Source organism: Peromyscus californicus, unplaced genomic scaffold, assembly GCF_007827085.1.
Source record: "Peromyscus californicus insignis strain IS unplaced genomic scaffold, ASM782708v3 Scaffold_11__1_contigs__length_118956290, whole genome shotgun sequence".
NCBI classification, from domain to species: Eukaryota; Metazoa; Chordata; class Mammalia; order Rodentia; family Cricetidae; genus Peromyscus; species Peromyscus californicus.
Window position 1 is genome coordinate 109,800,104 of NW_026294402.1, and position 72,089 is coordinate 109,872,192.

The window sequence follows — 72,089 nt, forward strand, 5'->3', positions numbered from 1 at the left end:
TGGGTCAGATACTTTGCTTCAGAATTATAGATTTTCTCCATTCCAGTGATAGGACTTGATTTTTGCTTCTGGTTAAATCATTGTGATTTTTCTCCTTGTATCACTAATTATTTATAAGTTCAGTCTCTTATGGGCATCCTATTTACCAATTCCCTCTTCATCTTTTAAATCTTTAATTCCATTTTTCATTCCCACAAGCACTTTATTTTTCTTTTCTTTTTTTTAACCCCCGACCAGCTCTTGCTTCCTAGGTTTTACCTCTGGTTAAATTATGCTGAAAGGATAATTTTTCTTTTACCAGTAATTACTCTTTTTCAAATATATGTTAGTTTTCTGCTTTGCCAATGAAATACTTTGCATCTCCAGGAATTCAGAACTGCAATACTTCTTCAAAGTGTGTGTGTGTGTGTGTGTGTGTGTGTGTGTGTGTGTGTGTGTGTGTGTGTGTTGTATACATGTCCATGGGTGTGTGGTGTATGCGCAGGTGTATATGGGTATGTGCACCCATGCATGTGTGCAGAGGCCAGAGGAGGGCATCGGTGTCCTCCTCTACCTTATCCTTTGACATGGGGTCTCTTCCTGAACCTGGAACTTGCCACCTTTCTGCTAGGATGGCATCCAGCAAGCCCCAGGGATCCTCCTGTCTCTGCCTTCCATTGGGATTACAGGGGCTTGTGGCCATGCTTGGCTGTTTTCGTGAGCGCTGGGGCTCTGAACCTGTATCCTCATACCTGCACAGAAAATGCTTTTACTCACTGATCCATCTCCCCAGCTCCAGTAGCACATTCTTACACCCCTCTTAGTGCCTCAGAACTATCTCAATCATTGATTCATTTAACAGAAAATCATTCTCACTGTAGAATAAGGTTGTGATTTTTAGGTGATAAAGAACAGTTTTCTTAGTATTAATTTATCATCATCATTATTGTCATTCCTCACCACATCAAAAAGAAACAGCAAAACAAAAAAATCACAACAAAGCAAACAAAAGCCTAACAACAGTTCATATATCACTAAAGGCGACATTAAGACTACCACAGGGCCTCACTCTTGGTGGGGGAGCTATTGGTAGTTGACAGCTGCTGAGGGCTGGTGAGTCACTCTACTTTGGGGCCTTGACTGCTGGTAGATTTCTCAGTGGATGGCCACAGGCCCATGTGCATATGGACAGCACTCACTGGGGTTATTGATAACAAACAACAAGAAAAAAGAGGACATGAATTTGTGAGGGAAATCAGGGTCACTAAGGAGAGTTGGAGGGAGGTAGCGGTGGATGAATATGATCAAAATTCATTGTATAAGTGTATGAAAATTTCAAAGAATAAATATTAAAATCTTATTAAAGTAAAATGGGCAGTGCTCAAGGAAGGTTTATTTATCCACACAGGATGAGATGCTACACTTCAAACAAAGGGAGCAGGCTCTCATTGGAGAAGCTAATTTGATAGAAGGAAATGTCAAGCCAAGCGTTTGCTTGCAGCCAGCCAGTCTGACCATGCTGAGAAGAGGTGACCAGCTGAAGCATTTGCATGGATGACAGAGGTGGAATGAACCATGGAGAAGTTTTCTTTGGAACTGGGCAGAAAGAATTTGCTTGCCAGCTCTGCAGCTCAGCGGCCACGGGATTGACAGCAAGCTCCTGCTCCTCTCGCTTGGGAGAGGCATCCTGTCCAGCCTTTGCAGAATGAAGCTGATGGACTTCCATTCAAGGAGCAGCTCGGAGAATGAGATGAGACAACACTGTGTCTGTGGTGGTTACTTTCCTCATTGCTGCAACCAATACCCAACAAGAAGCAATACAGAAAAGGGAGGCTTTGGTGTGGCTCTCAGTTCCAGGGACTAGGCAGCGAAACGTCAAGGACCACCCACAGTGGCCCCTTCTCCCGGCAAAGCTCTGCCTCCAGGAGGGTCTATGACCTTCCCAAACAGCATCACCAGCTAGGGACCAAGTCCAGGTGCATGAGCCTAATTGGGGCACTTCTCATTCAAACTACAGTAGAGTCTGGCAGAAGGCATGTGCAGGAAGGGGTGCTGCCTGCACATCCTACACACTATGTCTATATATCCAATCTGTATCTCCATGCACTATATACTGTGTGGGAATGTTCTGGAGATTTCCTCATGCCCTCAATTGCATCTCTAGCTGACAGTGGTAGTCACTGAGTGCCACCGAGATATCTTCAAGTGGCACCTGTCCTAGTCTGCCCTCTATTGCTGTGATAAAAGCACCATTACCAAAAACGACTTTGGGAGGAAAGGGTTTATCTGACCTGCACTTCCAGGTCACCATCAGTCATTGAGGGAAGTCAGGGCAGGATCTCAAAGCAGGAACTGAAGCAGAGGCCATGAAGGAACATTGCATACTGGTTTGCTCCTTAGGCTCATGTTTAAATATATTTCTTTCAGCTCCCAAGACCACTTGCCTAGGTTGGCACCACCCACCATGGGCTGGGCCCTCCCACATCAATCGTTAATCAAGAGAACATCCCACAGACTTGACTACAAGCCAATCCGATGGGTACATTTTCTCAATTGAGATTTCTTCTTCCCAGATGATCTAGTTTGTGTCAAGTTGACAAATATTTGTGTGTATCTGTAACCTCTTTTATTAATTTTTGTGTATATTGTTAATATGTTCTTACATTCTATTTTGTTTTTCACTCACTCATTTATTTGCAACCATTTCCTGGTTTCCTAGGGTCTGTCGTCCTGGGAAGGACACTGAAATAGAGTTTGAGGAGGAAAGTATTTAATAAAGATTGACGCCTGTGAAGGTAAGGGTGTGGAAACAGGATTGAGTGAAGAGTTTTGACCCCTCAAGAAACTGCCAAGCTGCATGACAATAAATAGGAAGCCAGTGAAAGAATCTGGAGCTTGTGTTACCTACTGGAATTGTCCCATGGCAGCATCCATACAACATGGCTGCCTTGCTCATTCCCAGAATTCCTCAGGAAGGATGTGATGCAATCTTATAGGTACACACACACACACACACACACACACACACACACACACACACACACACAAAGACAACCTCAAGACAAAGGAGTTAGTTATAAGGCCTGCTCGGGACACACAGGTAGGAAGTTTTCCCCTGGCCTGAGCATCAGGGTAAGTGTCTTGGAGGTAAGGTGCTTGGTTTTTAGAAGGAAGGGTCTGAGTCAGCCAGAGAAATAACATTTCTGCTCTGAAGTGGTTTCCTTCTTATTTGACAGAGAACAAACCAGAAATCTTAAACATTTACAGAAACTGTTGTGCCAAGAACATCAGGGATGTTAAATGGCACAAATCGACTTTCACGATCTTTAAATGAAGACGTTTTCCTTCATTTTTAAGCTTTGAAAGCTAAAAGGGTTTGTGTGTGGTCAGAAAGCCTTGCTTCAATGGTACTGGCTCTGTTTGAATGATTTCACCCTAGATGTTTGGCTGTAATCATGCCCGTAAGAGGTATCTTCATGGAGAAAAATCTGCATGCTTCTAAACATTATAGGATGCAATCATTCAACTCTATTTGAGTTCTGTTGGGTTGCTTCTATTTACCAAGAGATTGTGGGGAGCCTGGAAGAGACATAGGGAATTAGTGGCTGTCACTCTGTCAGCTAGCTGTCCATCCAGCAATGCTCCTCTTCCCTCCTGACGTGTGCTCTCCTCACTTTCATTGAGTAACAGATATTTGCATGTTGGGAATCAGGGAACATTATAGAGGTGTATCAGAGTGAGCCTCCTAGTCATAGATTTTATGAATGATCATCAAGACCCATGTACTGACATATATTTGCTAATAAAAATAAACATTAGGGGTGTGTGTGAAGAGATGGATCAGCAGTTAAGAGCACTTGCTGTTCTTGCAGAGCACCCAGGTTCAGTTTCCAGCACCCACATGGTGGCTCACAACCATCTGTAACCCCAGTTCCAGGGGATCTGATACCCTCTTTTGGCCTCCTTGGGGCGCCAAGCACACACAAAGTGCATATACATACATGAAGGCAAAACACACACTTAAATCTGAATAAAATCTTTAAAGTTGGAGAACTGACCAAAAGATCTATTTACAAAGAGGCAGACTGCTGCAGTAGCCTCCCTGAGGCTTTGGTTGTACGGTTTGTAGAATGATGGCTTCAATATAAAATCGGGAGTGTGCCAGGAATCAGCATTTCAACATGTCAGGGTTCACTGCTATTATTTTTTGTTGCTGATTTGAGATGGGGGTCTTATAATCTAGCCCAGGCTGGTCTGGAGTTTCCGATGCTGCCCAGGTTGGCCTTGAACTCAGGGCAGTGCTCCTGCTTCAGCATTCTAAATATTGGCACTCTAGGCATGCACCATTATGCCTGGCTCCAGGGCTGATGGTAGGTAGGACTGTTCTGAAAATATGCCTGGTGTAGGCTGTGTCCAGGTGTAACCCGAGCTGAGTCCAGTTCCCCTTCTCTACGCTGTAGATGAAACAGATCCCCACAGTTATTCCTAAGAGCACGATGGTGGGCTGCACTTCCCAGGGTTTTGTGCCTGGGTGCCTCTGACTCCTGTCATGAGTTTTTCTGTGCCTTCTTGCTCTGCATGCCCCTTGTCAGCCTAAATGATGGTCACTGGCCCTTCCCTCTCCTGTCTTCTCCATCTCTTCACAAAACACATACATTCATTGGTGTGGCTGCTTTCACTGGGAGACAGTAGCCAGTTTTAACACCAGTGGATGTCTCTGTCTTAAGGAAAACCCTTCACCATTCTGCTGCTGGGGTTCCACTCCTCACTGTTGTGGAAAGTGATCTTCCTGTGTGACTTTTTCCAGGGAGATGTAAACAAACGTCCACTCACCCTAGGTGGGGTGCTGATGAGAGTCCAAAGAAATAACTCCACCCTCTGCTTAGTAAACCAGTGGACTTTGAGGTTAATTCTAGGAGCACAACCACAGAAGAACCGACCCCTCTGTGCAGCTTAGAGGCAGTTTGACCAGTGGGAGTCTCTCCTCTCACCAGCAATGGTTGCTGCTTATAAAACTCTAGAGAGGGCCTTTGTGAACCTTGTAACTTTCTGAACTTTATAAGTTTTGTGAACTTCCTGAGCCTTGTTTAATTCACTTCCTGCAGCCCGTGAGCCCCTTTTCTCCCTCTAGAAGGGATGTTTCAATTCAGAAAACAGCCACGTAGACCCTCCTCACTGTAGATTTCTTCTTTATTTGGTTCATCTGTTTTCCCATTCGAGAGTGTACTCACTCTGCTTTTCATCTTTGCCCTCTTCTTCCTCTTTCTTCTTCCTTCTTCTCTTTCTTTCTCCAGCCCCTCCCCTTCTTGCTCTTCTTCCTCCTCCTACACCACTTTCTCCTTCTCTTCCTCCTGGTACATTTTTTATTTCCCTTTCCCCAAGTGGAACTCAACATCAGACTGCACTTGTGAAAATACTAAGGTTTAGCCACCACCCTTAAGACTTCTGCTTTAAGAAAATTAATTTGCTGTGCACTTAGGTACAGGTTATTTATTTTAAATGTCATTTTATTATATGTATGGGTGTTCTACATGAGCACTTGGCGCCTGTTGAGATCAGAAGAGGATGTTGGATCCACTGGAATTGGAGTTACAGATAGTTGTGAGCTGCCATGTGGATGCTGGGAATTGAACCCAGGTCCTCCTGGAGAGCAGCCAGTGATCTTGACCACGGAACCGTCTCTCTAGCCTCAGGTGCAGGTTATGTTAAACAGAAGCTCCCTGCACTCTCACATATGCAGCCAGGGTTGTGAGTCATTGTAAACTTAGCCTACACATTGGGGGACACATCTAGTGTTCTAGAAACTTGACTACAAGCTGAAAAGACCTGACAAACAAAACGTGGCCTCAGCTGCCCATCCATTGGCACATACAGACTCTTTGCCCATGTTTAATCCAGTCCTTACAACCACCTCTGTGGGTAACTATCAACTGAGGAGAAACAGAAAAATCTGAGCCGCAATGTTAGGGGTGGCAGGAAGGAACATGACCAAACACTCTAACTCCAGAGACCTCCAGACTTAAGCTTAACCAATCAGAACTGACTTCATTTGCATAGTGAGGACCTCAAACCCCCAAAGAAGACAATTCCCAAATTAAAGCAGCCACAGTCTACTGTCTCTGGGGATTCTTTTATTGCTGGCTTGCCTGCTGCTCGCTCAGAGGATCTAAATAAACTTGTCTTCTGCTCCAGTCTGCCTTGGTGGCTTCTCTCTGCCCTCCACCCTACCACATCTGTGCTTTCCCAGCCTGCCTTATACATCAGGAGACTGGGCCTCCAGGAGGCCAGAAACTGCTCACTCTTCCAGGACCAGGAAGGGGGAGAGTGGGACTTCAGTCTAACTATGAAACCCTAGTTCTTGCAGATTTTATTTTGCTTTCATTTCTTTTATTACTTAAAAGGTTTGTATTGATTTCACTTTCCTGCCCCACGCTTGTGTCTTCAACACTTTCACAAACATTTTGGGCGTCTCAGTATGGGAAGTGCAATGGATCCTGTTGCCTACACAGCAAGCCCTGAACAACCTTGGGCCCTGCTCTCGTGTTTGTTTTAGACTTTGGGTCTCACAGTACAAACCCCTCACAGTCTGCCTAGGCACATGCTCCACGCCACCTGCCTATTCTGGTGCTTCCCTGTACTTTTTGGTATAAAAGAGAATCCTATTATCGGATTTGAGACAGCCTAGTTTGGTTAGAGGCTGTATTGTAGTCTGCCAAATTCAGGAGCAGCCTGAGTGCCTCTAAGCACAGTCATGGAAGAGTCTGTTTTCATTTTTGCCAAATACCTGCCTTGGAAAATCACTGCCTCTGCTACCCTTCTCTAGCTCCAGGGTGCCCTTTATCAGTTTAGATCCAGTTGATAATGGGTTTTCCCCAAAGCTCTCCACTTGCCCAAAGTCAAGGACATCCTTCTATATTCCTAACACAGTAGCTCATACTAGTTGAGCAGACACACTGAAAACGAGAAGCTGCATTCTTTCCTTGGTCAACTTCACAGAGCTCTGACTTGAGGACTGAAGCAGAAGGAGAGCTTCAGATTTTGCAGGTCTGCAGGGTTGAGAGCTTGCTGCCAGCTGGTGCCCAGACCAGCCTCCAGCCTGCCCTTTTGATACCAAGACTTTCATGCTATGATTTTCCAGCTCATGCTATGGGTGACAGGGCTAAATTTCTCCTGCAATCTCATTTTTTTTTCTTTCTTGAATAAAATGTGCCAGGATGCCCACTGGTCCAAAGATCCCAGGAATAATATCAGGTCAGAGGTTCCATTTAACAATAATTAATTAATTAAAAAGCAACCATTACTCAGATTGAAAAACAACAGAGTTCCCCCAGGAAGGGTAGAGAAGATGAATGTAGATGAGGTGGTGGAGTGCTGGGAGCTGGAACTAAGAGGCTTGATGTTGGATAGTGACAGCAGATGTTTAAATTCCTGCCCCCTTGGCCTTTCTTTTATGAACTCAGTGAGATTTTGCCCTAGCCATCCCCAAGCTTCTCTGAAATAGAAAACACAAGGGAGGCTTTAAAGTCTGCACCAACGGGAGAGTGCCATTCCACTGAGGCTCGTGGGCCAAGGGCAGTTTCTCCAACATGATTTTTTCAATTTGATGTTCAAGTCTGCTGTATCTCTGAGATTAGACAGGACAGTTAGTGGTGGGGGAAGCTGCTGGTCATGGAGCCTGCTGCTGCCTGCAAGAAGGGCGGGGATGTCTGTGCCACTCGGGGCATGGATGCCAGCTAGGGCATGGAAAAGACTTTTCCTGAGGACCAAGCAGCCAGCCCTCTGATAGTTCCACGAAAGTGATGGCATTAGGTCCATTGTACTCTACGTGGGTTACTTAATTACAGAGCAGACTTACAGATTCCCGTTGACAGACTCATTTAATCAATACTGCTTACTCCAACTCTAATTTCCTTGTCCTACAACTCATTAAATTTGAAATATTATTGATTTTCAAGAGATAGCTTAGAGGATAACTAAGTCCATTTTATCTCAGGGACCTTGGTTTGAGTTTGATCCATGGGCATCTAGGCAAGAAGGCACAAATCTCTTCATTAGGCAATGGTTGTGGAGTAATCACACCAGACACACTTCAGTGGTACAAAGAATTTGCCAGGACCCCATATTTCCAGTAACTCATTATATCAGTAGCTTTCTTATTGCTGTCACAAAATGCCTAACAAAAGAACTGTTTGGTTTGAATGAGAAATGTTCCCCATTGGCTCAGGAATTTGAATCCTTGGTCCTCAGTTGGCAGAACTGAGGCTGTGGGGAGGGGCTCTTGCTGGAAGTATGTCACTGGGGGTGACGGGCTTTGAGAGTTTAAAGTCTCACCCCACTTTCTGTTTGCTCTCTGCTTCATAGCTGAAGATGTGACCTCTCAGCTTCCTGCTCCTGCTTCAGGCTGCCATATCTCCCATCCACGATGGACTCCTATCCTTCCGAAGCCATAAGCCAAAATAAACTCTTTTATAAGTTGCCTTGGTCACGGTTTTTAACCACAGTAATAGAAAAACAACTAAGATGGAAACCTGGGGCAGGAAGGGCTTGTTCATGTCTAAGCAGGGACATAGCTCAACATGATGGGGAAGTAGCTGTGCAGCAGGACTGTGAACAGTCTGGTCACATTGCATTCAGTCAGGAAGCAGAGTAGACAGGAAGTAGGGTTGGGCAATAAAACCTCAGAGCCCACCCCCATCATGATGGACTGTGTCCCTGGTTAGACCACTTCTTCCAGCAAGGCTCAACCTCCTAAAGGCTCCAAAACCTACCCAAACAATGACACTAGCTGGGGGACAAGTGTTCAAACACACGAGTCTATGGGCATCATTTTTCATTCAAACCCCAGGCCTCACATTGAATGGTCTCCTTGCCTGTTTCTGTATAGTGGGTCTCCCAAGCAGAGGATAATGATTTATATGATTTGAGAAGACACATCTCCAGAGTATGCACTTCTGGAGTGAAATATTTTTTGTATTCCACAAAGCAAAGGTCCTCGGAATCTTCACATCCTCCTGCACCTAAATCATCCACTGGGCTTTCAAGACCAGTCAAGTCTCCTCCTCAGTAATGTGAACCAGAGTCTATTCTTTAGTTTTCCTTTTCTTTTTGTTCTGGGATCAATCCCAGGGCCTTGTGTATTCTGGACACTGCAACACTCTGGCCTTGGGACTCCATTCTTAGTGTGTGAAAGGCAACCTCTTGAGAGAAGGCTCTGGCAGAAAGGCTTCAGCATTTGCTTGGGTCTGCCCCCTTCGCATATGAAGGTGATAGATGGACGGGGGTCGGGGGAGTGGGGTGGGGGGTGTCCAATGAATTAGATTTCAGATGCTTTTTGTTTTTTTGAGGTAACACCTTGAATTATTTATTTGTGTGTGTGTGTGTGTGTGTGTGTGTGTGTGTGTGTGTGTGTGTGTGTACACATGCTATGTGTGATACATAATGTAGAGGCCAGAGCACAACTTTTGGGAGTGGGTTTTCTCCTTCCACCATGGGATCCAAGGATCAGAGTTAGGGTGTCAGACTTGGGCAAAGTGCTTTTATCCTCTAAGCCATCTTGCTTCCCCTTAATGTTTTTTTTAAATAAAAGCCTATTGGCTATTTTAAAATTCTGAAATTACAAAAAGAACACTCATCAATAAAAAACACTCATCCCATCTTGTTTTCTTTTTGGCCCCATTCTCTCTCCTCTCATGGGAAAATACTATTTTTTAATATTTTTTCTATTACCTGCTTGGCGGCCTTATGTTTATTTAAGAAAGAAAATGTGGATTCTTACGTTTTCCTGCTTGTATAAAAGATAGAATATTATACTCATTACTCGGAGCCTGTGACTTGTTGTGCTTTTTCTGACATAGAGAAAATACCCTCATTTACAAAAAGAACTCAATAACTCTCTACTGTGTTGGATAATTCACCCAGCTAGCCATCTCCCGGAAGGCTTTTACTCTTGCCACTGTGCAGACACACACGTGTAAAGTGATTTATGCGTAAGTCATTTTTGCATGTACGTCTGTAGAAAAATATGTCTGAGGATATGAGGAACCGAGTCCCAAAACATATGACCATCACTGCCCAACTGCTCTTGGTGGTACGTTTTACCCGTGTTCGACTTCCATGGGGTTAGGCAGCGGGGAAGGATTAGGAGAGGTCCCACCAGCAGGGTGCAGGAATCTGAAGCTGGCAATTGTGATTCGTCTTGGTAAATGTTTCTAGGTCAGAAACTGTACTGGTTGGAGTTGTGAACAACACAAGAGAGCATGGTTAATTTAAGATACAAAGCGTTTGTTGGACCGGATAGGGAAATGGGTGTAGAGGCCCTGGGGGTGGGGACAAGGGAAGTGAAAGACAGCCAAAGGCTTGGCATGGAAATGGCTTCATGAGAACTGTGCCACCCCACTGGGCACAATGCCTGTGGCTACTGGGCCCCAACCCTTGATCTTGCTCTCTCTCTCTCTCTCTCTCTCTCTCTCTCTCTCTCTCTCTCTCTCACTCTCTCTCTAGCACATAACCACTAATCTACCCTGAGAGTTAAAAGAGAAGCTAATTTGCCTTCCATGGGGTTAGGCAGCAGGGGAAGGATTGGGAGAGGTCCTCCCAATTCCCCTTTGTCTCTTAGTAAGAATACTATTCAGATATCAGATAGTCAAAGCAATGTCTACCATGAACATCAGATTACTTCCTCATTTGCAACTAGTTGACATCCAAAGCCTTTCCTTGCATTGTGCCAGTTGGGAGAGGCACATTCTTAAAAAAACAAAAACAAACAAACAAACAAAAAAAACCTAGAGGCTTCAGGATCTGCATTGGTCTGAATTGGACCTGGAATCTGGCCCTGCACCCATCTGATTCATGCATCAGCTTCAGACTCACTCTGTGAGCCTGCTTCATTTATGGACCACCTTCTGCATGCTAAGTAAGCACACTTGGCTCAGGACTCCAAGTCGGGGACTCTTCCATCAAATTCTGCTTCAGCTCCTCGGATCCGTGGCTTAGCCCTGGGCCAGCCATTCTTCTTAAGTCTGTTTTCTCATCCTCGAAGCTGGGATGATAATATTGACCTACTTTTCCTCTTGTTGCGGGGCCTCACTAATTGATAGCTGGAAAGAGCCCCGGGAAGACCTCAGAATCGCCACAGCCCTCCCTCTCCCTGCTTGTTTCCCAGCTTTCTCCTGCAGCATTCCCAATGCTTGTCCTATTGACCCATGAAAGGGAACACGTGAGGGGTTGGGGTACAAACCCGACCTGCTTGGCATATAAAGAGACAGTGAACCTGACCCCGGGGGAGGTCACAGTTAGCAACTGTTGTCATGGGTATCTGTGAGCCCCATTGCCCAGTCCATTGAGCAGGAATCACAAAAGCACAGATGCCCAAGTCCTAATTGCTTTTCCTGGTTGTCATCCGTATGCATAAATACATTAGCAGCCCGGCTCTTGACACTGATGATGTGAACAGCTCACCCACAGCAGCAGCTGTAATAGTGCCTCTGATATTAATCACACATTCCTTTCAATGGTGTGGACCTGAAGGCAACAGTACCTAGCTCTCCTTTCCAAAAATGAAGAGCAGTTGGCTCTCAGAGGGGGTGCGTGCATCTGCTGGGCGAGAGGAGCTTGGCTTATCATGATTCCAATTGCAATAAATGATGACATTCTAATATCACGTTAGAGTTGATGACATTTATATAGATTAAATGTTTATTTTATTTTTAAGTGCACTACAGTGTGCACATGTGAGTGCAGGTGCCAGAGGAGGCCAGAAAAGGGTGTTAGATCCCTTGGAGCTGGAGTTAGAGGTGGTTTTGAGCCCCTTGACTTGGGTTTTGGGGGTTGAACTCAGGTCCTTTGCAGAAGCAGTGTGTATTTTCAACTGTGAAGCTACCTTCGCCCCCATTATTGGCATTCTGGTCCACCCTTTGGGAACCCGCCCTGCGTCCTGACGTAAAGCCTCCCCTCCCTTCTCCTTCTTCTTCCCCTTCCTCCCTTTCTCGCCATGAGATGTGCACGCCTCCACTTTCCCTCTTTCCTGCCTTTCTCTTTCTCCCTCTTTCCCTCTCTCTCTCTAATATATATATATTATAATAAACTCTCCACGTGGATGCTGTGTCTGCATGGTATGAGTGACTTCTCACTGTACCACGCCGCTGCCGGCTGCGTCTCCCTCACCCACCGGAGCACCATGGTCCAACCCACCAAGGCCTCCCATGTGCCATGTCATTACACCCACATTTTCATATCTCTGACCTGCATTAGGCTTTCTCTAGGTTGTGAGGCAGGTAAAGGTAATTATCTGTCCCAGTGATTTGAAAGAAAAGAAAAGTCCAGGAATTGGAGAGATGGTGCAGTGGCTAAGAGCACTTGCTGCGTTCCGGAGGACATGGGTTCAGTTGGCACCTGCATGGTGGAACACAGTTGCCTATGGCTCCGATTTCAGAGGATCTGACACTTTCTTCTGACTTTCTGTGGGCACCAGGCCCAAGAGTGGTACGTGGCAAAACCCTCAGATACATAAAATAAATCTAAACAAATTTAATGGGGAAAAAAGTCAAATTTAGAGGTTTGGAGGGTCTTAGATCATCTAGTTGGTAGATTGACTCCTTTGCCTGGTACTCCTGTGTCAATGAGAAGAACCACCTCAAGTCTCGCCCCTTGAGACAGAAGCAATCCCACTCAGAGATGTTAACCTCTGCATATCCACGCCTGGAAATGTTCTAAATGTGGAGCACAGCACTGGGTCCCTAGGCATCACTCAGTGCTCCCAGACTGGTGTTTCCTGTGGAGCAGAGGTTCAGAGAGACTAATAGCTTGCCCAGGGACACACAGACCGCACATTAGCCTCAATTCTATGCGGCCAGTTTTCACAACTCCCAGCGCACAGTCAGTGGTGCCCTGCGTGGCGCAGAGGACTGCTTTTTGGGGGGGTAGTTTTGTGGACCAAAGAGGAAGTTGCCTCTGCCCTCTATCCTCAAGAGTGGTTCTGTTTCTTCAGTGTACAGAGGGCTGTAAAAATTTTATTTCTTTCATGGCAAGAGAAGAGCTGTGAACCAGCATGGAAAAAGCAAGGAGGTGAAGTTAGGGAAGGTCACGCAGGTGCACGGAGCATGCGTGGTTCAGACTCTGCTCCAGTTCCAGGTCTGTTTGCTTCCCAGTGTTTTGCTCTATGAGATGCCCTGTGCCCTGGACTTGGGTCCCCTTTCATTTCAGCAGAGCTGGGCCATCAGTCCAAAGTGACTTTCTGCTAACTGTCCGCCACAGGCTCTGGCTTTACACGCAGGTCTCACAACCTTGCTGTCCCAGCTAATTCTTACTGTCAACTTGCCACAATCGAGAGTCACCTGAGAAGAGGCAGGGGCTCTCAACTGAGGTACTGCCCGGATCTCATTGGCCAGTGGTTTTATCTATGGGTAATTGTCTTGATTGTTGATGGATGTGCCAGCCCACGGTTGGCAGTCCCTGCCCCCCTAGGCAGAGGGTCCTGGGTGTATGAGAAACCTGGCTGAGCATCAGCTAGAGGGAAAAAGTCAGTAAAGAGTGTTCCTCCTTTGCTTCTACTATATGCTTCTGCTTTGAGTTCCTGTCCCGATTTCCCTCAGTGATGGACAGTGACCTGCAAGAGGAAGCTGAAATAAACCCTTTCCTCTCACAAGATGCTTTTGGTTATGGTGTTTATCACAGCAACAGAAAGTAAACTACAGAAAGCACTTGCTTTCTGTCCTGGGCTCCCCCTATGCCACGTCTGTGAGTAGAGCTCAGCAGGTGCCACTGCATAGTGGACAAGTTATAATTTCATGGGGGCGGGGCACGCTAATATGCTGGAGTCTTCTCTGGGGCAGCTTTTCTAGAATGTCATTTGGGCGTTCCATCTTCTAAGCTAGATGGCAGAGTTGTGGTTAGGACCTGGATTTAATCCTAGCTCCCAAGGGCTCATGGGTAAGTCACGTAACTTTTTGCAGTCTCAATTCATTATTTGCACAAGAAGGATTGAAATAATGTCCCCCTCAAGGGATACATTTTTGAGTGCATTGAATGCACAGTTGTCTAATATTCAGAAAGGGTGCCTAAGGAAGTGTGGTTGGCTCAGTTCCTGTGTACTGTGGTGCATTTAAACAGGTTTTTGCACAGGAAGAGTTTGTTCAATGTTCGTTTTCTAACATGCACAAAGATGTGGTGAGGCTGGCTACATACACCATGGAGCATGAGTTAAACTGTGTAGGTTGCTAACATGACTTTGTCGTGCATACTAATGCATGTGGCTATCTAACAGACGCTTAATACAGTCCAGCTCTTCACTGAAGTGCTGCCTGGTCCCCAGCTAAACTTCCTGCTCTGCGTCTTCATTTTCTTGAACTCTTTCTGATGGATTTACTGGAGACAGCCCTTCTCTCCCTGAACACTCCAGCTGGTTAGGGGAGGGCTCTGTTCATGAACGTTACCCTTGGGTGGGTGATCCTAGAGTCATGTCCCAGAGTTGGGAGATCTCTGGAAAACTGAGCGATACCATGGTCACAAGGAAGAGGAAGTTGTGGATGCAGAGAGCTCAGCAGGCCTTTATGGAAAGAGTGCCTGTTCACGAGTGGGTGATGGAGCAGGTAAGAGGGAGGAGAACAGCTGGGGCAGCTGTTCTGGAAGGGTCAGCCAGCTGGGGCTCTGTATTCAAGGCTCTTTGTGGGTAGGAGTCTGCGTCCTCCAGTTTTGTGAACATCAGACGTAGCCTGGATTTCTTGACTCTGGGTGTATTAGCTGTTTTGTGTCCCTGTCCCCGTGAATTCCCTGCAGTGATGAACTGTACCATAGAACTGTAAGGTATAATAAATCCTTCCCACCTCCCAAGTTGCTTTTGATAAATATCAGGATATTTATCACAGTAACAGAAATGAACTAGACAGTGACACCCCTTCCCACTCTCCTGCGTGTCCACAGCACCTGGCCTTTGTCCTTGGCCCGCCTTCCTGCCCACTGGCTTCCCTCAGCTCCTACAGATCTCAAGGTCTACAGAACTGGCCCTGGTGTCTCTGCCCCTAGACAAACTTGGCGTGGCCAACTGTTGTCCTTTGATTAAGAAATGTCTCCCGCAAGCCCATGGGGGATATTTGAATACTTGGTTCTTAGCTGGTAGCACTGTTTCAAGGTTACAGAGCTTTTAGGAATCAAAGTTTCCAGGGAGGAAGTGTGTCTCTGGGATGGGCCTGGAGGTTTTCCAGTCTAGTTCCACTTCCTGTCTGTTTTGTTTCTTGGTCTTTTAAGATGACAGCCAGCTCTGCCAGTTGCTTCCACCATCCTGATCTCCAGGGGGTCTTTGTTGCCATGATGGACCGTTTGCTCTCCAAAGCAGACTTGGCCTCTTTAAGTTGCTTCTCCTCAGGTTTGTGGTCACAATAATGAGATTAGATACTGCAGTGCCACACAGACTCTACCAGCCCCTCCCCGGCCTGATCTTTCCATCCTTCCGGTTGTTTAAAGGAAACCATTTTATATCCGCATCAGTATATCTTTTACATTACATTTATTCAGTTGTGAGTGTGCATGCATGTGAGCACATGCATGTGGGTGCTTATCATGGTGAGCATGTGGAGGTCAGAGGGCAGCTTGCAGGGCTCATTTCTCTCCTCCTACCATGTGGGTCCTGGGGGTGAACACAGGTCGTCAGGCGCGGAGGCAGGCACTCTTACCTGGTGAGCAATGTCATCGTCACAGCACTCCACACTTGCCAATTTCCCCCTCTTCAACACAAAGCTCGTGTTTCAGATCCTGGGCTTTCTGAGGCACAGAATAACCTTATTTTGTCTTCCTGGTTACCTTCTATTTCTGGAAAGTTGAATGAATTTTGTATTTGTTACACTAATATAAGGTTTCTTTTAAAAATGAATTTAAATGAAAATGCAAGTAAATTAAAATAGAAAATTTAAGTAATTCAGATGTCATACTTTTAAAAACTTTTATCAGTCATTGATGTCTTTCTAGGTTAGTATTAACAATTCTAGACGCCAACCTCCAGCCCAACATTCCCTTAGAGACTCTCGTGAGAGATTGTGCTGGGGAGGAACACAGTAGCCGGGTGGGAAGAGTTCCTTCCGCTTCAGGTCTTTGGATTGCTCTCACTCTCTGGGAACTGACAGCTTTTACCCAGAGACAAGACTGAGAGGAACAGAATTAGAGGGAGGCTGGTCTGGAAGACCAAATCGTGCACACATTTATTGCCTGCATTCATCCATGTCACGCTCACACGCTGACAAGTTATGTGGGAAGAAGACGGGCAGAGGCACACCTCTTCTGGGGATGGCTGAAGGAAAAAGGCACAGCCTTCTCTACAAAGCTTCAGAGGAGGCTCCTAGAGCCTTTCACTCTCTGGACCCAGTGTTCACCTTGTTAGAAACTGAATGTGGTCAGTTTCTAAGCAGCTAGTCGTTGGGGTTCTGTTGGGACAGTGTCCCGAGTAAGTAGCCCGTGTTAGTCTTTGCACCTTTTCATTCCGGCATGTGACATCCAAGGTGACAAAAAACTTTCCATCCTGGCTTCATTCCTCATGTTATTACACCCGCCATTGACTTCATTGGCTGGCATTTAAAAGAGGAAGCTTGTTAAACTCAGCTGTCACGCTTGTGGTTTTAGAGGTTGGCACAGCAGACAGGCCTCGGGAAGGAAAACTCCGTGTGAGTGGGCAGAGTGTAATTCTTCTAACAATCTCCTCACCTCTAGGAAAAACTTCCCCATAGGCCAAAGCCTCATGGGAGTTTGCCCAGCAGACTTATATTATTACTGTGATTCTGGTCTGTGTGGTAAGCAGCATGGATGATGTCATTGGAGGAAAGAAGGGGCCCATAGAAGTTTCTGGGCCTACCTCATGTGTTTGGGAGCCACAAGCGTGGTCCCATTTTGTTCCTTACTCAAAAATCCTAGTCTAAGCCAGTTAAATACAATGCTTTTCTTAATCTTGATTGTCAACTGGATGAGATTTTGAATCACCATGGAAACAAATCTTGTCTTTGAGGAGTTTTCTGGAGTGGGTTAGTTGAGGTGTAAAGACCTACTCTAAATGTGTGTGGCACCATCCATGGGGTGGTGTCCTAGACTGAACACAAAGGAGAAACTGGGCTGAACACCAGTGTCCCTCTCTTCATTTCCTGACGGTGGACACAATGTGACTGGTTGCCTTGCGTTCCTGGTCCCATGCTCTCCCCACCATGATCAAATGTACCCTCAAACCAGGAGCCAGAGAAACCCTTCATTTTTCTAGTAGCTTTTGTCACAGCAACTAGACAATCTGACGTTTGCCTTACTCGTGTTGGGTTAGACAACCTAATACGGACCCATCTGCAGGGCAGAACCTCACAACAGCACACATGGAGACAGCAGTGCTGAGTCTTGGTTCCAGGCACAGCGTGGACACTCTCCTTACATCGCCTCAAACTGAGAGACAAGCTTTGGTGATCCACCCCTTTGCCCTGTGCATCCGCGCTGACGCAGAGATATCCTGTTCTTCCCTGTGTGGCTCGGTTGCATTCTTTAGCCTCCCTTGCTGACGACCTTTCGGTTGGCTTCAGTAGGAAGTACTGGTGTGAAACCAAGGATGAGACAGTAAGAACCAGGATCTCCGCCCTGCTTTCTTAGCCAGTAACACCACATCCTCTCTGCCTCAAGGGCAGGCCATGGCTGCTTCCTGCTTCTGCTCATCTTTATGTGTTCGCTGTGTCCTGTTAGACTCCTAACTCTTGCAACTCTATGGTAACCAGTCCTCGGAAGGAGCTTCCCTGGTGGCCTAGGGAGCTGCAGGTTTCCTGGCCAGGCCTGCCTGATAATGCTGTGATGGAGGTTAGTGGGTCTTGTATATAAAAAGGCCATATAAAAAAATGTTTATATCTAAACACCTAGGCTTCCTGAGCCAGTGGCCAAAACAGAAGAATTTATTGGATGGTATTTAATGAACAAAGACAAAAAGAAATGTCCATAAGTTATTTTAGCCCATGGGCCATACTAAGGTAGATGTGGGTCAGATTTGGTCAGCAAGAAAGTACAGGGCAGCACTGTCGAGAAACTACCACCACCATCCAGGCAGAAATGGTCAGTGACTTGGATAAAGTTACAATACTATGAGACAAGATGGAGTGAGCATTGCTCTCCTGAAATATGAACCTGGTCATGTGACTGAAAAGTTTCTGCATCCCGATTAGCCTCTCCATCAACACAGCAATCCAAATCAGACCGAGTCAAACTGAATTAAGAAAAAGCCCAGGTTTAATGGGTAAAGTGTTCCTGGATGATCTTCTGGGTCCCCAGAGAAAAGACGGGGAAGAGAGACCAGAAAACTGTGTGTCTTTTTTTCTGGGGGGCAGTTTAAATACCATGTAGGAGTGGTCTTGAGCATCTCTGGGGGAGGAGCCGTGTTTGGTGGGCTTTCTGAGGGGGCAGGGTCTGGGGAGAGAGAGACATGGGACTTCCACCTAATCATTCCAGACTCTGGGTATATGGATGCCAGGGTGCCAGGGGCTGAGGTGGAGCTTCCATCAGAACATTCTGAACTCTGGGTATATGGATGCCAGGATGCCAGGGGCTGAGGTGGAGCTTCCATCAGAACATTCTGGACTCTGGGTATATGGATGCCAGGATGCCAGGGTGCCAGGTGGAGCTTCCATCAGAACATTCTGGACTCTGGGTATATGGATGCCAGGATGCCAGGGTGCCAGGTGGAGCTTCCACCAGAACAATGGCCATCTTGGCTAGAATGGAGATAGTCTAAGGAGATACTTAGGCCCTTATCTTGAGACAATGTAGCCAAGAAGTTGAAATTCCTGTAGGAGTCCCATACCAGGAGAAGGAAATGGATGAAGCCTGGAACCAGTCAGGGGGAAACTTATTTCCCAGAATGAGATTTCGTGCAGCTCTGACTGGTGTGACCACCTTGTAGGGCAGCCTGGAGATGAGCTAATGATGGGTGTGAAGGGCAGGAGCAGATCTGGATCAGGTCTGCTTTCCTGCCCCGGATTTAAACCTACACTTCAGGACCCCCAGGTGGACTTTGGGGTCACTGACCCCTTTCTTTGCTTCTCTTCTCGATGTGGCCACACCAGACAGATCTACTCTCTCTGTATTTTTTGTCACTACTTGTCATTCATTGGTGTCTTGAGGGTGGGAGGGCAAGCCTAGCTTATGAGGGCTTCCAGGGCCTCTGATCCCAAGAACCCCAGTAATAACTGTGGCACTGAATTAACCCTCCCAAAGTCCTAGATTGTCCACAGTCAGTGGCTGAGCTCTAGGGACACAGTGACCTTTCAACCTTCCTAAATGAACATTAGTGTGAAGGAGACAGGCACAGAGAAAGGAGAGGGGGAAGCCACATAGTCCTTGTTTAGGGGTCAACAGGGAAGGGAGTGATTGACAATTAGTTTGGAGAGATTTTGAGTTGTCTCTGCATGTATGTTTTGATTCCACAACAGATTCCAGGCCTCTCAGGGCTATCCTGCCATGGGTACAGTCAGTTTAAAAGGTGAATAGATGATGCTTGCTTTCTTGAAGAACTCATGCTGAACAGAGAAGGTCATTGTCGTTTAAAATGACCATTTACAACCAAAATTCTTAACCTAAGGTACCCAAAGTGAACTTCAGAATCTGGACTTGGCTGGAAAAACTATTACTTTTTATTTATTTTTATTAATGTGTAAATAAAGCTTAGCATTTCCCTCACCGATAAATGGAGGCCAGAAGCCCAACTGCAGAATCAACAGGGGTAGCAGTTACTATAGGTTCTCTCATATCATGTGCTATTATAGATAGCTTCAGATACTTGTGGCTTCTTTAACTGTAACTATCGTTCCTGTCACTAGGTCTCATCGTTTATGTCTAAAATAGATCCATAACTATTACTCTATCATCAATGAAAATACTCTGGTAATTATTTTTAGTTACTTGTCTCATTGATAAAATACCCAACTGAAGCAATGTAAGGACAGAAGGGTTTATGTTGGTTTATAATTCTGGGGGTGCAGTCTGTCACAGTAGGGAAGGTTGATAGAGTGGTTTATAATTCTGGGGGTGCAATCTCACAGTAGGGAAGGTTGACAGAGTGGTTTATAACTCTGGGGGTACAGTCTGTCACAGTAGGGAAGGCTGACGAGTGTGATAGGAGCAGGAGGTGGCTGGTCACATTGTATCTGAAGTCTGCAAGCAAAGAGGGATGCTTGTGATCAGCTAGCTTTTTCTTTTTTCTGGGACCCCTGGTCGTGGAATAAATGTTACCACCCACATTTAGAGCGGATCTTCCCACCTTAGTCAACCCAATCTATATAAGCCCTTCATTGGCATGTTCAGAGGTCAGTTTCCATGGAGATTTTAAAATGCATCAAGTTGGTGATCAAGATGAACCACCACAGGCTAGGAGCGATGGCACAAACCTTCAGTTCTAGCACTTAGGAGGTGGAGTAGGTGGTCTCTGAGTTCAAGGCCTGTAGTGGATAACTGTCCTAACTATCTATGACCTTGAAGCACTGTTCCTAAAGATGTAGCAGTACTTCAAGGTACTTGCCCCTGGGGCGTGGCTCAGGGATAACCTTGAGACCTGAGACACATTTACACTGCTCTCTTCTCTCCCTCATGGGTTTGGATGCTGAGACAGACTCAGCGGAAGAATAGAGTGGGACTGGACCTCGGCCTTCCAGGACCCTATGATAATTCTCCTGTGCTGTAGTGAGTTTTCCTCCCTAATAAATTCCTTTACCCCTAAAGCAGACTCTGTGGATTTCTCGCATTAAAGGCCAGCCTGTTCTATATAGTAAGTTCCTGGCTAGCCATAAAATGTGGGGCAGGAGAGATGGCTTTGAGATTAAAAGCAGTAGCTGCTCTCCCAGGGCATGTGGGTTAGATTCCCAGTATCCCCATGACATCTCACAACTGTCTGTAACTCTAGTTCCAAGAGCTTTTTTCCCCCTCTTCTGTCAGGGTGCTGAGCACATAAGTGGTCCACACACAGGCAAAACACCCATACATATAAACTTTAAAAACTCATAAATAAAATACTATTCACAGCATTCATATTTCAATATAACCAATTTCTCTTGTAATTCTGAGTTGCACCTTATGTCTTTAACCACATTGTTCAGAGAAAGGCTCCTAGGAGGAGCCCTTCCCACCCACCTGTAAACCCTTCCATCCATGAGAGATTCTGTGAGAGTGTTGGTCCTGGTTTGTGGGCAGGCAGAGTTCTCTCTGCTTAAGCGCGGTGTGCTTAAGTGGGCGCCGACTGTGCTGCCAGCCTTCTCCCCCACATGAGCACTTAGCTAATTGTGCTGAACTCAGGGCCAGACCTCAGGGAGAGTGAAGAGGCCTGTCTGGACCCCTTGGCAGTCAATTATTCCCTTGAGTAGAAAGATGGATGGCTCCTGACCATCTGAGTCCAGCTAATAAGACTGTAGATGCTGCTTTAATTCCAAGGCACAGAGCCATCTCCAGCCTTTGTTTTTAACCTCTTAGACTAACATGGATGCTATGGAAATGGCGTCCAGAGACGAGAAAGAGGTGCTGGGTGAGGCCCTTTTGTATTTGGATAAGAAGGCCCACAGAGGCTTCCTGGTAAGACCTTACTCAAGGTCAGAAAGTCTGAACTTGCTTTACCCAGCAGGACTGCATAATGGGATGATTTGGCCACGGGTATGGTACCAGGTGTTTGGAAGGGTCTACACTTGGCTGTGCGGTGTGCTTTCATCTTGAAAGGGGGAAGTCTTTTGCCTCGCCCCTTGGCATTGTATAAAAGCCCTTTGGAATAAATCTCGAGGTGATTGGGTATTGACCCAGGGCCCTCCTGAAGCTATCCTGTGTCTCTGTCTTTCTTGTCGTCTCCTATATTTCTATCTATCATTTCCTCATTCCTCTTTCCTCTCCCCAAGAACCCTTCAACAGGCCGGAGCTGGACTCTAACAGACCCCCACATTTGGACATCTCTCTTGTGTCCATTGCTCTTCTTATCTGCTTCCCAGACAGCAATCTGGATTAGTTGCTTTTCTTGGGGCTTCATTTCAGGGGGGTAATCTTCCTTGTAGGTTCTGAAATGGCCTTTTCTCCCATCAGATACTCCTCTGGATTTTCTAGTCCTTCCCTGGATGTCTGTAGTCCTTGATGATACTTGAGATGACAGAAATGTACCTCTGATTGGAAAGTTGGTTGCAGGGAGGGCGGAGTCGGCTACATTGTTAATTCCCTTTGTTACTGCTCAGAGACCCTCGCAGCTCCTGAGAGCAGCTGCTTCACTAAATTCATTGTCAATTAATCCATTTGTCAATTCCACCAGAATTTTGTTTGGCTGTGTGTGGGGGTAGGGGCAGGGGACGGTTTCAGTGTTTCCCATACAGGAGATCATATTATTAGCAAATAAAAATGACGTCACTCCCTCCTTCCCTCTGATTGGTTTCTTTCTCTTGCCTAATTGCACTGGCTGGGACTTCCAACATGAAGCTGAGATTCCATATCACAGAACAGTATCGGATTTTGTCAAATCTTTTCTATATTCCTGGAGATGATCTTGTAAATTTTATCTTTTGTGTTACTAATGAAGTGTGCCATGCATTGATTTTCAGTCATGGCAAATGATCCTTTAAATGTGAAGTTGAATTTAGATGGTTAGGATTTTTGTCTATCATTTTTTTATCTATGTTAATCAGGGATATTGGCCTATAATCTTCTTTTCTTACAGTATCCTTTGGTAACAAGGTAACGCTAGCATAGGAAATGAACTTATCAGTATCACATCATATACTTCAACTTTTGAAAAAGTTTGAAAAGAACCAAGTGTCAGTTTTTAACTATTTGGTACATTTCACCTAGTGGTACCATTTAATCTTGGATCTTTCTTTGGTGAGGATTTTTTTTTTAATCACTGATTTAATCTGCTTATTAGCTTTTTTTTTCAGATTTTTTTGTTTCTTAATTAATAAATCCTTGTGGGCTGTGTAAATCTAAAAATTCATACATGTCTTCCAGCTCAGCCAATGCATTGATGTGAAGTTGCTTTGGGTTGGTGGGAGCTGGAATGTTGCTGCATTCTAAAAGATTTCACCTCCCCCTTCTTAACTTTTGTTTTGAGACAGGGTCTCATCAGATAGTCCAGGCTAGCCTTGAACACTCTGTAGTTCAGGTGTGCTTTCTGCTTGGGATCAACCTGCCTCAGCCTTCTGAGTGGTTTCATGTTTTCCTTCATGACATTGGACGAGTCCATCAAGAAACTTTGGCTTGCTTTGAGTTCCTCTTAATGAAGTTCCTCTCGACTGTGGCTGCACGTGGAGACCCATCATGCTAGTCTTCCTTCTAGAATATGATAACTGATGAAGAATTAATTATCAACAAATAGGATTTGAGGGATTTGAGAGGCCTCCGGGGCTCTACTGACTTGCCAGGATTGAAGACCATGTCTCTGTCTGCTCTTTGGGGGCAGAGACCTGCTGTTAGCAGAGTCTGGCTCAGGTGAATTTGCTGTGCTCTGGGCCTCAGCAGTTTTATTTGGAACGCGATTGTTGTGTGTGAGGGTTGCTCTTGTCTAGTGAGGCTGACAGCCCTGTGGGTAAATCTGATATCCACAGCCACACACAAGTCTCCATGCTATGGTGGGAAAGTTGTAAAAGCCTTTCAGTTTATTTCACAGTGGACCTATAAATGACTTGATCTTTGGGGAGAGACAGTGGTAATGACAGGGCCGACTGAAGATGTTTACCTTTAGCTGCTCAGGAGGCCCCACCTTCCTCCACAGGCTATCTCCTACAACCTTAGTACAGTAACTTGCAATGACCTGGGTGACAGGCCCTTTCTTCATGATAATTAGCTTTTCTCAAAGATCATGAAATAGTTATTTTAAAATGATTTCTGCACATAGATCCTTCTATCCACATAGGGCAAGAAAAAATATTTTCACAGGAGAATACACAAGCAGTGTTTTCTTAGGGTTTTTATTGCTATGAAAAGGTACCATGACTATGGCAACTCTTATAAGAAAAGAAAGCATTTAATTGAGGTGGCTCACTTACAGCTTCAGAGGTTCAGTCCATTATCATTATGACAGGAAGCATGGCGGCATGCAGGCAGACGTGGTGCTGGAGCTGAAAGTCCTACATCTTGCAGGCAACAGGAAGTCGACTGACGGTCACACTGAGGGAAGCTTGAGCAAAAGAGACCTCCAAGTCCACCCCCACAGTGACACACTTCCTCCAACAAGGCCACACCTACGAATAGTACTATTCCCTTTGGGGGTCATTTTCTTTCAAACCACCACAAGCATCTATCCATCAAATAGTCTGAATATTTATGAATAGAAGGAGAAAAATATTGGGACAAGGTGCCAGATATGATCCTTCTGCCTGCTATTTATGTGTCTCTTGGGTGTGACATCTGTGCTGGCTAGTGTTTTGTCAACTTGATACAAGCTAGAGACATTTGAAAAGAGGAAGCCTCAATTGAGTAAACGCTCCCGCCAGATTAGCCTGTGAGGCATTTTCTTGATCAGTGATGGCTATGAGAAAGCCCCGCTCTTTTCAGGTGGTGACACTCCTGAGCATGTGGTCTGGATGCCACCAGAAAGCAGGCAAACAAACCATGAGCAGTGAGCCAGTACGTAGCATTCATCCACAGCCTCTGCTCCAGGTCCTGTCTCTAGGTCCCTCTAGGTCTGGCTTCCTTCATCATGGTCTGTAATATAGAATTGGAAGCTGAAATAAACCTTTTCCTTCCTCAGTTGCTTTTGGCCATGGCATTTATTACAGCCAGAGAAATCATAACTAAGACAAAGTCTTACACCTCCTGGTCTGTTTGCCTTTCTGTAAAATGGAGTGAATAAAGGACTACCTACCCAGCTATAGGAAGAACCAGGGAGGTAAGGCCCAGAAGTGACTAATGATGCTGCTGTGCAAACAACGTTAGCCCTTCAGTGTGGGGAGTGGCTCTTGCTGCTGCCACTGCTGTGAGATGCTGGGTTTATCAGGGCTCTGGGCAGGCCTTTTACAGATCTGAGAGGCAGAATCTTCACTTTCGTAGTACCTGCCGGTGTTCCAAAGAGCACAGAGCCATGAGGCCATGAGATGTCTTTGTGCTCACTGTCTAGCTGAATGAGCTCATTCCAAACTGTGATTTCTCTTTGGGAGGCCACAGCCGGAAGTCTCCATCCTGGTTCTTTTCTATTAATCCAGCTAGAATCTTCCAAGTCTCTCCAAGTCTCTTCTTGGCCATATTCCATCAGAAGGAAATAGCACTGAGGAGATGGCTCAATATGTATTTGCCCTGCAAATGGAAGGACCTGAGTTCAGGTCCCCAGAACCCATTCAAAGCCAGGTGTGGTAGTGTGCACCCATAATTCCAGTGCTCCTAGGCAAGATGAGAGTCAGAGACAGGAGAGTCTCTGGAAGCTCATGGACCAGCTAGTCTGGTGGACACAGCCTTGAAGAACAGAGATGAGAGCCTGCCTCAAACAAGGAGGATACAAAAGATGGACACCTGAAACCTTCTGACTTCTACATGTGGACTGTGACACACACACACACACACACACACACACACACACACACACACACACACACACACACGAGAAGCTGCCCTCACCATTTTCCCAGGACCAGAGCATGCTCATGCCCAACACATCTATTCCCAGGGATACTTGAAATCTGCTTATCTTTACTTGTTGACACAATACCCTGCTATATACAAACATTGTATAACTTTTGTCTGATGAGCACTTTTCAGCATGAATAAACTGGGGATGTTAGCACAGGGTAATGTTGCCTGAGAAGGAAGATGTGTATCCTTCATGTGGGATCCAGGGCATGAGCATCTAACTTGTGGGGAGGTGATGGAGACCTGTGATACTAGTGTATGTAGATGTAACCGTCTTATTAAATAAGAAACACAGAGCCAATGCAAAGATGAAAGTCAAGAGGTCAGAGCGATAGCTAAGAGCTAAAAACCTTACCCTTCACTGCCGCTGCTATCTTCCTCAGCAAGAGACCTACTTCCTGTCTGTTTGTCTTTTTCATAGACTTTCTATTCTGCCTTCGAATTGGTTGTAAACCCAACCACATGACCTCCTCATCACTGCCTCTCTGTACAGACCTCCAGGTCTTCTATGGTTGGTATTGAGATTAAAGGCGTGTGTCTCCAAAGCTGGCTGTATCCTTGAACACACAGAGATCCGCCTAGCTCTGCCTCCCAAGAGCTGGGATTAAAGGCGTGCACCACCACCACCCAGTTTCTGCTATGGCTTGCTATTAGCTCTGACCCCCAGGCAACTTTATTAACAGACAAATAAAATCACATTTCAGTACAATTAAAATATCACCATAAGTGTATGTGGAGGTGATGTTGATGTGAGACAGGAGATTGTGTGAGATAGGAAAGAGAGCTTTGCTGAGCACCTAGAGCATGCAAACACTGTGTGAGCCACTATTTCAGGTTCTCGTCCTCATTCTCTGTGGAGGTTCTCTCTTTGATCACATGCAGAGGTCCTGATTTGCCATCTGACTAGAGTAAGATCACCTGGTGTGAGGAATTCATTTATCTTATGAACTGGTTACCCTAAAAGTATCTTATAACCACCTGTGTTACGGACTCTAAAAGGGTGATGGACACATTAAGACTTTATGGCTGTGGAGAGTTGGAATGTGGCAGGTCCAGAGCCACATTATTTTGTGCTATCTGAACACCCACCCATTACCCACTTTTTTTGTTTGATCTAATAGCCTTGTGATATCAGGCAAATCCTTTTGGAATAAGTTAACAGATCGCCAGCTGCCATTAAGCTGAGAGCTCTGAATGTCACTAGGTGGGTACCTGAAACCCAAAAGGAAGTCTTTTCCTGCTTTTCTGTGACCCACCAACCTGGTGTTCCCACCAACATAACTAGATTCATGACTTCTTTGTGTGGAGCTGTAGAAGTTTAATGGTGCTCTTTCCATGTTGAGACACCAGAGTCGGTGTTCCTCACCTGTGCTCCCTCCTATTTGGGTCTATAATAAATCACCTCTTATTCTCTTAAAGGTGAGCGTGTGCTTTGTGTCCTCTGGTTTTAGGATTCATGAGGCATTTCCTTCTATCTCAGTGGGGCTGTTTCCATCTATCCTGGTGGGGCATTTCCATCTCTTCCCGTGGGGCTGTTTTGGTCTATCCTGGTGGGGCATTTCCTTCTATCCTGATGGAACTGTTTCCTTCTATCCTGGTGGGACATCCATACAGTTGACTCAGTAGATAGACTGTGACAATCTTGAAAGCCAACTTGCTGGAATTTAGAATCATCATGAAAAAAACATCTCTCTGGGTATGTCTGTGAGGGATTTCCCACGGCGGTTTAGTTGAGGTGCAAAGACCCACCCTGAACACGGGCAGCCCTGTTGCGTGGACTTGGCTCCCGTACAGAATAAAAAGGCAAAAGGCAGCTGAGTAGCAGCATTTATCACCCTCTGCTTCCTGACTGTGGATGCCATGTGACCAGGCACCTCCTGCTCCTGCCTCCCCATCTTCCTCCGTGGTGGGCTGTATGCCCTGGAAGTGCAAGCCCAAACAAAGCCTCCTTCTCCGAGATGCTTCTGTCAGGACTTCTGTCACAGCAGTGAGACAAGTAGGTAATACAGATGAATACTCCAAAACTATTAAAGGGGAAAAAACCCACAACATTTGTTGTCTGATCTGTACAATGGTGCTAGCAAGAGTCATTTATGTCCCTTTTATGCCTAATTACCATATAGTGCAGTAATTATTATGATTAACTAGCTGACAGATGAGTTGGCTGAACATTTCATTTGATCTAGAAAGCACGGCACATATGGGCTTCATCTCCATCAATTCTCACCCTTCAGCACGGTCATTTGTTCATAATTTTGAGAAGTGACAAGCAACACTGGTCAGCAGTTTCAGATGACCACATCCAGTAGAGATGCAGAACAGGGAAGTCACATAGTCTCAGCACTGGCGTCAGCAGAGGAAAAATCTATTAGTTTTCCAATTGTTGCCCTCACCTGTACACGAGCATCATTAAGAAAAATGTGGATGAGATGATACCTCAAAAGCAAGGTAGGCAGCATCCTAGGGAACACCACCGAGGTTGACCTCTAACCTCCACATGCAAGTGCATGTGTAAGTGCATGCATATGCGTGCACATACACACAGAGATACAAATGTATGCAGGCACAATCCAGAGAATGAGTGAATGAGGCAGATGTGGTGCTTCATGCCTGTAATTCCATCACTCAGGAGGCTGAGTCAGAAGGATCTCAAGTCAAGAGCTAGCCTGGGCTTCACAGTCTAGAGAGAGGAGTGCTTAGGTTGCAGTAGTTGAGGTCCTGGGGTCTTCTGATTACTGCTGCACTAGGCAGGTCCCTGCCTGTGGCACGCGCTCTGCCTGGGCAACTGCAGATCCTTCTAAGGATGTATGATTTGACTTGCACCCTTTCCTTACCACATTTTCATTTACTGTGGCTAGAAGAACATGCCTTTTCTTGCCTCATATTGTCCAGTTAAAAACAGCTGAGGATTTTTATCTTCTTCCTTGCTTGGACTAACAAATGATTTTCCAAATGCCAAATAAATGGGAGGTACTTATAAACACACACATATACACATACACACACACTTGCATCCACAAAGACAAATTGCAACTGCCTGAGCTGTGCTATTTCTGGTGTGTTAACCTTCATTTGTAATGCTGTATTTATGTAATTGCAGCGCTGTAGTGGTGGATTAGGATTTCAAAATACAGTCCTAATCACCATTGGAAGAAATGGGAAAGATGAAAAACGAGTGCAAAGCAATTAAAAAGTCCTTGTAAATTAGTTTTCCCAGTGGCCACTGCCACAACTAGGCCAGGGGACACTTGCTTCTAGGTGAGTGTTCATGTGTGTGAGAATTTGTGCTTGCCTGTGTGTGCCCACACTTCTGCTCTTATTATATGTCGGGGGCTGAGGCTAGCTTGTGAATAAATGGTGTCTTGCTTGGAGATGACCATCTTCTTGCTAGACACAGATTTTTCTGTTTATCTGTGGACTCGGGTCAGAGGGTCTTGGCCACAGACTCTATCAGATGACCCATGTCCCGTATTGTCCTTCACACCCACTGTCCTCTTCTTTACACATCCTTGAATGAGATGCCCGAAAGCTCAAAGCGCCTTGTTTCCTTTGCTGGGCAGCTTGCCAGCTCCCAGCTCAAGGGTCCTGATTGCTTTGTTTGGGGATGCTGTTTCTCTTGCTTGCTGTATCCTTGCAAACCTCCTGAAATATCAAATCCCTTTTCAGTGCTGAGAAAGCTAAGGTAAGAGGTTTTTTTCCCCCTTCCTTTTCCATTTTTGGTTTGGGATACAGTGAAGACACAATATACTTCACCAAATCTTGAAACCTTAAGGCCATGTGCATCTAATTTGGAGGCAGATTTCCCCTCCCCCCAGAAAGTTCCCTGGGGCTATCTCACATAAAAGCCTACTTTGAATAGCATATTTAGACATATTGATGAAAATATTCTTGAGTGTGTAGATATTTTCCAGACTAAGAAATAGGAGTTTAGGGAAAAGGGAGGGAGTATTTTAAATTATAATTTATCACTTTTTCTGACCAAGGCTCCCAATATTACTCATTCCTTTTTCCAAGGGAAAGCCCCATTGATCCCCCACCCCCACTCCCCTCTGGAGGCAATGGCTCTTGCAGCTCAGGCTGACCCACAACTCGTGATGGGGCTGAGGATGAGCTTGAACAACTGACCCTACTGCCTCTACGCCATGACTTCTGGGATTTTAGGTGTGTACCAGCAAGCCAGGTTTATTGGGCAGGCTATTAAACCAGGGCATCGTGAGTGCTCGGCAAGCACTCTGTGACCGACCGAGCTACACCCTGAGCCTGTTTGTGGTACACCATTGGCCCTCTCATCCTGCTATGTCTGGTGATGGCTCCTGTGTGAGGCGAAGGACAAAGAGAACAAACAGAAAAGAGGTAAGAGTGGAGCTGTGTGGGTGAGGGCTCACCACACCTGTATGTGTTTGTGTTTGCCACCAAACACAAAACCTGTTTGTTGTTTGGTTTTTGAGACAGAATCTTGTTGCTCTGTAGCCCAAGGCGATTCTCCTGCCTCAGCCCCCAGGCGCTGGCATTCCAGGCACACATCATCAGGTCTTCCTCCGATGCCTCATATTTGTCATTATAGGGTCAGACACGCTAGTCTAGGAGCCTCTAGGCTGGGCTGGGCCTCCAACATCCAGCATTTCTTTTGGTTTGACCAGGAGAAGAAGCTGAAAATGTCATCTTTAGATATCTTATATCCCGCCAGCTTTAAGACTTCTTTTGTGTGACTTTATGGTTCTCAAAATAGTTTTAAGGGTCACAGAGGAAGCTCTTTCAAGAGATGAGATGGGGAGGGGATGTGTTTATGTTGGTCTGGTCTGGAGATACGTGGCTGATATCAACACAGAAAATAGGTTGATGTCAAACCTCTCTCTCTCTTTCTCTCAGACTGGAGATTGAACTTTATAATGCTAGACAAAGCTCAGCCACCAAGCTCTACCCTCAGTTCTTTTAATTTTGTAAATAAATAACAAGCAATAGCAAAATTTAAAACACGAATTGGTTCCCTGTAGCTCTTTTTTTTTTCTGATCTGAGATTTTTTTTTTTAATTGACAATCCACTTTCTCTAACCCATTCCACCCCTGCGGTCCTTTCTCTGGTGCCTCCTATCTACACTTCTTTCTTCGTCATGGACGATGATTCTCCTGTCTGGAGCAACCCCACGCTGAAGAAAGCTAAGAGAGAAGCATGGGGTGAAACCCGTGATATGAGACAGATTACTTTTAATGCAAATTTTTTTTTTTTAAATAGAGATAGGGTTTCTCTGTGTAGCCCTGACTGTTCTGAAGTTCACTCTGTAGACGAGGCTGGCCTCGAACTCAGAGATCTGCCTGGCTCTGAGGCTTATTGTTTTTACCTCCCACCCCCTCATAAGCAGCGATTGTTTTTCTGTTATCCCTGCTTTGAATCAGGCTGTTTGATCCTCAAAGTCTGAGAGTGGCTTCTGTGGAGTTTTATGATGCTAGAGACGCCAGCTGCAGCTGTAAACTCCTCCAGTTCAGCCAGATCTGCTCACCACATCGGGGAAATATAGTTGGCTGCGTTTTCTGCCTGCACACCTATATGTTGTGGCCTCCAGGGATATTCCTTCTGTGTGCAATTGTCTTTCCCTTCCTATTAAACCCACCATGTCTGCAGCCACAGCTTCCTCAACAGTACGCTGTTTTTTTTCCCTTTTCAGTTTAAGAAGGGACACAGGTGGCATTTGCCAGCGTCTCAGATAACTTTCTGTTCTCAGAACCTGTTTCCCTGCAGCATTTTGGTCACCCTCCCAGCAGGAGTGAAGATCCACCAAAGAGACATTTATGCGCCCCCCCCACCCCCCCCCACCCCCCATCCCCCGCCCTCCCAACCTTTGGCTATTGGACTGTGGAGAAAAATGGATCTCAAGAAAGTAGAATTGCCCCAGGAGTCTCATGCTAGGTAAAGGGAAAGGCTGGCCCTGGTCTCTGTCAGAGGTGGGACTGTCTCCTGGAAAGAGATTCTACAGGGTTTTGACAACTTGTTACACCACCTTGTGGAAAAGCTGGCACTGAGACAATAAGGGGCAGGACTGCATCCCGACCAGAGGGGCAGGCATGATTATGCATACTTCTTACCCCCATTCAGATGTAAGCTTCGTGCCAGGACAACCCACTCCTCAGAAGATGGACTTGGTTAGTCCCAGGACCTCTTTGCCCCTCTTTCCACGTGGCCACACTGCATGGGCCTCTGTTCTCTGCTTCTCACTATTTTTCTGTTTAATGGACCTTTTGAGGATGGATAGCTGAACAGAGCTTCTCGGGCTGCCAAGGCCCAGGCTCTGACCCTAATAACTCCAGTAGCATTTAGAGAGGACAAGAAACAGCACAGTGTCATTATGCCTCATTTGACAATGTGGCCAGATATCCTTGATAAAAACAAAGGACTTGGAACAGGATGGGCAAGCTGTAAATCTCAGACGCTTCCAAGAAGAGGGAGATAGAGAAAAGGAAGAGAAAAAATATCACGCTCTCTTGAGTTAGGATCCCAGAAAGCTCATGTTCAGTAATGGAGGTCAGTAAGCGGCTTTGTTGGGATGGGGGTCCCCCAAGAAAGAGTAAGAAGCCAGAGTGTTGGGGAAACATGCTTAGGCTTTTGGCCAGTATCTGAAAAAGAGGCCAAGAAAAAGAAAGGGAAATTTTGCTATTAGCTAGGCAGCAAATCTGAGTTCAGAGAGCACCTCATTCCAGGGCCTTGTGACCCAGGATGAAGGATTGCACCAGGGCTACATGGTTAGAAATAAAAATAGACACCATTTATTAAAAAAGAAAAGTGTCTGTGAAAAGGAGAGTAGCCGATGAGCCGAGGGAAAAGCTCCCCAAACGAGGTGCACAACCCTTCTCGAGACGTGCATGTTGCACCTGCCTCTCCTGTTTCCACATTACAGCTATTTCTGCACATGCTGAGAGGGAGCTGAGTGTTGGTGCTTGGCTTCAGTGTTGAGTTGTATTCAGTCTGGGACCCAGCCCCTGAGATGTTCACCTTTACACCCAGGGTGAAGCTTCTGTTCTTACTTATACCTCTCTGGAAACACCTTCACAGACATACCTAGCAGTGTGTCCTAGGTGACTCTAAATCTAGTGAAGTTGACAAGAAGATTAAATACCGGAAGACCTCATAAAATGAAAATTTTGCACTCTGCAAAATACTGTTGAGAGGGTAAAAAGGCCAACTATGCATGGGGAGGAAGTATTTGCAAATTACATATTTGACGAAGGATTTGCAAATAGAAGCTATAAAGAACTCTTACAACTTGAACCTAAATATTAAACAGGGAGTCCAACCTAGAAAATGGACAAAAGATACCAACAGACATTTTACTGTAGATGAAAACACAAAAAGATGTTTCATATCATGAACCATCCAGGAAATGTCAATTAAATCCCTAATGAACAATAGGGTACATCTGTCAGGATAACTAAAATCACTTCTTAAGGATTTGTATTACCTCCTTAAATTATGTAAATAAATGTATATCTATGCATGGGTATGTGCATATGAGTGCAGGTACCTGCAAAGGCCAGAAGAGGGTATCTGATTGCAAGGTGCTGGAGTTATAGGCTGTTGTGAACAGCCTATAGGTGTGCTGGGAACCAAACTTGGATCCTCTGGAAAAGCAGTAAGCCCTCTTAACCACTGAACCGTCTCTCCAATCCCTAAAAAGATTAATATAAGATATTAAATAACATCAAATGCTGTAAAAATACAGAGAAACACAACCATTCATGGGTTGCTGTGATGTTTTAAAAGAGTATAGCACTCTAGAAAACAATTTGGGAGTTTCTTACAGAAATAAACATGAACTGTGTTTGATGGTTTATATGGATTGTTGAGAGGATCTAGAAAAGGAGCTTCTTGTCCCATCAGCGAGTCATTGTCTAGCTTAGGTTAGCCCCTGAGCATGCTTGTGAGGGAGGGTCTAGCCTGTGTTCATAGAAGAGGGAAGACACACCCTAAATGTGGGAAGCACCTGGGAGGCACCATTCCATTTGCTGAAGTCCTAGGCTGAATGAGAGCAAGCTGGACATCAGCATCCTTCTCGACCTTCCTTATGGCTGTGGATGCAATGTGGCCAGCTGCCTCACATTCCTGTGGACCCAACTTCCCTATCATGAAGGACTGAACCATTAAACTGGGAGCCAGGTTAAACCCTTGCTTCTCAGATTGCTTTTCCTAGCACATTTTATCACAGCAACAGAAAAAGTAATGAATACACCATACTATATAGAAATTGCACCTTTGAGTATTTATTCCAGGAAAATGAAAACTTACATTCACAACAAAGCCACACAGTAATGTTTATAGCAGCTTTATTATTTAGTATAAGCCCAAACTAGAAACAGCCCAAATTTATTGGGTAGTTGGGTAGGTACATCCATACCATGGAATACTACTCAGTAATATAAAGGCACAAAATACCAATCCATGCAGTAACTTACACTGGTTGAAAAACATCAATCTGAAAAGGTTATAATGTACAGCTGCTCCCATTTACATAAAATTCTTTAATAAATTATAACAATGGAGGATCAAAGATATGCTGGTTTTTGTAATGCCATGGATCCTGACTATGGAAGTCTCACTTATCCATATGAGATAAAATTGCTTAGACATAAGTATGCACAGGCAAAGGGAAGAGGGAGAAAAAGAAAGAGATAGATAAGAGACTGCTGAAATACAACTAAGGTAAGCAGATTAACATCAATTTCCTGATCGTGGTATCGTATGATAGTTGTGTAAGATGTTACCATGAGGGAAAACAGGGCTAATTGAGGGAGTTCAGAGCATCTCTTTATTATTCTTCAATGTGATGGAGCAGAATTAGAGCCAACGACACTTAGAGAGGGTATTTGTAATTATCTCAAAATAAAAAGTTAAAAAAACCAAACACCTCATCTGAAGTGAGCGTCCTCCGTAGAGGACCCCAGTCAGTGGCTGGGACAGAGCCTGTGTCACTTGCTCTCTGGTGTAGACCGAGGCCAGTTTGAGTCTTCAGGACCCATGAAGGCTCACTGTGTGATGCTGCCATAGCTGCTCTCCTCAGTCTCCACTTACAGTTCGGGAACTGTAGCACCAGGCACCAGGCTTCCCTAATGAGTGAGATTTCCTCCTGGTGCCCCTGCTGTGGTGTTCCGGTGGTACTCCTCGCTCTCACACAGGAGTTTGATCCTCAAATATATGCTAATGGTGTGAACACAGGAGTTTGATCCTCAAATATATGCTAATGGTGTGAACACAGGAGTTTGATCCTCAAATATATGCTAATGGTGTGAAGGGCTAGGAACTCTCCACTTCTCTGTTGACCTTGGTAAGGTTATCAGAGAGGAGCCCCATGGTGGAATCCTCTGCCTAAGCTTTCCCAGACAGACACATGTGCTCCCTGTCCTTACCCAGCAGGGTGTTCTAGGCTGCTTGAGGCTCACCATTGCCAAGTAAGGCACTCAGACCTTGTACTTTCACCACTATGAGCCAAAATAGACAACTTTTCTTTTTTAAATAAAGTATTTTTGTTTTCATTTCTCTGTCTCTCTCTCTCTCTCTCTCTCTGTGTGTGTGTGTGTGTGTGTGTGTGTGTGTGTGTGTGTGTGTGTGTGTGTGTGTGTGTGATGTCTGGTACCCACAGAGGTCAGACAAAGGTACTGGGTCCTTTAGTGCTGGAGTTACAGGTAATGGTTGTGAGCCACCCAGTGTATATGTGTGAGTTGAACTTGGATCCTCTGTGAGAACAGCAATGGCACTTTTAACTGTTTCAGCCTTGGCATCAGGCTTTATTCTTTATCTCTCTCTCTCTCCTCTTCCCCCTCCCCTCTGTAGTAGTACTTTCTTGTCAGGACCTCCAGCCTGCAAATAATGATATGGAGACTTATTATTAATTATAAAGGCTCTGCCTTGGCTTAGGCTTATTCCTAACTAGTTCTTATAACTTAAATTAACCCATATTTTTAAATCTACGTTCTTCCACAAGGCTCGTTACCTCATCTCTGTACTGCCCACCCTACTTCTGCCCCATTTGGCTGCTGACACAACCTTTCTTCCTCCTGGAGTTCTCTCTCTGCCTGGTTGTCCCACCTACACTCTCCTGCCTAGCTATTGTCCATTCAGGTCTTTATTAAACCAGTTACAGCAATACATCTTCACACAGTGTATAAATATCCCACAATATTTCCTCCTTTTTGTCTAAATAAAAAGAAAAGGTTTTAACTCTAACACAGTAAAACTATATACAATTATCAGGTATTGTCTAAGTAGAAAGGGAAGGTTTTAAACTTAATAAAATAAAACTATGTACAAGAAAAAAATCATCAGGTAAGAATTACATTTACAATGTCTAGTCTATATGCATTTGGCAAATCCTGAGAAACTACTCAATTATCTATCTGATCTTGGTGAGTCCAAAGTTTTATACCTAATTTACTTCTATCATAACTAAGGAAAACTGTAACTATAACCATCTAGTCTTCAATACCATCAGAGATCCAAGAAGGATATAATATTACCAGAGTAAACGGGAAGTGCAGAACAAACAAGTTCCAAAATTATAGAAATGACAGAGACATCTGGCTGCCTGCACAGGTTCCTCTGCAACATTGAGGCATCCATCTTTGTTTGGCCTACAGACCTAGAATATCTGGCAGACTTTTTTGTGAAGCAGAAATTTTTAAGGATTGTCCTACTTTGTCTTGCCAAAGTTCAGCAGTCACCTTCTTTTGTGTCCTGCTTGTCCAATTTGGAGAGCATACTGTCAGCAGTCAAGGCAAGGGTAGTTTCTTGCCCAAATGACTAGCCTTGCCACATTGAAAGCAAACTCCATATTGGAGGTTCTTCAGTGACCATCATCCTTATTTGAAGTTAATTGGTGCTGTCAGGAGCAGACATGTCTTACTGTCATGAAGAGCCTTGTGTTATTAAAACATTTTCAATGCCAGATTCTGTAGGCCTCTGAAGTGTTTGAAGACCATCTACCTATTTTAAATATCTCTGTTTGACCTTGAAAACATACCTAGCATAACTATAAGTTTGATTGTTATAGATGACTAACTACTAACCTACATTTCTTAATTATCCTAAACAGTTTATAATAATAGTCTTTAAGGACTAGAACTTTACATTCCATTTTAAAATGAGCTGCATAGGTACAATATTTTAAACAAGAGTAGAAACATATGTACAGTATTTAAAACAAAAATAACCTTAATATTGTATCAATATACAAAAATCCATACCAATGTAAAATATTCAAGACTAGTAGTTGATTTTTAGTCTAAAAGTAGATTCAATAATCTACCCTTTTACCCTATCATTCCTATATTTCCCCACCCCTTTTCTTTCTTTTTGCAAAGAGATTCCTGAATCTAACCTACTTTGTTTAGTTTTTTTCCCTGACTATGACCCATAACAACTTGCAACCAACCCCCCAAATGATGACAAACCCACTAAACAGCCAAAAAACACGCACCCACCCACTTCTTGGGAATGTGAACATCATGTTCTCTAGACCGCTTCCTGTTGTCTGGAGTGACAGCATCTTTAAGGATCCCTAAGTAAATTGAGATAATGGTCAAGTCCTGGGAAGAGCTAGCTGTATTATTTTTTGTTTAGTCTCTGTGTGATGGGAAAGTGCAGGGTTTATCTGAAGTTCTGGCTGGAGTAGTCTGTAAGGCTGGACCCTCTTAGCTAGCAGCTTTGAAGTTTTGGATGCATGTTTTTGAAGAAACTCTAACAGAGGCATTCTTAGAGGCTGCATCACCTGGGCTATTTGTCTTCATTGGTGTCTGGTCTTTTTGTTCTGAAAATACTCAGACTTTTAAAGGTAACATACATATCTTCATTAACACATGTATGGAATGTGCAGTATGTACAAGTCAGCTAAAGATGGTTTTTTTGTTCTGTTTGAGCAGATAAAAGGCATCTGTCAACTTTATAAGTCCGTTTGGACTGCATATCCAAACTGTAATATAATAAGTCATGAGGACTCTGTAACCAACAAGATTTATGATTTCTACCAGTCTCAGAGCTGTTCCCATGTGGAAGGATCAGCATACATGTCACCTGTCCTGTAGTCTTTTCTTCCTTCCTCCCTCATGTCTGCAACCAAGGTCCTCAGGAGGTCTCCCCTGATCAAATCTGATCTTTATTAACTTTGAAGGAGTCCATAGCTTTTTGTTTCCTGTGGAAACAAAAGCATAACCTCTCCCCCAATGCAACACATTTCCCAACTTCCATTTTGAAGCCGAGACAACCCTAAAGTATCTAGGCTGGGTTAATTCAGCAGTCCCTTCTGTAATCCAATGTCTCTCAGCAGCTGACATTCTCTGTTCATTAGCACTCAAAAAATTCAAAAATTTACAAAATACCATGTAAGGTCCAAACTCTCTGTGTTATAATATTTCCCATCCTTACATGGCTTTTTTAAAATATTGCTTTACTCTCTCTTTAAAGACTTTATTATTTTAAAACTATTTTTATGAGAGTCTATACTTATTTTCTTTTCTTTGTTCAGCACCTAAGCACCTTTTAAGGCATACTGTACATTTTTAGAGGATTTATGTGCCTGGATCTGACTTTTTGCTTATCTGCAGTATTCTCTGACCATGTGAGCCAAGCCTTAAAGGGCCAGTCAGTTTACCGAGTGGTCCTGTGCCTCTGTACACTGAGCATCTGCCCACCTGAGTAACTACGGTACTAGGAAACCACACCTGGCTCCTTGTCCAGAACTTTTCTTAGCTTTCTTAGGCTCTATGTTTGTATATTCGAGTCTCCACGTTGGATGCTATATGTCGTAGTACTTCCTTGTGAGGACCTCCAGCCTGCAAACAATGACATGGAGACTTATTATTAATTATAAAGGCTCTGCCTTGGCTTAGGCTTGTTCCTAACAAGTTCTTATAACTTAACCCATATTTTTCAATCTACATTCTTCCTCAACGCTTGTTACCTCATCTCCATACTGCCCATCCTGCTTCCTCTGCATCTGGTTGTCGACTCTGCCTTTCTTCCTCCCAGAGTTCTCTCTCTGCCTGGAATCCACCTATACTCTCCTGCCTAGCTATTGTCCATTCAGCTCTTTATTAAACCAGTCACAGCAATACATCTTTACACAGTGTATAAATATCCCACAACACTCCCCACTTCCTTTGCTCTTTTGAGGCTGTATCTTTGTATCCCAGGCTGACCCAGTCTTGATGTAGCTGAGAATGACCTTGAACTTCCAGTCTACCTGTGTCCACTAGGATTACAGGTGTGTACCTTCACGTCTGGTTTTATGTGGTGCTGGGAGGTGAAACTCAGGGCTCTATGTACATTAGAAAAACACTCTACTGACTGAGCTACATCCTTAGTTGTACAGTAATCTCACAAAGCTATTCTTTTATCACAATTATTTTAATGTTATCAGATGAGTAAATGCCAAAGTCAGATCATAACCTGCCAACAAATTACCTAGTGGTTCACAGAACCCAGATTCAAATTTCTTGGCATAAACAGATTGGAGAGAAAAGACAATTGTCTTTAAAGTGGACCAGTCATGCCCAGAGCAGAATCTTGAACACTCCTTCGAGTAGAAGAGGAAAAACAATTTTAGTTACTTCCCCAAACAGAATGAGTTCAAACCTCTGAGTTCAAGGCTGCGGAACCGATTCTCCCAGGCACCATGGTAAGACTAAACTTGGCAATTGTTTTGAAGAGAATATTCAAGAATTTCTTTTTCCATTTGTCACTCAGATTAGAAGTTAAATTCTAAAAATAGTTATCGAGAGGAACAAAACTGTACAAACAAGGATCCTCTGGAGTCTTTCCAAGACCTCAGAGCTGCTTCTGGGGACTGGGCTAGACTTCCTCCTTAGACATCCACAGCAGCAGCTCACTCACTCTGTCTTTCTCCTTTAAGTCCACAGGAACACCAGGTTTGGACGTGTTCTCAGTCAGCCTTAATGTGGTTCACTAGCTGAGCATGGCGATGCAGAGCCTGCAATCCCAGCACTCTGAGAGGCAGGAGAATCAGCTTAGGCCACATGGCCCCAAATCTCAGAAAAACAACTGGAAGGCTGGGATATAGCTGAGTGCTCGGATCTTTGTCTAGCACGCCCAGGAACCTAAGTACGATTCTCAGCACTTCACAAAATCCAAGTGCACACACACACACACACACACACACACACACACACACACACACACACACACGAGGAATTCACTTTCAGGATAAATTGATTCTCTCTTTTTTTTTAAGTTAGCTTTTATTTATGTGTATGTGTGTTTCTGTGTGTGAGTGTATGCCAGGTTCAGATCCTTGTAGTGGCCAGAAGAGGCCATTAAAGCTGGAGTTATAGGTGGTTGTGAGCTGCCTGATGTGGGTGCTAGGAACTGAACTCAAGTCCTGGTGTAGAAGAACAGCAAGCACTTCTAACCCCCGATCCATCTCTCCAGCCCTCAGAAGCTCTCATGACTCTCTTAGAGGGTCAGGTTGTGGAATACTGTCTGTAATACCCAGAAGCCAATGTAGCCACTACCCCTGCCAGACTGGTCTCTATCCCAACTGAAGTAGCTGAGGAAACTTTATTGATGTTACTTTCTGGAAATTTTCTACTTAACAATATGTTTAATTCTTGGAAACAAGATTTAGTTTGTCCAAACAAAATCTTGTAACATTGTAACATTGAATGTGAGTAGAGAGTTTAAGTTTTAAATTGTTCATTTCTGATTCTCTCTGTCATTGCTTCTCTTTCTAAAAGTTTGCTACACCATGCATTACTTACTAAGGCACCCACCCTGCTCTCTAGGGGTGTTTTCGGTGTTCAGCAAATCATTGTTTCTGAGTAGTCTCCACTCCTGATATCAACATTGTAATAGTTGTTACTATTTTCACTGTTGACTTGGGCAATGTATGCCATTGTTAGAGCCAGATCTTACCACTTGTGGGTTTAAAAAAATCATTATTGCCTGGGTTTCTCCCTTGATATGTGATGAATCAAATGTGGCTTTCATAATTCCTAGACCAGGGGGCAGGTAACAACCACTTCTTGCAGAGCTCTGTTCTGTGTGTTTGTTTCTGTTTTGACAGTGGGTCTGTTTATGACCTCTGGTGTGTTTGACTTTTTCAGAGGAGATGCGAACAAACATCTCACCACACATCCACCCCAGAGAGGACACCAGTGACAGATGGAAGAACTTATTCTACCCAAGTCCAACATGACCAAACAATGAGTTTGTTGGGCTACTTGCAGAAGCAGAGACTACACAAAGGTAGCTCTGAGATGCTCATGCTAGTGTGCGTGTCAACTCAGACCACTGCATCCCCAGGCTCTCTGCACAGTTTGCAGACAGCTCAGTGGGTCAGAGGGTCAGTGGAGACAGCTAGGCTTATTGGAGTGTTTCCTCCCTGAGTCACTGTTTGCTATTTCTATAACCTTGGGGAGGGACCTTGAGAGTTTTGTTAATTTCAGGAACTTCTTGAGACTTGCAAGTTGTTTACTTCTTGAGTTTTATGATTCTCTCTCTTTGAGGGAATGTTTCAACTAGAAAGAAATTGTTACGCAACATTCTTCAAAGATCCTCCTGCCTCAGCCTCCCAAGTGCTGGCATTATATGTACCAACATGCTCTGATCTGAGTCCTGTTTAAACTGCAATTCCTGGTGAATGGAAAAAGAATTCCTGTGTCTGGATGCATCATCAACTGACTCCTACCTATACCTGTAGTGCATTCTGCTGTGGCAAGTGGCTGGTGTTATATCTATCCTGACCCTCAGGATATTAAATATTATTTCCATCCACAGCTAGTGTGATAGTTGTTTGACTTACAACAACATGCCTTGCTGTGCTTAGCATGGGGCTTGTTGTCAACATTTCTGGCTGTACAATCTGTGGTGAGTAATGCTGACTTTGGCCCTGTAGCCAGAGGGATTGCTCTAAACAATTTATACCCCTGCAGAACAGATGCTATGATTTCATTATTGTGGACCACTATCAGCTCTGTCCAGGGGCTGCTATAGCCAGTAGTCCTTGCCAAACTCATCTCCATCTCAAATGGAGTGACAGACACAGCTTTATTGATGCTGCCTTCTGGAAATTTCCTACTTACCAATATGTTTGATTTTTGGAAACATGATTTAGCTTATCCCCCCAACAACTCCTGTAACATTGAATATGAGCAGAGGGCTTAAGATGAGGTTTTAAATTGCTCATTTCTGGTTCACTTGGTCATTGCTAAATAGATAATTCTGGAAAATTAACTATGGTAATCCATATATTTTGACGTTAGTTGGATTGTTGCATGCACCCCATTGCCTGGTCTGTTTTATCCAACATGGCACTGTGTCAGTGACCACCAGAAACTGCACATTTCCAAAACTACATCGCAAGCTCAGGTTCCAGACTGGACCCAATCCAAAATATATACAGCTATGCTGCTTGGTCAGTGAAGGAAGAAGGTGAGCCAGCATCTGGGAGGCTGTGAAAGTGCTCTCTCTCATCATCAGAAAAATCCACTTTAGAACGAGGGGTGATGTTTAAACATTTTTGGATTGGTAGGAAACTGAAAGGACCATAACTGAAGCCTCTCACTTTTCCGTACACAGTTCACTCGGCTTTGTTTTAACTGAGGTAGAGTCCTTGCCCCTTCAGAGTGTGTGCATGCATGTGTCGTGTGAACACGGGTGTGTGTGGATACGGAGGCCAGAGGAGGACATTGTGTGTCCTGCTTTGTCACTTTCTACTGTATTCCTCTGAAACAGTCTGTCACTCAAGCTGGAGCTAGGCTGGCCAGGAGCAGGCCTGGGAGATCCATCTCCATTCCCCACAGCACCGAGGTTACAGGCACATGCCCAGGGACACGTGGCTTTTACTTGGATGCTCAGGACTCAAACTGAGGTCTTCATGCTTGTGGAGCAAATGCTCTTACTCACTGAGCCGTCTCTCCAGCCCCGAGGTAGAGGTTTTAGTTTATAAAATTTATTATTATTTTAAAAATTACTCATTTTTTAAAGTTTCTGTGTGTTTGCCTGCATGCAATCATGTGTGCCATGAGCATGCAGGAACCCCCAGAGATCAGAAGAGACATCGTATTTCCTGAAACTGAAGTCACAGGTGACTGGGAGCCAAATCCAGGTCCTCTGCAAGAATAGTCGGTACTCTTAGGCACTGGGCCCCAGCTCCATCCCTTGTGTTATTATTTTTAATTGTGTGTATGTGTGTGTGAATGTGCACATGAGGACTGAGGAGCCAGAGGTATCGGATACTCCAGGGCTGGAGTTACAGGGATTTGTGAGCCACTTGATATGGGTGCTCAAACTCTGGTCTCATGCAAAAGTGTGCACACTTAACTAGTGACCTTTCTTTCCAGCCCCTAAGGTAGATTTTTTTTTTTAAAACTTCACTCATATATCACATCCTAACCACAGTTTCTCCTCCCTTGACTCTGCCTTGTTCCTCTCCCCCAAATCCACTCACTCCTCTTCCGTTTCCCTTCAGAAAAGAGCAGCCCTCCCAGGGACATCAGCAGAGCACAGCATAGCAAGTTGCAATAAGACTAGGCACAGACCCTCATCTCAAGGCTGGGGGAGGCAACACAGTAAGAGGAAAAGTGTCCTGAGAGCAGGCAAAAGAGGCAGAGACACCCCAATCCACTGTTAGGAGTCCTGCAAGAACACTAAGCTACACAACCACAGCATATATGCAGAGGACCTGCAACAGACCCATGCAGGCTCCCTGATTGTCCATTCAGTCTCTGTGAGCCCCTATGAGCCCTCTTAGTTGATTCTGTGGGCCGTGTTAAGGTAGAGTTTTTAAATATCATCTTCAGCAGGTGGGATTTAAACATCTGGGAAACTTATCAGTGAAAGAAATCCCAGTGTGAGTCCTTGAAAGCCTGGCCTGAAGGAGAGCACCTGGGTACCTAGGGGACAGAACTGAAAGGTTGATCAAAGTGAGTCTCTTATACCTTAGTTTTTGCTGCTTTTGGAGGTTGTAGATCATGTTGTGTTCTATTTCCCAGAAAGTTCTAGAATGGGTGGAATAACATCTAATGCCTTTCTGTAGGACATGTCCAGTGGACATAGGCAATGGGATGGGATAGGGTGTAGACAAGTGACCACTTGAAATAGTCCTTGATTTAAAGGACCTCAGAGCTAAGGTCACTGAACTAAAGAAAAATCATTGAAACTCAAACTGTGCTGTGCTCTGACTTCTAATATGAAAGTTTTATAGAACAGAAATGGCATGGGGTGGCTTGATCAAAGATGCCTATTGAGGAGGTAGGTCCTTGAACCACATCTTCAGTGACTGTCTTAGTTAGGGTTTCTACTGCTATGAAGAGACACCATGGCCACAGTAACTCTTACAAAGGAAAACATTTAATTGGGGTTGGCTTACAGTTTCAGAGGTTTAGTTCATTATTGTCATGGCAGGAAGCAAGGCAGCGTGCAGGCAGACATGGTGCTGGAGAGGTAGCTGAGAGTTCTACCTCTTCATCCACAGGCAGCAGAAGGAGACTGTGTATCACACTGGGTGCAGCTTGAACATGTAAGACCTCAAAGCCCGCCTCTACAGTGACACACTTCCTCCAACAAGGCCACACCTATGGACTAAGCATCCAAACACGTGAGGCTATGGGGGCTATTCCTATTCATACCACCACAGTAATGTTTATGTCAGTGTTTATGGAGCAGGGACAGAGGCCTGTATGATATAACCAAGTGAGTGTGACAGAGGCATGGAACACTTCTAAGGAAGCAACAAAAACAAGCCCTTCATGACATCTTGCAAATGCATGTGGAGAAGGGTCTCCAGCTGAGCTTCAGTTATGGAAGACCTCAAGGCAGGAGGAGATGCCTGGAATCCATGTATAACACCTCATTCAAGTTTTGTCTCCACTGGCATCCTGACCATCTCCATGTTCTCCAGGCTCTGAGGAAGCAGGGATGAGCAGGATATAGCTCTGCAGAAGGGGTTTCCAGGTTATAGTAGATGAAAAGTGTAAAAGTGAAATTTACGTTATTGTGGGAGGAATATGTGAAATCTACAGAACGTTAAGGAACTCACCCAAAGCACAGGAAACATGGAAGAATCTAGACTGAAGGGAAGAATGTTAATCAGCTCATTTTAGGACTGTTGGGGTGTCTACAGCCCCCAAGCTTCCCCTTTGGAGTCTCTACCAAGTTTTCCAGGCTAAGGGTAAGTGAAGTTTGCTAGATTGGGGAATGACTTTTCTCTGAGGTGCCAGTATGTCCTGCGCAGCATATACTATTTATCAAAATGTTAGTTTTACAGAGTGTACTATGTTTTGTTTGGGACATGAGGAGAAACCCTATTTCAAAAATCCCACTCTGCTCACTGCAGCTGTGGTTCCCTGCACAAGACCTGCTCAAGATCAAGCCAGCCAACACTTCAACATGACTGAAGGAGGGATCATGAGGCCCCACATCTAGCTCAGGAGCTACTGACAAGGGGAAGGGGAGTCATTTGTTCTTCAGGGATATGGTGGATATCTTAGGTTATCCATGATATGGGTAGTTGGCCCCATGTTGATGCTTATGCTGGAAACACTAACTGGACACAGTGCATTATATATCCATAGGTTATGTGTCCAAGAGAATGTGAACATGGTGGGGGATATGGAGGCTGGAGGACATTGGAATTGGATATGATCAAGACACATACATGGGTACAAAGTTGTCAAATAATTAGTTACAAATACTCTTTAGAAGAAAGAATGGAAGAGAAACGCTGTTTTTGTTTATGACCGCTCCCTTAGCTCTGGCAGGACAACAATGAGTCGGCCACTTCATACTGACTCCACTGCTGGTTCATTTGCATGTGTAGGTGTGCTAAGTACTTCCTGAAGGCCTTCTGGTCCACAGCACTCACTGTCACACAAGTAAACAGCAAATATCCACAAACGATCTTGCAGAGATGTCACTGGCATTGTTAGGGTCAGAGTCTGAGCCCTGACATCACAAGAAACTCAGTCATTTGCTTCCAATGTGCCAATTAAGGACCAGTGATATCAAGGAGCAGAGAAAGAGATTTCTATATGGCCACATGGGGAAGAAATAAGGAGGCACGGTGAACACTTTTATTCCCAGTCTGTCTTGAGGTCTTGACATGAGGTTTAGGTTTAAACAGAGGGCAATGGGTATGTGTAACTAAACAGTCCTGGTCAAGGTGTGGTCCTGCCCATCACTGACCCATCACTGGATGCCAGCCTGTTCTGCCTGTTGTCGAACTTTGTGCAGCCCCTTCCTGGGAGGCAAGATCTCCATCCCCTACCGATATGGCATCATGGCTTCTGGGGTTCCTTAGGAAATTTTAATTCTTTGGGGTGTGTTATTTTAATAGGCAAATAGCTGAGTGGAGGGATGCAAAGGTCTCTTTGGACTATTATCTCCTCTCCTGACGTGGTTATAAGGGGCCTAATCAGTGAGATTTTCTGAGTTCTAATGGGTTTCCATAAGAGTTCCTGTTCCAACAATGGTACTTTTCTTTTTTCTTGTTTGTGTGTGTGTACATGTGTATGAGGGTGAAAATGTGCTTATGTGTGCATGCCTGTGGAGGTCAGAGGCCAACATTGAACATCTTCTTCTATAACTCTCCACTGTATTTTTGAGACAGGATCTCTCTCTCTCTTTCTCTCTCTCTCTCTCTCTCTCTCTCTCTCTCTCTCTCTCTCTCTCTCAACCTAGATCTCATTGATTTGGGCGGCCTGACTGGCCATCCAGCCCCAGAGTTGTTCTTGTTACCAACTCCCCCATCACTGCCATGCCTAGCTTTTTATGTGAGGGCTGGGGAATTCGAGTTCAGGTCCTCATGCTGACTAGCAGGCTGGGGAATTCGAGTTCAGGTCCTCATGCTGACTAACAGGCATTTTGTCAACTGCCCCATCTCTCCATCCTTTCTTTTCTCTTTTGTTTCTTTTTGGGCCCAGGGACTAGAGAACTAAGCCCGTGACACCTTTGCTTGTTCTGGTCCTGTTCTGAGGGCCACTTAGCCTCTACCACCGGTGTACTGGATCATGGGCTGTTGCCGCTTCCAGAGGAAGGAGAAGGGAGTGGGTTCTTTATGGTTGTGTTGGTTTCATATCAGCTGATCCTCACACCCAGCTCTAACACTCCTCTACACCCACTCAGCTTCCCCACTGCTTGCCAGACAAAATAAAATATAAACAAAATCACCAAAGAGTCTAGAAAATTGAAAGAGAAGTAAAGGATAAAGAAGAGTGGCGGGGGCTTTGACATCAATCTCGCTCTCTCAGTGGGGACTTTATTTTCTGCTTCCTGTATTGAAAAAATATTTGATTTAAACTGTGTTTGTTACAGATTCTAGAGAAGTGGGAATGTAGTTTCTAACCTCATACTTTGTGTAACAAAGGTTCGTAGTCACAAAACTACAGAGAACCCAGGGCATTGGGAAGAACTGGGTTTTTATTGAAATATATAATGATTACCAAAGATATGGTTTAGTTCAGGAAAATGTAAATGCCAGTGTCTTAGTCGCTGTGATAAAAAACCATGACCAAAAGCAACTTGGGAAGGAAAGAGTTTATTTGAGATTACAACTCTCAGGTCACACTCCATCACTGAGGGAAGTCTAGGTAGAAACTCAAAGCAGGGACCTGGAGACAGGCACTGATGCAGAGACCATGGAGAAATGCTGCTTACTGACTTGATCTAGATGACTTCCTCAGCCTGCTTTCTTACAGCACCCAGGACCACCAGCCCAAGGATGGCACAGAGAGCTGGGTCCTCTCGCAGGCCAATCTGATGGGAGCAATTTTTCAGTCAAGGTTCCCTCTTCCCAGATGACTCTGGCTTTTTGTCAAGTTGACAGAAACTAGCCAGCATACTTAGCAAAGGAATCCATGGAGGTCAATAGTCTCCTCTTTGGGACAGGCAACAGATATTTCAACAAACTCAGGTGAGTGGGTGGTCTTGGATACAAGTTCAAGGAGACACTGAGATGGATTGTTGGGGGTAAGGAGTTTATTAGAAGAGCTATTAATGCCATGGATAGACAGGCATAATGGTGGGAGATGTTTTAGGATAATTCAGGGCCCCAGCACCAAAGACAGACAGCATGATGGGAGTCAGGGCATGGCAGAGTTAGCGGATCTGTTTTAATAGCTCTTTGAGTAGGAGGTGGTTTCCTAGCACAGGATCTAGGCAGAAGGAATGATATGGTGAGCAGGACGGGTGGCCACTAACACCCACTTTGATGTAATCTCACTTCCCGAGGTGAGAGACCCTGGCCCCTGAAATTCTCTTAGCTAGGGACAATGAATGCCCTCAGTAGGTGCCTGCAATACCTGTGAGAGAGGAAGTGTTGCTGCTGGGGCTGTCACCTGAGCAGGAGTCAGGTCTGGAGTCTAGCATTACATTCTCATCAGAAGGAGTTCACTTCAGAATCCTAGATGTTTTCAGGAGGCATTACTATCGGATTCTAAAGCTCAGAGTTGTTCAGATCTCCTTGCCTCTCTACCTCTTGTCTTCTTGTACATTCACAAACTCTGGATCCATTTCAAAATGGAGTGGGCACTGTAGCTCTGTATGTGCGATGCTGGGGACTCTTGAGAGCCCTCCTTCACAGAGGTCTGGCATGGCTTTGGGTACAGGTTTGGATAGAGTACCTACATCAAGGGACATGATAGTTTAGATGTTTGCTTTACACATTTTCCTTACATTCTCTTAAACAGAGGAAGGTCGAGAATCTCACGTTGTCTTGTACTTTGTATTCATTTATTTTTGTGTGTGATATATGTGTGGGAGGGTATCATATGTATATGTACTGTGTGTTCATGTGTGTATGTGTGTGTGCATCAGGACTCTAGAGATCAATCTCAGGTTTCATTTTTCAAGACTCATCCGTCTTGAGACAGGATCTCTCACTGGGACCTGTGGTTCACCAATTAGGTTGGCTGATCAAGGCCCAGGAATCCACCTACCTCTGACCCAGTGCTGATATTGCAGGTGTGTGCCACCATGTCCCACTTTCTTACTTGGATGCTGGGAACTCAAACTTGGGTCCTCATGTTTGGATGGCGGCCAGTTTACCCACTGAGCCTTCTGTCCAGCCCCTGTACTTTTTTTTTTTTTAAAATCAAGTTCTAAACTCACTGAAAAACAAAATCGAACAAAACATTCAGAACATCTGATCTTGTCTTATGGGATTTGTAGCTTAGATTTCCCCCCCCAAGTCAGTCACACTTTAGATCATGGTGAGGTGGATATACTGTCCCTAAGATCTTTTACAAATGGCTGTCTTTGTCTTGGACATTCAAAACACCTTTGGTCTGATACTGGCTCTATGCTCCATATTTCCATGATAGCCAATGGCAGCATTTGAAGCAGTTTACCTTTGAGAGGTGGTGGTGGTGGTTACTTTAAATGAAACTCACTAATAAAAGGTTTGGAATGTAACAAAAGATGCTTCACCGAGTAATTGGTTATAGCGATTGAGTTTGCTAGAGGTTTTATTTTTTCTTTTTTCCCCCAAATTCTTAAGTTCTGTGGCACTTTATGTGAATGGGAGGGGCCTAGAGAGAGAGAGGGTGGAGAAGGCCTTTTCAGAGTCTTGCAGTTAAGCCTTTCATTTGCACTGGTTGTCTATACCGCCTGAGGCTCCAACACCCTCATCTGTGAAACAGTGGAGGGGAAAGCTGCATTCTATTTTTGTGCCCTTTTCCCCTTGAGAACTTACATCTTCATTTAAAAGCAATCAGGCAGGCTGGTGAAAGGCTAGAGAAAGGATGGCTTTTAATAGCTTCTGAGATCAAGATTCTCACCAGCACCTCAATGGCTGCCTCACACTTCCGTGATGTCTGTGGTAGTTTTCAGTCACACCTGTGTGTTTTAAAACTTTTGCCCTTTTCATATTTAAAAAAGAATGCCTCAAAGGACAGTGGAGTTTCGGGGGGTGGTATAATTAGCAGAGACAATGCTCTTCAAAGCTTACCTGAATCATCTAGTTAATTAGGGGGTAACTGGCCTCCACTGCTAGCCTTGGGTCTCTATCTGCATAAGTCTCTGGGAAATTATCTCTGCACAGAGTTGTGTATGCTGCCTCCTTGGGAGTGGTGGGGGTTAATTGACTCTACTGCCCCCTCCCCCTCCTCCATTTGTTTCCTAGATGCCCCATGGAGCTGGTGTGCTGAGCTGGAAGACAGACAAGACCATCAGAGTCATGGACAGAAACCAAGCCTTACCCAATGATAAGGGTCTATGTAGATACTAGATTGAGAGTATCAGGACTTGGAGTTCAGTGCCATGTGAGGACATTCTAGCCCAGAGACACCCGGCCTCAAGATCTTAATGATGTCACCAGTGACTCCAGACAGAAAATGGGATGCTAAGAGCTGGCAGAGTGCTTTGTGAGGGGCATGTGGGGTCAGTATATATGTTCTTCCCTGGCCCTGCCCTATAACAGTTGGCTCCTAAGAGGAACTTGCAATGTTTTGAGACCTAGGGATCCATGAGTGGTGAAATCCTGTGCTCAGTTCACAGGTCTTGTCAGCGATAAGAAAGGGACAGCTCATGAGGCCATGGCAGATAGAGACTCCTGGGCCCCACGGAAGCTTCCTGAACATCCCAGTGTGAGCAAACTTGGAGGTCACAGCCTGTGTCCCAAACTCGATTTGGCCACTTTTCTTCAATAAGCCAATTAAGTGATACAAAGTTAATAATGGAAAGCAGAAAAAGGAGATTTAATCAGTGTGGCCACATTGGTAAGCTAGACAGAGAGATCCAGGAAGTCCCCAAATCCATCCTCGGGATCCTGAATTGAGACTGAAGTTTAAATTGAAGGTGAAGGATTTGCACTTCTAAGCAGTCCTCGTCAAGGTGTGGCTCTTCCCATCACTGGCCCATCATTGTCGGGCTCATGTCTCATTCTGTAAGGTGGTCTGCCAAGTTGTTAGAACTCTGTGGTTCTTTTCTGGGGGATAAGCCCACCTCTGACTGGTGGAAGGCTTCAGTCTTTCCCTTCTCCCATCACAGGATTCTGGGATATTTTCTTCATGTCCATTGTCTCAGGAACCTGACAGGCCAGGGGAAAGGCACCAGGGTCACCTTGGAATATCTGCATCCTGCCAGGAGGATTCCTGGGTCACAGGGTGGCAGGTGTGTGCTGTGGTTTTGCAGTAAGTGCCTGGGTGGATGTGTTCGTGGCTGGGGACCCCCGATCACAGTCCCACACAGAGCTCATCACCAGCAAGTGACTGGGATTTATTTTAATCCTTGGTACAGATGAGCAACCACTTTGGGAAAAGAAGGAATTTGGAGTGGAATATGCAGAGGGATAAGCTTTGCTTTAAAAATCTAGATGTGAGGCAATAATTAGCTTTCTGACACAAAGATGGGGAACCAAATCTTAGTATCTCCATGCAGTAAAAAGAATGCATGGAATTTCAGTCTCCCCAAGATGTTCTCTATTTACAAATTCTTTGCTGGTCGCCTGAACAAAGCCATTGCGTTGTTACTGTGTCCTGGGAGAATATCCATGAGGGCACACCCAGAAAATGGTGTAGTTCACACACAATATGCCGTCTCCCTGGGCTCTGCTTTTCCTGTCCTTAGGTCAGTATTTCACTCTTGTCAGGATATTTCTCAAGGCCTGCCCATCTCAAGCCCCAGAAGAGAGCCATCTGTTGCTGAAGACTGTTTTCAGCCAGAAGTGGTGCACCGTTCTTCCAGCCAGGGCATGCTGTTGCTCACAGAGATTTTTATAAGGGGAAGCACAGCTTATGCTCTGCATTAGAGGCCCTGCTCTGCCCGTGGGAAAGTGCAGTGCATGCTGGGGAAAACTCCTCCTGGGTGATCTTCCAGCTGTTTGGGATGGTTCTGGCACTCCCTGAGTCCTTGCAAAACAACTCTTTCTCCATTACTACAGTGTGTGTGTGTGTGTGTGTGTGTGTGTGTGTGTGTGTGTGTGTGCGCGCGCGTGTGTGTGTGTGTGTGTGTGTGTGCAGATGTATGCATGTGCTTACGTTATGTACATGTACATGTGAATGTGTGCATGTATCTATGTTCATATATCCCTACACAAATGTACATATGTGTGTATGCGGTTTTTTCCTATTTCTCTTGTACCACGGGCATCATCCCCTTTCTCGTGAGGACCAGTCTCTTTGTCTAGACATGCTCTGGGGAGATGCTGTGGTTTAGATAAGTATCCTCAAAGGCTCACGTGTTAAATGCTTGGTGACCAGTGTAACAGGTCTTTCTGTGGTCCATTTGCTCCTGAAAAATGACATGGAGACTTATTATTAAGTATGAAAGTTTGGCCTTTGTAGCTTAGACTTGTTCCCAACTAGCTCTTATAACTTAAATTAACCTGTTTATTTTAATCTCTGTTCAGCTCTATGACTTGTTGCCACTTTTCCATACTTTATATCCCACTTCCTCTATGTCTGGCTGGCGAATCCCTTCCTCTCTGATTCTTCCCCTGAGTTCCTCTCTCTACCCAGAAGTCCTGCCTATCCTCTCCTGCCTAGCTATTGGCTGTTCAGCTCTTTTTTAAACCGATCAGAAGGAGCCTTAGACAGGTGAGGTAAAACAGAGACATCTTCACACAGTGTGATCAAATATCCCACAATCCACTGGCCGGTGGCACTAGTGGAAGGTGGTAGAACCTGTAGAAGGTGGGTGCTTAAGCTACTCAGAGTGTGCCATAACGGCCATAAGAGAGTGCTGGCACTTTACTCTCGTGGCTTCCTGGATGCTGTAAGGTGAGCAACCTCCCCTACTGGGCAGTCTGACAAGGTGCTCTGCCTCATTATGGGCCCCTAAACAACAGAGTCTACTGACCATGGACTAAAACCTCTGAAACCAACCTTTCTGCTCCTTAAGTTCCTGATCATAGGGCTTTATTACTGTAATGGAAAGCTGAGTAACTTGGAGAATACTGTGCATGAGTTTTTAGCACGGAAAATTTTGTAGTTTAATGGAGGTATTCTGGTCCAACATATTTCTAATTTTAAACTTTGAGAAAGCAAAGGATCTGAATTTAACCTGGTGTTTGTTAGTGGTCTCAGCAAAGCAGTCAGTCCACTTCATGGCTTGATGTTAGATTGAGGCTCTAACTTCCAGGGAAGACCGCTAGACATCAGTGGGGTGTCCTAGGGGAGTACTGTGTGGCAGAGGCTGATTAGCGATGGCCGTGCTGCAGGTACTGTGTGAGCCCTGCCCTTCCTCCTCCATCTGCATAAATCAAGACTTCATTCCTTGGGCTGAGAGACCTGGAAGCACCATAGCTGAGAACAGACAGAGAGGGCTAGACATGTTGGTTGGTTGGGAGAGTCCATGGACACCAGAAGCCTCTTTTGCTAGAATAAATGTTTAACATATGGCAAGTCTAAAAATTCTGGAAGGTTTTAGGTACAGAAGACTGATGGAGATAGCCTCCATCCTGGAGAGAGAAGCAGAGTTTAAACAAATGGTTACTGACAAAAGCCTGTCAAAGCTGCTTCTATGGCCTTTAGATAAAGCTCGTCTTTCTGAAGGTGGTCTGTGGAGCTATTGCAAGGAGCTTTGATCTTACTTTCTGCCTGTTTTTTTTTTTTTTTTTTTTTTTTTTTTTTTTTTTTTTTTTTTCCGAGACAGGGTTTCACTGTGTAGTTTTGGTGCCTGTCCTGGATCTCGCTCTGTAGACCAGGCTGGCCTCAAACAGAGATCCACCTGGCTCTGCCTCGAGAGTGCTGAGATTAAAGGCATGAGCCACCACCACCCTGCTCCTGCCTTGGTTTTTTTTTTTTTTTCCATCCTTATACATCACTGACACCCTGTGTCATGTCACATCACACTTCTCAATGCTTATCCTCAGGTTGACCTTTCTTCCTTCCATCTTCCCTTCCTCCCTCCTTCCCTCCCTCCCTCCTTCCTTTCCTCCCTCCTTTCCTTCCTCTTTCCCTCCTTCCTTCTTATCTTCCTTCTTTCCATTCTTTCCATTTGAGACTGCATTCACGTACCCAGATGGCCTTGATCTTCCCATCCCCCCCTCTCTGGTGCCACCATAACCAGCTTATGTGGTGCTGGGAATGGAACCCACGTCCTCATACACACTAGGCAAGCACTTGACCAACTGAACTATAACATTTGCAGTTTTTCCCTATATTCAGTTTTTAGAGTGAAGCACTATTGTGACAGAAAGAATGTTGTAATTAAATAAAAGACAGTGTTCTCTTGTATCTGAATTATGAATTCCTCAGGATAAACTAAGGTCTATTATAAAATTAACTTTACACAAGAACTATGGGTACAAGTGGCCTTGATGCTTATTCCAAGCCCTGTAGAAATGTAATGATAATGGACATTACTGTCTTTTTGTTGATACAGTAAGGACATTACAGGGCACTAGATTCAGTTATTGTCTCTCTCTCTCTCTCTCTCTCTCTCTCTCTCTCTTTCTGTTTGTGTGTGTGTGTGTGTGTGTGTGTGTGTGTGTGTGTGTGTGTGTGTGTGTGTGTAATGATGTATGTGATGCAGTACATGTGTGTTTTTGTGACAGCATCTCTCACTGAATCCAGAGCTCATCCATCAGCTAGTTGGATGGTCAGCAAGTCCCAGGATCCATCTGTCTCCACCTCATGACACTGGAATTATGTGTGTGCACCACCACGCCCAGTGGTTTTTCTGGATTCTTCGGTTCAAACTCAACATCTTATCTCATAAAGCAAGTACCTTGGCCAATGAGACATCCTTCCATTTCATTCACAGAGTATAGTGATGCTGTGGGATGTCTTTCTGTATGCTGTGAATATGTGTTGCTATGATTGGTTAATAAAGAAGCTGCTCTGGCCTATGATGAGTCAGGTTATAGCCAGGCAGGAAATCCAAGAGACAGGAAGAAGAAAGACAGAGGCAGAAGAGATGCGAGCCAGCTGCCCACGGAGCAACATGTAATGGGATGCAGGTAAAGCCACAGCCATGTGGCGATACATAGATTAATAGAAATGGGTTAATTTAAGATCAAAAAGTAAGCTAGCAAGAATTCTTAGCCATAGGCCATACAGTTTGTAAATAATATAAGCCTCTGTGTGTTTACTTGGGACCAAGTGGCTGCGGGATATTCCTAGAGACAAACAGAAATTCACAATATCCCCTCTTGTTATATTTCTGTAATGTTCCTGAGAATGTGTCTTTTACAGGCATACATGTGTGTATGTGTGTGTGTATGCTCACACATGTGCCCTCACTGTGTAACATGAACTACGCCATGCAGAAGATGAGTGTCCTACAAACTTAACCTTATAATGTGCTTTTTCTTCAGCCCTCTTTGGAGACCTAACCAAATGTGGGGTTCCAGTATCACTTAGGCACTACGGAGGCCTTTGGGCACATCTGTTCAAAACTGTGCTTGGAGGGTGGAAAACACAGAGAGTGGTGTGTAATGAGATAAAGTATTCAGTGATGAATTAAAGCATGATTTAGGGCCCTCATTATAGCCATCTGTGTTAGCTTCCTATTACAAATTAAAATATCCATCTTGATACACATTTAATTCCTTCCAAAACACCTGTTCTGAAAGGAAATGTACTTTTTACATCATTGAGATGGCAACATTTAGAAAATATTTCACTTTACTGAAAATTCAGTTATGTTCCAGGATAAATGTTCTCATATGTCATGGGGGCTGGGGGTGGGGGTGGGGATCAGTTACCAAACAAAAGTCCCAGATAACAGAACTCATCCATGATTTTCTCCGCTTTTTCTTCACCCTAGCTGTCCTGGAACTCACTCAGTAACCCAGGCTGGCCTCGAACTCACAGAGATCCACCTGCCTCTGCCTCCCGAGTGCTGGGACTAAAGGCGTGCACCCCCACCGCCCGGGCAGAATTATTTTTTAAGTCATCAGGGAGTCCCCTTGGCTTTGTTTTTCACTCATTAAAAAAAATCACCCTTGAAGCAGAAATGTGATCAGTTAACAACTATTGACGTGGGTGGGGGTCAGTCATCCATGGAAATTGGAGCAGTCATCCTTATAACTTGGATTCACTGTTTGTTTGGTGCTTCATTCTCTCCCCTGCCAGACAGCGGCTTCATCAATAATCCTAATGGTGGGAGCAGCAAAGTCGGCTAGTCACTGAAGTGCCGGCTGCACAACTCTTGGGACCTGGATTCTAATCCCCAGCAGCCACACAAAAAGCGGTGCATTGCTGGGCACCTGGAATCCCGGCCGGGCAGAGATAGGCAGGTGGATTCCGAACTGTCAGCCTCAGGTTCAGTGAGAGGCCCTCCCTCAAAAAATGAGAGTGGAGGTCAATCACGTGACATCAGCCTCCCCTTACATGCCCATGCATTGCACATGTGCACCCACATGCACACACACACACACACACACACACACACACACACACACACACACGCACACACACAGCATTCTGGTTGTTTGGTTGCACAGTACAGTGACAACTTGATTCATTTTTCTGCCAACCCAAACATGACTTAATGATACGGCTATCTTTAGACTCAATGAAGAGAATTCTGTCTTACAATTGCCATATCTCCTAGGCACTGTTTCCATAACGGGGTAGCAGAACCACCAGCAAGTCCTTTAAATAAGACAATTTGTGAGCCCTGCCACAAGGAGTGGGGAGATTTCTCCTCCCTCACCGTTTCCTCTTAAACATCCCCATAAAACAAAGGGGACGGCGGGAACCTTTGGTGGCTCCCTGTCTGCCTGACAAGGACTGCTTAATTGAAGCAGTGACCTTCTTCCCTTTTCTATTCAGAGACCACCTTTGCCCCCTGAATGGGGCATCAGGGGAAGGATTTCTGCCTTGGAGAATTAGAGTTGCTTGTCTCCGTGTGTTATATACCCTCCTTGGAGTACATTAAAAAACCATGAGATGCAAAACAACCAATGCTTCTACTTTATTATCTTTCAAACAGAGGTTCTTTGAAGGCATGATAGTTGGGTTCAGCTGCAGGGAGCAAGATGGCCTGTGTAGCTAGAGTTTTCCTGCCTGGCCCACAGTCAGGGCAAATCTCTCTCACCTGCCAGTCCCACAGCCGTCAGACCCGACCAAGTAAACACAGAGACTTATATTGGTTACAAACTGTATGGCCATGGCAGGCTTCTTGCTAACTGTTCTTTCAGCTTAAATTAATCCATTTTTATAAATCTATACCTTGCCACATGGCTCGTGGCTTTCCGGCATCTTCACATGCTGTTTGTCATCGTGGCGGCTGGCAGTGTCTCTCTGACTCAGCCTTCCACTTCCCAGCTTTATTCTCCTCCTTGTCCCGCCTACACTTCCTGCCTAGCCAATGGCCAATCAGTGTTTTAATTATTGACTAATCAGCAACACATTTGACATACAGAACATCCCACAGCACTTCCCCCCCCCCCCTTTTTTTTTTCAAAAAGGAAGGTTTTAACCTTAACAAAGTAAAATTACATATAACTTGGGAATTTGGGCGTAGCTTCTCTTACTACTTCCTGCTGGAGGGGGGCGCTGTATCTTATGGGGACACAAAGAAAATTTTAGGATTATGGAGTAGTCTGTGAGGCTGTATCATCTGAGCCAGTTGCCTTGAAACCATTCTGGATGTTGGATCATCTGGGCCATGGTGTCATCGGAGACCTTTCAGGGGGTCTTGGCTGGTCAAACCTGATGTATCTTAATCTGGAACAAATCCATAGCCTCTGGCTTTCTGTGGGAACAAAAGCAGAGACTCTTTTCCAAAGCAACATATCCTTATATCCAAATTTTGAAGTCAAGGTATCTTTAAAGTATACATATTGGTTTAACTCAGCTTCCTTTACAATCAAATATCTCTCTGCAGTTAAGAATCCCAAAGACAACACAATCCAGATTCTCTGTGTAATATTCATCTTTACGTGGCTTATTTTCTATATTAATTTTACTGTCTCTTTAAAGACTTTACTTTTTAAAACTATGTATTTGTTTCTATAACTCTATATATCACCTTTTTTGTCTCTTTCAAGCCTACGTATATTTTACACATATTGTAAACTATTACATCTGAATCTGTCTTATTGTGAATCTATTGCCTTAAACTGCAGCAGCTGTAGCTGCTGGTTCCACCCACCTTAGCTTCCCAACATGGCATTTTCCACCAGCTCTGGGAGCTATCGTGGGTCTCTATGCTTTTATCCAAGCAGCGTGTAGCCCAGAAACCTCTTTTTTTTGTTTTGTACCTGCAAAGTCTAAATCCACCATGCAGCTTAATGTGCCACTTGCAGAGGCCTCATTCCTGCCATACTGCAGGTCGAGCACGCACAACAGAAACCCACAAGTAGCTCAAACCGGCAGCTGCCGCTCATTTGAGAGAGACAATTGGGAAGCTGTTTTTAGCTCCGTTTTAGAATCTTTTTTTCTCAGTTTTTAGGTGGAAACTCTTGCCACCACGTTGGACGCCATTTCTAGCTAGAGTTTTCCTGCCTGGCCCACAGTCAGGGCAAATCTCTCTCACCTGCCAGTCCCACAGCCGTCAGACCCGACCAAGTAAACACAGAGACTTGTATTGGTTTCAAACTGTATGGCCATGGCAGGCTTCTTGCTAACTGTTCTTTCAGCTTAAATTAATCCATTTTTATAAATCTATACCTTGCCACATGGCTCGTGGCTTTCCGGCATCTTCACATGCTGTTTGTCATCGTGGCGGCTGGCAGTGTCTCTCTGACTCAGCCTTCCACTTCCCAGCTTTATTCTCCTCCTTGTCCCGCCTACACTTCCTGCCTAGCCAATGGCCAATCAGTGTTTTAATTATTGACTAATCAGCAACACATTTGACATACAGAACATCCCACAGCAGGCCTGCATTTAAATAAATTTCCAAGGCATTCTAAGATTCTCACTTGTACGACCTACGGTACTATTGGAGCCTGACGGTATTATTGGAGTCCATGAACTCACTGCCTGCTACTTTCCAATGCTTACCTCTGTCTGTCTGTCTGTCCTGTGGCAACTGCCCTACCCTGTACGCCCTCCTCTTCCAAGGCAGGAAGGGCCCAGAGAGGAGAGGGCCCTTGGCCTCGGGGAGGGGAACACAGATAGCTTACTATTGTAGAGAAATCTGAGTACCCCGGGGAGGTGTGGAGGAAGAAACAGAAATGATGAGAGTCATAAAAGCCTATGGTGACTTTCCTAAGTAGGAGAGAGAGGCCGTGGAGGATTTCTCAGACAGGTGGTGATGTCAGGTCTCAGGTTTGGAAAGGTAATTGTTAATTCAGTCATAGGAATATATGTGTTCATTCCAACTAACATCCCTTCCCTCCCCTTCCCTTCTCCTAGTTTCTCCTTTCTAACTTCCCTCCTGTTTCCCCTCCTCTCCCCTCCCCTCCCCTCCATCTCTCTTCTCTCCCTCCCTTTATTTCTCTTTCATTTTTGAGACAGAATCTCACTACACAGCTCAAGCTGACCTCAAATTCACTATGTACCCCAGGCTGACCTCATACTTGCAGCAATCCTCCTGCTTCAACCTCCTAAGGGCTGGGACTATAAGCATGTGCCCCCCACCCCCAGCTAGTTTTCTTTACCTCCTTTTATGTTGTTACTCATTTTTGTGATCCCGTCTCAGCTGTGGAGACCAGAGGTCAGTGAGAACTGTCTTCCTCAGCTCAGTCGCTCTCCACCTAACTGTTTTTTGCACATTTATTTACTTATTCATTTGTTTATTATGGGCTTGTGCACACATGCACACGGAGGTCAGAGGATTACTGGTGAGAGCCATTTTCTCCTTTCACCATGTGGGTCTGGGGCTCGGGTCATCAGGTTGGGCAGGTTGGGATGAGACCTACAGCACCCGCTGCCATCCCCTCTTGACCACCACAGTTGAATCTGGAAGCCATTATCTGCCTTAAGCCTTCTGTTTTCTCTTGAAGGAGGGGGAGGGGTTTCCGTGTAAATTAGGAAGATTACATTTGAGAATGCCTGCCAGAGAAACTCGGAACAACTGTGAGTAGTACTTAGCCCCCAGTGGAGACTGAAGTGGAATCCGTTTGTGGAGAAATTGATCTTGGGGCATAGAGGCAGAGGGAAGGGGGTGGTCTACACTGGGTGTTTGGGGAGGGCTTATTGAATTAGGCAGATAAACGGAGCAGCATTGAATTTGCATTGACCTGTATTTTCCCCTGAAATTAATTTATCTTAAAAATTAAATCTAGCGCATCGGCTTGCTATTAGTTCTTTTCTCATAAAAGGGGGGAAAGAGAGGACAAGAAATCCATGTACATGATTTCGTGGATGACAAATAAAACTCTCTAATAAGCCCAAGTTCTGTGCTCCTTTCAAGGGCTCCTTTGGTTCTGTAACTCTCCCAAAGGAGGAAGGGACAGAGACAAGGGGAGGGGATGAGTGGGAGGAAGTAGAGGTGGGGAAGAGAGACTCTTCGAGAGCCACCTCAATTTGGCCTCAGAGTCCTGGCCCACAGCTATTATTAAGAACTCCAGGGGCAGATGAGATAGCCAAGCACCGTGATGGATTTCGATCCTCAGAAGCCACGTGGTGGAAGGACAGGGCCAACTGTCCTAAGTTGTCCTCTGACCTCCACATATGTGCTGTGACATGGGCATGTGCACTCATGCAGGCACACACACCTGAATAAATCAATGTGAGATCTATATTTTTTTAAATTCCACTGTTCTAGTCTGTGAAGGCAGCTCAGTCAGCAAAGTATCCATCTTGAAAGCATGAGGACCTGAGTTCGGGCCCCAGAACGCATACAAAAGAAGCCAGAGGCAGTGGCACACACTGTAATTCTGCTGCTGGGGAGGTGGACACGGGCTTAATGCTGGGGGCTCACTGGTTATCTATCTAGCTGAATCTGGAAACTCTAGGCCGGTGAGAGCCATCCCTCAGACAGCAGTGTAGACAGTATCTCAGGAATGACGCCTGAGTGTATTCTTGGCACCTATACACAACAGCCCCTGCTCCATATACACATATCGGAACACACAGGCATGTGTGAACACACATATACACATACCAGAACACACAGGCATGTGTGAACACACATATACATATAGGAACACATAGACATGTGTGCAAACACACACATACACACACACACACACACACACACACACACACACACACACACACACACACACACAAATTCCAGTGTTCTGTGAGCTTCCTGTCACTCTTCTATCTGAATTTTCAGTCTGTGGAAACCCTCCTGGATTCCGGCCAGTTCACTTGGTGACTATAATTTGCAATAGTGACTGACAGCTTCCAGCTGCACAAAGCAGGCCTGATGTCTGACAGACAACTATATCTCACATGCTGAGCACTGGACATACATTTCTATGTGACTTCACAGAGCCTGTGTGGTGGTCCTCCCAGGACCACAGTGTTTTCCTGACAGAGTTTTTCTGCTCATATCTAACTGCACCACACTGTTAGACACATCATGTTCTTGATAGGGGGAGTTGAAATATAGTGAAAACGTGCACATGTGGTGGCATCCAGATGTGATGTGAAATCCAGATGTGGTGTGACATCAGATGTGGTGTGACATCCAGATGTGGTGTGACATCCAGATGCTGTGTGACATCCAGACTCAGTGTGACATCAGATGTGTTGTGGCATCCAGATATGGTGTAGCCTTTAAGGGAATCAAAGTCTCTCTAAGTCAGTGCTAATGGCTTTGAGGATGAAGGCCTGGTGAGATCTATTGCCCTCCAGGGGAGAGCTTAGCCACTTTGGTGGCCATGGAGACACAGCTGGCTGTGCTTTGAACTTTCAGTCTGGCATCCAGTGAGTCATGTCATCACTCTGACTGACCTTTTTCAGACAAGTTGTGAAAGAGCTGAAAGAGAGCAAAGGACCTGGTTCTTGATCAATTTGTATGACTAAGTGTGAAAATCATCAGTTAATATTTACTCAGTGATAGATTTCAGAATGTGGACAGTTTACCTCTTTTACAGCAACAGAAGAAAGGAAGTCATGAGTCAAGACACTTTTCAAACACATGGTTGAAGTATCAAATAGGTGGGACATAGAAAAGTAGACGAAGCTCAGCTACAGGCCTCAGATGCTGTCTGATGATATCCCTAGTCCTTTTTTCATGGGAACTAGCAGTCTGTTTGTGCTTTCCGAAGGATTTTCCTGATGGTCCCAAAGATGATAGGTCACATGCAGAGGAGGGTACTCAATGACACTGGGGGTGGGGGCTGGGGATGGCCCAAGACAGTGTTTCTGGACTTGCAACATTTCAACCACCCCACGTCGTTCCTAATCAGTCCATCAGCCTTGCCAGTCATACAGGATTCTGGAGAGTAGCATGGCGCATTCGCATACCTCAGGCCGTGCTCAGAAGGTTTTGCTTATGAATCAAAATCAGAGAATTTTGGCTCTAAGCACAGGGAGCGGTAATCTCATTTTGTCTTAATTTTCTAAACTCCAGAAAAAAATGAGTAGGAACTGTGTGGAAGATTTCATGGGTGGAGAGTTCTCCAGACACAAACCTACATTGCTTTAGGCTCTCTTTAGAACAGCTGCTTTTCGAGTGGCAGGCTTTAGTCCGTGTTCCTTCTCATAACATATTTCTTGTGGGCTGGAGAGACAGCACAGTGGTTAAGAGCATGTTTATTCTTTCAGAGTCGTGAGTTCAGTTCCTGATACCCACATTGGGCAGGTCACAACCACCTGTAACTCCGGCCACAGGAGATCTGATGCCCCCTCTGGCCTCTGTGGGTAGCCCCACACAGTTGGCATGCACTCACACAAGCAATTTATTTTTTAAAAAGAGATCTTTCTTGCTCTGTGATTAAAAAATATACTTGGAAATTTAAAGATTTGAAGTGACTGGAAAGATGGTTTAGTGATTAAGAGTGCATACTGCTCTCACAGAGACCTGGGTTTGGTTCCCAACACCCACATGACACTTCACAGCTCTATCTCCAATTCCAGAGGGTCTGGTGCCCTCTTCTGGCTTCCTCACACATTGCATGCACACAATGCATATATACTCATGCAGGCAGAATACCCATACACATAAAAATAAATTTTAAAAAATCTTAAAGATTTGATAAGATCCTAGAAGACAAGGAGAGCAACTTCATTTTATTGTTCAGCTTCAGAATCCATGGGTGTGTTTTCGCCAACCTGAAATTTGTATCCAAAATAGGAGAGGGAGAGAAGAGAAGAGGAGAGGAATATGGGGGCAGGCACCATGGAGTAGCAGAGACAGTGAGCAAGGAGGAGGCCAAAGCTCAACAACCCAGAGAGCGGAACCAAACCCCATCTAAGGAGGGAGATCAGCTGCCTTAGACTCCTGGTGCTGTCCCAGACTCTAGTCCGGCCCTCATAAGGTTCAGCTTCTGGCCTTAAGTTCCACCAAAGATCCTCTGTGCCTACAATGGAGTCTCCCACTGCCCTTTGCTAGTGTAAGCAGGTGTCTGTCTCCTGTAACTGAGTGCATAGGATCTAAGTGGATTTTTCCATCCACAAACTCAGCTCCTTGAGAAGTTCCCCCTCCACCGTCTACAAAACACTCATTTCTCATAGACTTGGTTCCCTTAAATGTAAGTGCTTAAAATCATTATTCAGAGGCACCCCACTTTCTTCTGCCCTACAGCATGTTGGACATTGACATATTCTATGTACTGCCCACATGCAGTCATTGGGTTAGCCCATACCCACAGGTAAGGAAAGATTTATCCTGCCTCATTGTATCGGAAGGATTTGAGTCTGTCATGGCAGGTGAGGCACAGTGTGGGGAGCTTGCTCCTGAAGTTTGTCTACATAACAGTGGACCAGAAGCAGAGCAAATGGACCACAGCGGTTGCACACCCACACACCCCACTAACACTCAGTCCTCTCTGTGCTTGTGTGTTGAGGGCGTGGACTGCTCTCTGCCTTCCAGGCCTCACTCTGGACCTTGTGTTCTGTGAGGAGTAATTTCCTTCTACCTTAAACATCCCCTCCAGGAGGCTCATGGGAGTCAGGGAGTGAAATACAAGAAGTTCTTCACAAGGCCACACCCCAAGGCTGTATAAGCAGCAACAGCCACAAGGAAACCCATGCTCTGGCCTTTAGGGAACTCCAGGGATGCAGCCCATGCTGGAGTGAGCTTTTTAATGATGCAGCCAGCTGACTTTGAATCATCTGCATTCCTGTAAGCAAGCCCCATGAACTCTCTAGTTCTCCAAGCCAGACTTGGGGAGAATTGTTTCTTCGGTCTATCAACCATCTATCTATCTGGGATAAATAACCGTTTCTTCAAGTCTCCCCAAGGAAAACTTACATACGTTCCCTTAGAAACAACTGCCAATCAATGACTGGTGAGTTGTGGAGCAAAACCATCCATACTCTGTCAGTTCTCTAGTGGGGAAACCCAGAAATGTACGTGATCCACAAGCTTGCGGAGTCCCCGGGGGATTAGGTGAGGCCCACCAGAATAACCCTGACTTGGCAGCCTTCCCTGCTCCGGCTCACTGATCTTCATTCCTGCTGGTGTATGTGGATAGTCGCTTTCTAGTGAAACATTTGTGCTTATAGGGTCTGCTGCTGCTGCTGCTGGAAAAATGCATCTGTTTTTTTCTTCTTTGTAGAGTGGGTAGAATCTGGGAGGGTGGGGAAAGTCCTTAATGCATCCAGCCATGGACTTGTAGCCAAGGTTCGCATCTCCTTGTCATCCATCCCTCAGCAACGACCTTCATAGTGTTCCAGAGTGCTCCATCCTCACCTTCATCCTTGTAGTGTTCCAGAGTGCTCCCTCCTGACCTTCATCCAGCTGGTTCTGTCTGACCAGTTTTCTAACGTGCTTGTCTGAATTCATAGCCAGATCAATGGGAGGCACAGCAGGGACAGAAGGTGAGAATTTACAAGGGCACAGTATTGTTAAGGACCTCAGCAGGGACCGGACAGGGAGAACGCGCTGGCCAGGAGTGTGAGGGCTTGGGTTGAGGGCCCAAATCACACCTGTGGGTAGGAAAGTCATGCTTACAGGAAGCTGGAGGATGCAGGTCTGCAGGCAGCGCCAGAGGAGCTGAGGCCTCCGGTCAGTAGGTGTAGCCAGCTGGGAAGCTGGGAGGAAAGCTCGAGCATCCCTCTCCGTGTCCCTCTCTGCTTACAACTGTGCTTCCCAACATGGGAACCTATTGGAAACCAGAGGGCAAGGATCCCATTGGCATTGCCCACTCATATCAACCCCCTGGGTGCAGGAGGATGAGAAAGGTGAGCAACACTCCTTGTGCTTCTCAGGGAACAGACTGTCTTCTAAAAGTCTATACAATGAAGACAGGACATGAATTCCATATGCACTTAAATTTATAAGGGTATTTAGTGAGCAATGGGGATATGGCTAAGCTGATAAAGTGTTTGCCTCAGTTCAATCTCCAGTACCATGTATAAAAGCCATGGCATGGTGGTTCATGCCTCTATCCCAGTGCTGAGAAGTGGAGGCAGGGGAATCCCTGGGGCTCACTGGTCATTCATGCTGCTCAGAGGACCCAAAGTCCCCTGAGAGAGACACCCTGTCTTAAGCAATATAATGGATGGTGCCTAAGGAACGACACCCGAGGTTCTTTTCTGGCCTCTACACGCTCATGTTCACACACACACACACACACACACACACATGCGCACGAGCGTGCACACATCCACTCTCCCACACACAGACATACAGATACACACTTTTGTACAGTCTAACAAAATACCTGGCACAAACTAATTAGTAGAATATGGATTTAGTTGGCCCTTCTTACTTACGTTTCCATTGGAGAGTCTGCTGTTTTCATGTGAAGGGTTTTGAGCGCCGTGCGAGATGAGGACTCCTCTTTGAGAGGAGACAGATTTATTAGCCAAGACTCAGCCTTGCAGACTCACATGAACTGAGAAGCCCCAGCTCTGAATCCGCGGCCCCAGAATATTCGTGGGATAGAATGAAGTACCAAATGTTATCTCCGTCTGCCCCCAGGGACGATGATACAGTGATGATCACTCACTGTCTTCTGTCCCATAGGCTGTCCATAAGGAGGAAAAGTCCCTTCAATGCTCCCGACAGCTGTGTAAGAGGAAGCTCATTTTGCACATGTAAGCTCAGAGAGAACAAGCAATGCTTTCAAGTTCAAACAGTGAAGTGTAAGAGAGTCAAGCATGGCTCTGTGTGTGTGTGTGTGTGTGTGTGTGTGTGTGTGTGTGAGAGAGAGAGAGAGAGAGAGAGAGAGAGAGAGAGAGAGAGAGAGAGAGAGAGAGAGATGTTCATGAGCATTGCACCTAGAGTCTCCTGCCTTAGTTTTTTCAAGCAGGTTCTTATGTAGTCCAGACTGGTCTTGAACTCTCTATGTAGCTAAGGATGACTCTGAACTCCTGATCCTCCTGCCTCCTTCTCCCAAGTGCCAAGTTTACCCATGTGTGCACCAGCATGCCCCACAAGCGTGTCCCTTTCTTATTCTGTTGCAGTAGCTCCCAGAAGCAACAGTAAAGGGTCTCTGGGCCAGAACTGAATGTGTCATGTGGTCCTGTGGATCTCCGGGCTGTCTTGGATGTTGGGATTCTCCACATCCTGTGTGTGCTGTGTTTTGTTTTCAGAAGAGGTGGTAGAACTTAGCCCGGCTTGGCACATACCTATAATCCCAGCACTCAGGAGGCTGGAGGAGGAAAGTTGCAATGAGGTGTAGGCTGGTCTGGGCTACAGAGTGAGTATCAGATGAGCCAAGTCTATGTAGTAAGGCCATGTATCTAAAAAGAATAACAAAAATCTCCAAGCAAGCAAGCAAGCAAGCAAGCAAGCAAACAACAATAACAGAAAGAAAGACTAAATGGGGAGGGGTGTGTGCTACAGAGAGCTAGACTCCTGAAGACTCCTTCCTTTGATAGACTTCATCTGGCCCCCTGGCCTTCCACACTGTTCTCTCAGCTTCCCCATGCCTTGGAGATATGTCTAGGGAATTTCTTTCAACATTCAAAGTAGACATTCTACACTCTTGGGAATCCTTTACTCTTGGGCATTACACTCTTTTTATAGCTCCATGTCTAAACGAAGGCATAAAATAGAACATAGAGTAGAAAGTCGGCAGCATTTGAGGCCCTGGTATCTCAGTGCTGATAACAGCAATGGAAACGTGACCCAAGGACATAAAAACACACAGAAGGATAAAGCATTATGTTGAGATGCTATACAAAGGTTACTGTGAGGATTGTAGCTGATATGAAGCATTTAGCCCTATGCCTGGATGCCAAAGAGAATCCAACAATGTTCAATGTCTCTTAGTGTCTGCATGTGTGAACAATGGTAAAGATCTCACAGTCTATACCTAACCCAGTACTCACAGCTATAGCATCAGACTTGTTAAGAACAGCTGAGATGGAACATATGTGCTTTGTTGGAGTCAGAGTTTAGCCCTAGAGACCAGAGAGTCCCCAATACAGAATGCTCTTCATGAGGACCCTATCTTTCTGAACCCTAAGCAGGGGTCAGGAGAGTTGGAATGTGTTTAAGATAAGATAAGGTCATCAGAGTGAAGCCCTCATGGTTGAAACCTAGTGCCTCTATGAGCAAAGAGAGATGTCCCAGATAGACTTATGTACTCCTTGTCCCTAGCTTGAGGTGTTTAGTGGTGCTTTGAGACTCTGCCCACATGAAGGCTATCACCAGGGCAGGCTCCTGAACCTGCACCTTCAGCTGTGAGCCCAAATAGACATTTGTTCTTTTTTTTTCAGATTCATTTTTGCTTTATGTATATAGTGTTTGCCTGTGTGTGTGTGTGTGTGTGTGTGTGTGTGTGTGTGTGTGTGTGTGTGTGTGTATGTGCACCATGTGCATGCAGTATCTTCAGAGGCCAGAAAGGGTCACCAGATTGTAGGAACTGAAGTTACAGATGTTGCCAGCTGCCACATAGTTGCTGGGAACTGAATCCAGGTCCCATAGAAGAGTAGCCAACACTCACAACTGCTAAGCCAGTTCTTCATCCCCATGAAATCCCTTTTTACAAAAGGATCTTACCCCAGGAATCAGGAGCCACATGTTTTGGCACATAGGAATTCTGGTACAGAAACCAGTTACCGGGCTGTATAGGAATTACTTACCAGTCCTCAGGGGGCGTGGAAAGACCATCCCAAAAGAAAAAGACCCAAAGCAGGTCCAGATATAAGAGCTGGGAACAAAAAGAGAAAAGAAGGAAGGGGTATGGTCAGGCATTAGATAAATTCCACTTGGAAGCTTTTTTCTGTCTCCCCTCAGTCTTTATCCATGTCAACAGAGCTCTGATTCTCCTTTCTCAGAAAAACTGCCACCAAATTAATGTGCCCTTCAGGCCCTGCCTCTGTTGGCCAAGCCTTACCTGCTGTCATCCCTGAATTGCCAGTTGGCTTTGTCTATCCCTATTCCAGGATGTTGGAGTTGGGATAGAAAGTTTTATGTGAGCCTTCTAAAATGAAGGCTTGGAGACTCAGGAGATTTGAATCAACCATATGCATAAGGGAGAGGGTATACTTAAGGGGAGAAAGTGGGGAGGGGAGGAGGAGGAGGAGGAGGAGGAGGAGGGGGAGGGATGTCCATCAATAGAAGAATGGACAAGCAATACAACAGGGGGTATGCAAATGAAAGGGAGTAGTGCTCAGCCTTGAGAAGAAGGAAGTCTAGCACATACATTAGCCTCAAGGAACTTGAAAGATAATTGGCTGAGTGAAATAAGCCAGTCACAGAAAGAACACAACGCATCTGTTTGATTCCTTTTCTGTGAGATTTGTGTGCTTCCACATGTATGTGTAAGTGATCATACACATGTCAGATGTCTTCCTCAGTTGCTCTCCACCCTATTTTTTGAGACAGGGCCTCTCACTGAATATAGAGTTCACGGATTCAGCTAGGCTGGCCGGCCAGTAAGTTTATGGATCTGCCTGTCTCTCCCTCCCCAGCACTGGGATTACAGACATGCATCACTGCACCTGGCTTGTATGTGATGCTGGGGATCCAAACTCACGCTCTCATTCTTGCTTGGCAGGTGCAGTACCTACTGAGCTACCCCACCATCCCCCAATACTATAGAGTACCCTGCATTCACAGAGACAGAAAGTAAAAGGGTGGTTTGAGGAATGGGAAATGAGAGAAGTTTTCTCCCACCCACTGTTTCTCAGCTTCAGTTCTGTAAAATGTGAAGAGTTCTGGAGACTGGTTGTAAATCAGTACAAATATACTTAAGACAACTGAACCACGCTGAAGAAGGGGTGGAACAGTCTATTTTGTGCTGTGCATATTTTACTATAATTCAGTCTTGAAAAGGGAATCAATTAATCAACCAAAGGGCATTGTATGAACTAACGTGGTAGTGTCCCATAGTCTACACGACCTGCACTTTTTCAAAGATATGAAATATGGTTTTTTTTTGTGGCCCTTGTGTTCCATAGAAGCCTCAGGCAAGGGAGCAGAGAGAGGAGGGACTTCAAGATCCTTAAGCAGGATGCTGTTTGTGTCACGGTCATTTTTCTGTAAGATGAGGCTTGATTCGGATGGATTTGCAGCTTTTCTGTTCCCGTCTTTTCTTCCCATCCCATTGTCAACCAGCTTTGAATTGGCAGGTTACATTCCAGCCACAGGCTCTGTCTTTGCCTTTCTTTGTTCAGTTGCATTTGATTCCATTGAAACCTTCTCTCTCTCTCTCTCTCTCTCTCTCTCTCTCTCTCTCTCTCTCTCTCTCTCTCTCTCTCGCTGATTTGGATTCAGACTTTATGCCAAAACACTTTCAGATCGCTTTTTCATGCATGGCTTCCAAAATTGGCGTCATTGCTCTCACTTTGTGTGGAGCTGTTTGGCACTGCACCGTCACTGGGATGACCACAGCGATGCCACCAGTGGCCTGTGTGCTGTCTGGAGATGAATAGTGCCGTCAGCAATGGAGTTCGAAACAGCCATGCAAACCTCAGTGTGTGTAGTGAGATCTGGCAATACTGGTACGGTTCCTATCTTGGGAGACACTGCTGGTCTGGTTGCTTATGAGCCTTGTGTTTGTTTCTTTTCTGTTGCTGTGAAAAAAAAAAAACAACCCACCAGGAGCAGCTTATGAGATAATAGGAATTGGTTTACAATTCCAGGGGGATAGCGTCCATCGTGGTGGGAAGTCATGTTGGCAGGAGTGTGAGACTGGCCCAGCAACAGGAAACAGAGAGAGATGACAGGAGGCAGGGCCAGGAAGTAAGTCTTCCAAGCCCATCCCAGTGACGTTTTTCCCCCAGCAAGGCTCTAAAGATTCCAAACCTTCCTAGACAGCACCACTAACTGGTTTGAACCAAGCATTCAAACATGTGACCCTAGAGGGGACATTTCATATTCAAGCCATAGCCAGCCCCAGTCAGGTTAGAAAACTCTCTTTATTGCGTACCCACAGCCCTGTGCTATCTAGAGCTTAAAGTTCTTCGCATCATTTTATAAAAAGAAACGCACCAAAGTCTTCCTAAGTCAGGGGCTGGCTTAGTGACCCACTGTCGTGATAGAAACACAAACACCCATGCAAAAACATGATGCTATCCTCCTTGGATTGTCCAACAGAAGCGGAGGAGTGTTTGCAAGTCAAATATTTAAAGATAATTTTCTCTTTCCTTTTGGAGTCTATTTAGAAGGTGCCACTCAAATGATCAAATTTTATAGTCTTTAATATAGTTATGCTAGCAGTAAAGGCCATTTAATAGAAAACTCTGGTCTGCAGGATACAATCACTTATCAGGGTAGAGATCCAGCATTTCAGCTGGGCTGGGTCAGTCAGTAGTAGAGTCACTTCCCCTAGGAAGGTGGGCTCCCTTAAGCCACACTAGAGAGCTAAGTGGAATGATTAGTCCCTTAATAAGATACTATATTTTCTTTCCCAGCAACCTTTCCCTTGTATGGAAGCTGACAGGCCCACAGCCACACTGCTTTGTAAGTCTGCTCACTTATCTGAATCATTCAGAAAGGCTAAACTTCTTTTAAACTTTAAATCTCGTGTCTAAACACTTCCTTCCGGTAACACCTTGGGTCTTCCCTCCAACCTTTCGGGCTTCCTAATTCTTTCTCTCATGCCTCCATCCATGCCATGTAGCTGCTTGTCCATCTGTCTGACCTCCATGCTGGGTTAAATGCCATGGTCCTTTTTCTTTCTCTGTCTCATTTTCCCCTGATCAATTGCTGAGGGATTTACAGCTCGCCTGCCTCTGGGGTTTTTCTTTTAAACTCTGCCAAAAATTTCCCTGTACTTCGATTTGAGTCCATTACCAAATTCTTTTAACCCCAAGAGGGGACCCTGATTTATTTGTATATTAGATAATTGTTTTGGTCTCTGCAAAGCTGTGCCGCTGCAGTAAGTCAAAAGTCCTTGGTGAACAAGCTAGAGATTCAATAGGATGAACTGTTACCTGTGAGGCCACGCCCCCTGCAATGGCTCCCCTCAGCTGCTCTGGAGGAAATGATAAACCTCCTAATAACCCCTCAGAGCATGCAATGGAATCCCCAGGGTCCAGATACTGAGAGAATGGCAGGCTTCATTCTTACTCCCCCTAGGAAGCTTACGGACCTCAGTTGTCAGAGTCCCCTGGACATCAGAAGATACACCCCTCTCCCCCCACATTCTCCACCTCAGTTGTCAGAGTCCCCTGGACGTCAGAAGATACACCCCTCTCCCCCCTACATCCTGGAGAAGTCACATCTTCCTTCTCCAGAGTTCTCTCCCTTCCCCTACTGCCCAGAGCCAGGGACAGCCTGACTGCAGGCTTGGGAAATGTGCTCTCCCCATTCTCTGAGATTATAAGAAGACACACCATCCTAATTAGCTTTTCTATTGCTGTGATAAACACCAGGACCAAAAACAACCTGCGGAGGAAAGGGTTTATTTATTCTACCTTCCAGCTTAAGGTCCATCATGAGGGAAGGCAGGGCAGGGACCCAAGACAGGAACCACAGAGGCAGGAGCTGATGCAGAACCATGGAGGAACACTGCCTACTGGCTTCTCTCCAGGACTTGCTCAGTTTGCTTTCTCAAATCCCAGGACCACCTGTTTGTCTACCTATCATATTGGGCCTGAACTCTCATTAGATCCCCTGCTATGCTACCGTCTGTCTTTCTGTCCACCTATGGAGTTAATAACTTTTTAATATGTTTCTTACTCCAAAGTACAATCCACTTCAGTGTCCCCTTGAACCCTAAGCCAGAGACCTTTCACATACATGCACACAAAGCAAACAGGCAGGAAGAAGGATGTCAGAGTAGCCCGAGGAAGGTTTATCCACGGTTAGGGAAATAACTAAGAGATATGGTGCTTTGTGATCCCTCCTGATGATGAAGGTCCTGTGTTCCTGACTAACCAGTGTGATGAGGAATCTGAGAAGTGGGAAATAGAGGCTGTGTTTCTATTTCAATCAACATTATTTTCGTTCCTCGTAAGATACATTGCTTGAGAAACTAAATCGTATAATTGTCCTGTGCTGCTTCTGCATTTACCAGGCAAGAGTGGGGCTGGCAAGAGGAAATGCTTCTTTAAACCTGAAGTAGCTGAGTCTCAAAACATGCCAAGTGAAGAGTCTAGATGCAAAAGATGTCTTCCTATAGGATTCCTTTATATAAAGTGTCCAAAACAAGGGCAACTCATGGAGAAAACAAGTTAAGTGATAGGAACAA